The sequence below is a fragment of the Metopolophium dirhodum genome, chromosome 1 (assembly GCF_019925205.1).
Source record: "Metopolophium dirhodum isolate CAU chromosome 1, ASM1992520v1, whole genome shotgun sequence".
NCBI classification, from domain to species: domain Eukaryota; kingdom Metazoa; phylum Arthropoda; class Insecta; order Hemiptera; family Aphididae; genus Metopolophium; species Metopolophium dirhodum.
The window spans coordinates 133,492,583-133,564,671 of record NC_083560.1 but is presented as its reverse complement, the minus strand read 5'-3'; the positions used below and the strand labels follow the sequence as shown (position 1 = coordinate 133,564,671).

General features: G+C 29.7%; 3 protein-coding genes, 1 long non-coding RNA gene and 2 pseudogenes across 4 annotated transcripts in view; 2 read left to right on the top strand and 4 right to left on the bottom strand.

The window, feature by feature from the left end:
- The window catches only part of LOC132936150 (uncharacterized), a 2,096-nt gene extending 479 nt beyond the window's left edge, over positions 1–1,617 (top strand). Inside the window, exons 2-6 of the long non-coding RNA XR_009663409.1 lie at positions 1–51; positions 226–376; positions 455–669; positions 825–1,012; positions 1,239–1,617. The exon at positions 1–51 is cut by the window's left edge and continues 76 nt beyond it. This is a non-coding gene — a long non-coding RNA (uncharacterized LOC132936150). The remainder of the gene's footprint in view (positions 52–225; positions 377–454; positions 670–824; positions 1,013–1,238) is intronic.
- Positions 1–8,486, bottom strand: part of LOC132932486 (uncharacterized) — a 13,251-nt gene extending 4,765 nt beyond the window's left edge. The window contains exon 1 of the mRNA XM_060998877.1: positions 8,098–8,486. Coding sequence (XP_060854860.1) covers positions 8,098–8,486 — 389 coding nt within the window. The remainder of the gene's footprint in view (positions 1–8,097) is intronic.
- Positions 8,487–19,022: 10,536 nt separating this feature from the next.
- Positions 19,023–20,758, top strand: LOC132932485 (uncharacterized). Its single transcript, XM_060998876.1, has 4 exons — positions 19,023–19,511; positions 20,048–20,289; positions 20,353–20,530; positions 20,598–20,758. The coding sequence occupies exons 1-4, from the start codon at positions 19,346–19,348 to the stop codon at positions 20,756–20,758; spliced, it is 747 nt and encodes a 248-aa protein (XP_060854859.1). The 5' UTR covers positions 19,023–19,345.
- Positions 20,759–51,767: 31,009 nt separating this feature from the next.
- LOC132953847 (phosphatidylinositol 3-kinase 3-like) lies at positions 51,768–52,439 on the bottom strand. The gene has a single exon (XM_061026178.1). The coding sequence runs from the start codon at positions 52,437–52,439 to the stop codon at positions 51,768–51,770; it is 672 nt and encodes a 223-aa protein (XP_060882161.1).
- Positions 52,440–57,540: 5,101 nt separating this feature from the next.
- Positions 57,541–58,128, bottom strand: LOC132953846 (uncharacterized; annotated as a pseudogene).
- A 1,051-nt stretch (positions 58,129–59,179) lies between these two features.
- LOC132953845 (uncharacterized) lies at positions 59,180–61,234 on the bottom strand (annotated as a pseudogene).
- Between the last annotated feature and the right edge of the window lie 10,855 nt (positions 61,235–72,089).

Here is a 72,089-nt window from a genome sequence, read left to right as displayed (position 1 = left end):
AACTTTTTGACGTTGAACTCCACTGACATTTAAATGAAACTCTGTCACTTTGTAAGTAAAAGTCAAGTCATTTGTACCTTGTACTTTCAACAAGGATTCAAACAAACTTTTACCTATGTATTTATTACCTTAACATAAAGAAATTTTAATACATTGTTATGAATATAATATGAAGTAAACAAAATTGTCACAATTTATATGAACTTAAAGTATTACCATTTTCAGTAACCATGTTAAATCCATGATCAATGATGTTGTTTCTTATCAATTTCAATAAATGTGGTACATCAGCAAAGACATGGACGTTTTTTCCAGTGTTTGGATGTAAAAAACTACTATTTGTATGGGTAACTTTCAATGAATTCCACAAAGAAATGTTAGTAGGACCCATATCACTTGTAACTGCTGCCACATTATATCCACAGTTATATAATTTATTAATTATGTTGTTTAGTATTGAAGCAGTCATTGGTGTGTCATAAGAATAAAAGACTGGCTGCTTCCAAGATTTGAAGAGTCCTCTAACCATGACCACTTGCACAGTTTGATGTGGTCCTAAAACTTGATCAATTGCTTTATCATAGCATACATCATGTGCTATGTAAACTTCATCAAAAGAGAGAACAACAATTTTATCTCTATCAGATATGGATGTACCTTAAATAATAGGTTATTATTAGTAATATTATAATTTATAATACTACCAAATGTTAATTAGTTAATTAATTATTAATGTTAATAACCTTTTTGTTTCATGATACTTAAAACATTATCTAATACACCTGGCTCTATGGAAAATGTTTTGGCATATCTTCTTAATGTAGAAAGACCTAAAATACGACTACATGTTCAGTCGAAATAGTCCACATCAGTTTTGAAATAATTGAATACTTGGCAATGGAATAGTTTGAAGCAGATATGAATAAGCGGCTGTAGAAATACTTCTGAGTGTTATCGCTGATACAATATCCTCATTCTCCCACTTTTTAATTTTTTTTTTGTCATTTAAAAAGTAATTAATTTGTGTTTTAGTGAACACTGACGAAAACAACTCATGCACATTTAAATTAAAATCCTCTTTATTTTTTATATGAAGCTGTTCATTTTCTTTTTGAACATCCAAAAGTTTTTGATTTAAATTATCAAGTTGTTTTCGGAGATAATCGCTATAAATTATAAATTTATAAATTCAAAATGAAAAATATTAACAGAAATTATGAATTTAATTTTTTTTTTAGTCAACTACAAGACAAACAAGAAAAAAATTGTACAAACATTTCAGAGTTGTCAATGGGTAAAAAAGACACATCATGTTCAAATTCATTAACAAGAAACCTCGGGATGAATGGTTTTTTACAGTCATCGAGAACTTCAACCTTTGGTACCTGCATCATATATCAAGTTGTATTACAAATTATGTTATGCTCATATATATGCTATCATAGGTAGTTAAGAAAATAGTGATAAAGAAATAAACTATTTTTAACAATGTTTTATGTATTACCAAGGGACATTCATTGAAAGAATCCGCGTTCGGTAAAATTTCTGGATTTGAGAATGTTGAGACTTCAGCAGTTTGTTGGATAGAATTTAATTTAACACTAGAGCTTTTTATCTGTAAAATATATATTAAAGTGTAGAGACTGTATTTATAATTAAAACTATGTACCTATATCATACCTACCATGCTATGTATAAAGTATCCACTATTTTTGTTATGTTGTATTGAAATAAAACTTATTTAGTTCACACAATATTTTTTAGTAAAATAAAATTAAATACTTACTTTCCGTGGAGTTAGATATTTTGTAGGGACTGCATCAGCTTTAAGCTTTTTACTTTTGCAAGGAGAATATCCTGCCTTAATTTGGATCAACGGTTTCTCCTTCATTGCATTTGGCGAGAAATGTTTTGAACAAATTCGTGCTATTGCACAAATTATTGCAATGTTTAATTGTCCCTTCATTAAATAATAATACCTAACAGTATACTACATGATGACTTACCATCTTTCACTGTATTGTCAACTACACCACATGCGTTAAACCACTTTGCACGATAAGTGGGTGACTTTGGAACTCTGTAATAACTTACAGCCTTACCAAACCCTATGGCAGAGCTATTTGCACAGCTAGGTACCATGCAGTTGGGCATTTTTATTTATAAAAATAAAATGAATTTATAACAACAATTTGCTTAAAAGGCCAGGAGAAAACAATACACTTTTTTGCAGGCAAAACTAATAAACCAGTAAACCAATATTAAATAAATTGTTTCTTACAATGATGATGATGGCTGTATGGAGAAGGAAAAGTATAAATAACTAAAGAAAAACAAACATTGTAATATATAATGTTATTATGCATATATTTATTTATACAATGTTTATATTTACACAATATTGAACAATACAAAAACAATAATGACATGGGAACTCATCATTTTGATTATTTATTATATTATTACTACTAGATTAAATGTATTACTAATAACTAATAAGTAATATTATAATAATAATAACTAATATAATATAATTAAATTATAATGGGAATAACTGTTTTCTCCATGATATATAGTTTTTCATCCAAGTCTGGGGAAGAATGAATGCGTGAAATAATCTAGTGATCATGCCTGTTTATTTAGTCATGATCCGTATAAACTCTTGATTGAAATTTTTACCACAGTTCCTATAGACACCAGAGCGCGCTTCCTGTCCTATGAAGGCCTAATTTTTCATACTGTTAAATGCAAAATGCCTTAAAACTATGAATTCAAATGTTATTTTTTTTGGAGTTAGCATCTAATAATTTTAATTTACATTTGTATTTTTGTTTTAAATATTTTTTATCAAGTAGACATCAATTATAAAATATTATGATGTATAATTTAGTCACTTCTTGGGATATTTGCAACCTAATTGAAATCTTTAAATTAAAGATTTTCAAGGAAGAAAGAATGAGTTCAACTTTCAAGAGCATTCAAGAAGTTACATGTGCAAGATACAAGCAATACATACTGGATCCATATCGGACTCAGACTTCGATACGAGTCGGTACGTAACTATTCCTAATAGATACTTATCAAATTTTTCTACTTTAATGTTCATGTATATAATTCTAGCCCTAATTTTAAAAGTAGTCTGGTAGAGTTGAGTATTATTATTTTCTAGTGCACATACAAAATTCTAATAATATAAATTATAATTTTTTTCACATTTTATTATATCTAGGTAACTCAAACTAATTTTGAAATTTTTTTAAGTTTTTTTTGTGTTTGTGTCATGTCCATGTAATTATAAATTATTATTTGTTAATTATAACACTCTGAAATAGTTATGTATGATAATTTAGTGAATTACCAATAGGTAACTCATACATTTTTCATATATTTTTTTGGAATAGGTAGGAAATTTAAAAATGACAATATTTAATAATATTAATGACTGTATTTGATAAAAAGAAATTATTTAAATACATGCATACAAATAATTTAGATCAAAAAAGTAATTATACAATGAAAAATTTTTAATTTTATTCCTTAAATCATAATATATCTTCAATTTTCTATGGCTTTGGTGTACAAAAGCGTTCGTTTTTCGGCCTCTTTAGGACATACAGCGCTCCCGGTGGTGACGACTGTCTGTGGTAAAATTTTCAATCAAGTTTTCAAACAAGTGACGACACCTTATCAATACACCTTGCCCTTGCTGTAGTGCATAGAGCGCTTATCTCATTTATTTTTGTTTCTGCGCTCTCCTCGTTGCAATCTAATGAGCGGTTCGTTGTATCAGGCCACTCGTTTTCGTGTCGTGACAACCAACTTGGCCCGTTCCACCAGACTGATAAACTCGCTAACTGGGTGGGACAACAACCGCGTGAAATCACGTCAGCTGGATTATCGACACCGCTAATGTGAAACCAGTTTGAGGGAGACGTGATCTCTTGAATTTGACCAACTCGGTGTGCTACGAAGGTTTTCCATTTTTTCGACGTTGACGTGATCCAGCACCATGTGACGCTGGAATCGGTCCAGTAATATGCTTTACTGATTGACAATTTCAACCTTGGTACGATCTTATTTGCTACCTTTGCTAGCAATAGAGCGGCGCACAATTCCAATCGTGGTAGCGACAATATTTTTAGTGGTGCTACCTTTGACTTTGCGCAAATTAATTGTATCTTATGTTTGTTATTCATGTCCGTACAACGTAAATACAAACAACATCCATATGCCTTAATACTCGCGTCCGCGAAACCGTGTATTTGTATCGAGTGTATTTTATCGTTTATCGTAATTTGACGCGGAATTTTAATTACATTTAGATGCGATAATTCGGATTTGTATTTATACCACTCACTGCTTATCTTTTCCGAAACCGGTTCTGACCAAGATAAACCCTCTTTCCATAACTCTTGCATGATTAATTTTGCACATACTATTACCGAACCAATTAAGCCGAGTGGGTCGTATATACGTGCAATATCGGACAATATGTTGCGTTTAGTAAGAGGCGTTACTAACGACGTTTCATTAATCTTATATTTAAGTTCATCGGTGTGAGAGTCCCAATATAGACCAAGTATTCTAGTTAAATCATTACTTGTCTCTTGAAAATCCACTAAGCCATCATTGTTGTCGAAACCATCTCGAATTATATCCGAATCGTTAGACGCCCATTTACCTAGCTCTAATTTAGCTGTAGACATTAATTTGATAAGTGCATTGCGTATCTCGATTGCGTCTTTCTTTGTAGCTGCACCGCTGATAAAATCGTCCATATAAAAATCATGTGCAATTAATGGTGCTACTGTTGGATATTGAACTTGTCCGATTTCCGATAATCTTTGTAAGCAAGCCGTCGCGAGATAAGACGCAGGTACTGTCCCATAGGTGACAGTGTTTAATCGATATATCTTTATAGGGTCATTATCGTTCTCTCTCCACAATATACGCTGATAATCACGATGTTGCTCACAGACCTGTATCTGTCGGTACATTTTTTTATATCGGCAGTTAACACAAAATTGTGCGTGCGAAATCTGGCTAATATGTGAATTAATTCTTCTTGTATTGACGGTCCCTTTTGTAGTACGTCGTTTAAACTAAACCCACTTTCTGTTTTTGTTGATGCATCAAATACTACGCGTAATTTTGTTGTGAGACTGTTTTCATTTTGGACGCAATGGTGAGCTAGATAGCACATACGACCGGGCAATTCGATTTCTTCGTTATCCATATTCTGTGTCATATGGTTTAATTTTTCATATTCGTTCATAAATTTTACGTAATCCTTTTTCAGCGAGGGATTTTTTCTAAATCGCCTTTCTATTGCGAATAATCTTCCTTTTGCGATGTCGTAGGAATTGCCTAATTTTGAGACGTTTCCGCGAAACGGTAGATGTACGACAAATCGACCGCTCTCGCTGCGACTAACGTTCTGCTTGAAATGTTCACAAGTTTGTTCTTCCATCGTGTACGGTTTGCTTTGGCCATAATCCTCGACGCGCCAAAACTGTTGTATTACATTTTCTAAAGACTCATATTTGTTTTCATGACTGTTTGATGCATAACAGGAAATCGTGTTTTTTATGTTTGTGTCATTTGATGTTAAACCAGAAATAATATATCCAAATTTAGACTCGCGATATACAGGGCCATTTGACTCCGGTGTATACTGCTGAGCTCCCACAATATCATAAAAATGACGTGCTCCAATTAATATGTCTATTTTCTGCGGAACGTTATATGACGGGTCCGCAAGTGTAATCTTTTCGAGTTTCACCTTACTTTTAGACACACTCCGCGCAGGTAACTCTCCCGTGATTTTTGGAACAATTAATAATTGCGTGTTTATTTCATAATCACTCACGCGCGATTTGATTCTTAACGATACCGTTGCCGTCACGTTTTGTTTTGAATTCCCAATGCCGTAAACAATATGATTAGTCTTATTTTTAATTAATTTTAAACTGTTTACCAACTCCGCACAAATGAAATGATTAGTAGACCCCGAATCGAGTAATGCCCGGGCGTAAGTCTTCTCGCCGTTTAAGCCGAATACTTCTACTACTGCGGTACCTAGCAACACGTTATCTGTCTCGTTAGCGACATGTGCTGTCGTTGACGTCGTAGCCATCTGTTCACCTTTATCTGTGTTTACTACTTGTTCGTTGATATTAGGTTTTTGGTTTAAATGTAACATCGTGTTATGTGGTTTATTACATTTAAAACAATATTTACCAAAACATTTACTACCGCTGTGTTTGCGTAAACAAATTTTGCACAGATTCAGTTGGACTACTTTGTCAATACGATCACGTGCCGATAAAGAAGTAAATACGGGACATTTATAAATAGTGTGCGGCTGATTACACGCATAGCATATAGCCGTAGCTGTCGATGTAAATGCCGTTGAACTTGTTGCGGCTTTGTATTTATTATTTTTAATAAACTTTGAAAGACCTTTTTCCTTTGTTGCAGACTCTGTATTTATATATTTCGACGATTCAATGGATTCGGATATTTGGAATCGATCCTCTATGAACTGGATTAATTCCGTAACGGACGGCATTTTGTCCTTGACCGATTTAATCTCCCACTGTTTCAACGTCTCGTTGTTTAATTTTGAACACAGTATATGCAACAACAGTGGACCCCACTCTTTCGGCTTCTGTCCAAGCGTTTCTAGAGCTTTCATATTGCTGACAAGATCGTCGGAAAATTGACGTAATTTTGTCGAGGTGCTCTCGTTTATTGGAGGCAAATCTACAATATTTTTTACGTGCGTCTGTATCAAAATTTTTTTGTTATCGTATCTATTGATCAGACTTTTCCAAGCTATATCATAATTTGTTGCGGTAGTTTCCAAATATTTTATACAACTTGCTGCGTCGTTTGACAGAGATGACCTTAAATAGAAAAACTTTTCAATGGCAGTCAAGTCCTCGTTAGTATGCATTACAGACATATAAATATCCTTAAATGACATCCATTCGTCATATTTTCCTGAAAAAACTGGAATATTTAATGGAGCCAATCTAACTATTGATTTCGTACTGCCTTTTTGTGTTTTTTCTTCGCTGTTTTGACCCCAATCGATCAAATTTTTTGTTTCGACCTTCGAATTTTCCTTTTTTGACGCTCTTATACATATCTCGGCTTCTGACATGACCTTAAAGTACAAGTTTTCAAATTCTATTCGGTAGGGATAATGTTCACTTGTATTTCGTATTTCTTCGTCGTTGTCCTCTATTGCCGATTGTACCTTTTCAAATTCGTACCAGTTCTCTTCTATTTTTGCTTTACGAATCTCAATCTGTACGACTTCTCGTCCTTCTGATTGTATATAAGTTGAGAATCTAGTTATCGCTGCCTTTAATTTGCCTCTTCGCGCTATCAGTGCTGGTATGTTTTCAGCCATATTTAATGCTCTTGTATATAGGTATAATTGCCAACCGTTCAATGTATCGACCCTATTTAAAATTATTGAATAATGGAATATCCAATAATTATATAATCTATATGATTGTTGCTACGAGTTGTACTTTGTACCTGTCTGCTATGGGCGGACTCTGTTAGTTTTTATTATTTATAAATAATTAATTTTACTAACTACGAATTGCTAACGCTACCTAACCCTTGAATACGTGTCTATTTTGTAGTTTAAGGAATAAGGGAACTATGATAATTTTTATACGATAGGAATGACTCTCTTACCTTGATTTTTATTCGTTAGCTCATCCCGCGATGTGAATTTTCAACACGAACCTCTTTTTGAATTTCACTTACACGATAACCCGTTTGAAATCGACAAGAGATAATACACGACACTCTTGCGATCCGGCCGATGGACCAAATGTTACGCTGGTTAATAAATTTAACGCATTTTCTTTAGTGGACTGTAAATTTTATTTTTATTTTTACACGATATTATGCTAGACACAGTGCTCACGTCCGACTAACAGCAGTGCAAGAGGGAGACACCGATCTAGCGACAATTAACATTAATAATAATAATAATAATAAGACAAAAATACACTGATAACGACCAGGTACTCATTAAAGTGCATAGATAGCAATAATATATAATAAGCATACGTGACACCCAGTTTTAAGGTGATTGTAAAATCAATAGCATTAACAAATTTATTTAAAACCGGAAGTACCATTTTTTCAAACCAGAAATGAATATAAGTACCTTCAGAACCCATGGAACTGATTTCATGACTTTTAGAAGTCTGCATCAATGTTCGTACATCTTGAGGTACGTTTAATCCTTCTGATTTCATTATATTCAAAATACAATTAACGCTGTTATGCGAAACCTTATACTTTAATACCCATGATTGTAACTTATTTTTTAGTTCTAAGTTATTAGGCAATTTTTCATTAGATACATTATTTGTTGCAGTTAAATTTAATAGTTGGGAATGATTATCATTCCTGGATAAATTTAAATTATAATATTGGACTTCTTTGTCATACATATTTACATATGGAAATACTGGAAGGTCTGATGTATCATTTGATGGTAAACTGTCTATATACAATGTTGAATTAATATTACTTAATTTAGAAATATTTTTAGATTTATCAATTAGGTTATTATGACCTAACTGTTTTACTGTCTTATATTTATTTTGTTTAAGTTCAATAATTTTTTTAAAGTGACGTGATGTTATATTTCCAATACATTTTTTCTTTCTTTCTATTATCTAAAACAATTAAAAACAAAACCAATAATAATAATTGTACTTTATTATTTAAGTATACATTAGTATAGGTACTGCATTATAATAGGTAGATAAAAATAATAACTGCTTTTAAAATAGTTAATAATACTTTTAACTTTGTAGTAATGATAAAAAAAAAAAAAACATTTGAACCTGTGACTTAGAATTTTAAACTATTGTTATTAGGTAGTTAAATAATTATTTCAATCTGTTTATCCTAGTATTGGCATATCTGAACCAGTCGGATACACATTTTTCAAATTCTGCATCAGTTGATAATTTATTCGCACAGTCCTTAATAACTTCTGAAAGAAAAATATGAGTTAATCTTAATCTTAAAGGAAATGGAAAAAAAAAATTATTATTTTGAAGAAGTTTTTTTACTTTTTATAATTTTTATTATTTCTGTGTTGCCAATTTTTGTATTTACATCTTTACCAGACCTGTCCATGTACAGTGTGTAGCATACTAGCATACTCATTACTAAATAATTTTGAAAGTGTTCTTTTTACATGATCTTTGGGATCACACCCTCCAATTGACTTAATAAAAAATCCCTAGAAATATTAAACATGTTTAAGGATATTAATTTAAGTTATAAAACTTAGCAAGTTCTTTCGTACAAGTTTTTCTAAAAAAATTGAGTCGTTTATAGCTTTATTTTCGACGATAGTGAACATATCTACATCATTTAATGGAAAATGTGTGAAAAAATCTTCATCTAATTTAACGGTCATATTGTAGCCTAAATCACTTCTCTCTTTTAAAGCCTGTGCTATGTAATCCATCTTCGATAGTAGGCGATCAATCTTTAAGCTTTGTATACTTTGTTCATTGCATACAGCTTCTACCTTATCCATTATATTTTTATTTGAAGGATTTAATCCTAAAAAGCAATATGTACCTAATGTTAATTAGTACTCATAAAAAGTATTTTTAAAATTTGCAAAAATTGAATCCAAACCTTCCAAACTGGTATTTTCATATCCTAATGAATTATTGTACGATATATTGTTGCCATAAACTGATCTCTGTTGAATTTTAGAAAGTTATAGAAATATATTAGATAGTATAATAATATTTATTAAAATAAAGTATGCTTTTTAAGTTTTCTTTAAGCTAACTTTTCATTATAACTACTTATATACTTATACACCTTATATAAGGCTTATATAAATTTTTTTATTGTAGCTATGTAGGTAGTAGATCAAATAAAAATATTACTTTAGTTAAAAATTGAAGTATATAATTTCCTAATAACTAAATGTTAATATTTGTTTTTGTTATTTAATATTTTAGACATTTTTAACCTTTTACATTTGTGCAAGTAGTCAACACTTTATGTATTATACACTTATAACTTATACATAAATAGGTAATGATTAAAGAAGTTACATTCAATCCTCCACAAAAAAAAATCTAATAAATCAGTATATATCTATATTATACATAAATTTAAATGTGGCAAAAATATCTGATCTAAATGGTAAATTTGATGATATTAGGTCATTATTTTTTTTCCTATAGTTTTTATTAGAAATACCTATTATACTGCAGTCGAACACTTAAAATTTAGCAAGTACTGAAGTAAATTAGTAAAGTTATTATTATTTTAATAATTATCATTGAAATTACCAGTTGTGGAACTTGAGGAAGTTCATGGAGGGAGCTTGTGGAGGGAGCTTGTTGAACAGTATTTTCCACTAGACTATTATTTTGAACATATAACCTGTCACACTGATAACATCTTCCACGGTTTGTGGAACTTCCAAGGTTCTATTAGATTGGATAATCAATGGCGGACTGAAATTCTTTAGAATTATATAAAAATATACAAAATTAAGTATGGTTTAGGTATTGAGTTAAAGTTTGATATTATGTACCTATTTATAATTCTAAATGGTTAAGGTGAAGTTAAGTTAAAATTAATTAAATCATAATAGGTATAAAAAACACTTTAAACCCTAAATTAAAATATAGAAACTGAGAGAAACCATGTGAATATTTAAAAATGAAGTGGGTATATAGCTATTATAATTTACCATTTGCTGATTGGAGTTGGCAGTAGATAGTATACTGTGTGTATTTTTCTGTAATTTTAAATGATAGTCCAAATATCAGTTAGTTTCAAGTAGACTGTATTGTTATGTTTGTATTGTTTTTAGTTTTTACTGTGATACGTAACGTTTTAATTGTATCATCAATATTTTACTACCTACCTTATTATTATTATTACCTACCTATTACACTACTATTTGACACAATTCAATACTATAAGCTATTTTACCTCTCATCACTTAGAATTACTGGTAATTTGTAAATAATTTGTAACGTCTATGTAAGAATAAACACAATATTGCAAGGCGGCTCATGACTTATATTTAATAGCCTAAAGTTTTATTTGTATCGTTACCGTATTATAATGATACATCAGTATTGGTTGGTGTTCTTTGTATTACACTGCCTATTTTTGTGATACACGTCTACCAATGGCACAAACTATTCAAATACATAATTACACAAGTAAACATATCACATCAGACCCCTAGAAATTGTACATCCAACACATAGGCTACTCATATTATTATACTCTAATAGTCTAATATTACTACTATTAACTAATGTGTTAACCATGATTATTATATTAAGGTAAGAAATAAAAACAAGACATGTGAAAAAAAAAAAGTTTTTATTCATCAGATCTGAAAAATATTAGAGGAAAAAATATTGTTAGGATAATGGCATTACAAAAAAATTATCCAATTGACTACTTACGGTGTTGAAATCATCAACGCCTCCAGCTGCCGCAACGCCGAATCACACGAGCCACCAGCCATCGATTCATACAACGTCTACAATTTATATAAACAAATTAAACATGGCATTAAAAGGTATTCTCAAATTCACAACTAACTGTGGTCTCTCCAATACCACATGTGTGCATTCATATCTTACAATTTTGTATTTATTTAGCACTATTAGGATTAAAAATATTACTTACGGTTGATGCCATCGGGGTTGATGTTCCGATAGGTTGGGGACCGGGAGTCTGAGTGCGTGTCGACCTTGCACTCAGACTCCGCGGCGGCCTTACCCTAACGGAACTCAACCCTCCACGTTGTGTGGCTGGTGCTCTCCTAGGTGTTTGTGGGGCTATAAATATAACAAACGTTATTAATTTAATTTTTATTTTATTATGAAAATGCGATATACACTCACCGAGGCATTGCCGGACCGTGTGCCCCATTTTATTGCATCTATAACATCCTGAAACACGATGTAGGCGTTAATTAATAGTAAACTTTTAAATTTTCCTATCACCTATGTACTTACGGCGTTTGGGGGGTGCCTTTCGCGGCGGTGGATTGCGATGGCGTGCGACGACGGCGGTCTCGGCTGGCGGTGCAGGGGCGGTGCTCATATTTAAGGTTTGCACCACCGCATTAAATGAAATCTTTATATAATTCATTCTAAAAAGAAAAAAGATGCAACATTTACAGTATGTCAGCGCAATATATTTGTTTTTTATATATTGGTCTCCCCGACCTGTGCAACGTAGACACAGTGTAGATATTTAACAACTTTGCCGGAAAGCGTGGACAGGTGCTTACAAAAAATCTAAGTTTAAACATTAAATATTTTAATTTTCTGACGGAAAGCATGTGTTACATTATACTGATTGATAAATACCTGCGATCTGCGGTGAACGTTTTAAAAAAAAACAAATTAAATTAATAATACAAAATATACTCACGTGTTGTCCGTCGGATGTTTAAGAACGGTTTGTGGGAGGTCGGCGCAGTTAATTGTCAACGCAGGTAACCCATGCAGGTAACAAATTGATTAATTGACATTATATCGAAATTGATTGATACACACGCAAACATGATTTTCAAAAATTCCCGCCTTCGACAAAATACCGCCAAAATACCGACTATTACTTATAACGACAACAATTACTTATTACTACGGCGAACGTCATTCGAAGTGACTGACCTGCTAGACACCCAAAAAAATACGGCGACTAAATGATTTGCATGGACGCCCGAAATATTTTGAATTTTTTTCATGTAAAACAGTTATAACTAGGAAACGGATTTTATTGTAATAAAAAAATCAAAATATGTACATAAATATGTACTTATTTTTAATGAAATATGTAAAAAAAAAATTAAAATATGTAATAACTACTTAACAAAAAAAATAATATAAAAAACAATATATATATATAAAAAATTATCTCTTATCTAATTCTTAAAACAATGTGAAACTACATATTCTCTAAGATTTAAAAATGTAAAATGGCGGCGATTTGGACGTAAAATGTTTTTATACTGACTAAATGAACGTTCCACATCGACTGACGTAATGCTAGCATACTTCATATTAACTATATCAAGTGGTGTGAGTTCGACATCTAATAATTCTGTTGGATTTAGTCCTTGGAGTATGTCTCTAATTATTTTTAAATTTTTCAGTCCTTGATTTTTTTCTATCACCTTTTTACATTTTTCTCTAACTACATTTCCTATGTGACCTTGAAATTTTTCTAATTTCTTTTGCGATTCTTCAACAATGCATACATTTTCTGATAAGGGCATATTTCGAGTTTCCAGTTGTTTTATTGCATGAATCAAAAAACCAAAATTAGCAGAAATGTATGTTAAATTATTTTTTAAATTATTATTTTCCATCATATTATTTGCTTTACCGATAGCGGTGGCAGTTTCAGTATTTAGACTTGAAATTATATTTTTAATTTTTTCAAAATGTTAACAATAATACAGAGCTGCTTCTAACCACGTACCCCATCTCGTTAAAATAGGCTCTGGAGGTAAATTGAGATCGGGGTACAATTATTTAAATTTTAAAACTCGACTTGGTGCTTTAAGAAATATTTTCTTAACCGTTGCTATTAATTGGTCTACGTCAGGGTAACTTGATCTTATTGTTTCTGCCACCCGATGAAAACCATGTGCTAAACAAGTGACATGTATTAGTTTAGGGAAAAATGCATTCAGAACATTACCTGCTTTACACATATACGGAGCGGCATCGGACAAACATAAAAATACATTTTCATATTTTACTCCTTCGGGCCATAATAAATTTATTGAATCGTTAAACAACTTAGCAATGGTTTTATGATTGCATTTATCTAACTGCTTACAATTTAAAAGAAACGAATTACAAGGCTCAGAACTAAGTTTACCAACAATAACATTACCCACATAACTACCATCCGCATCAGTCGACTCATCAATAGAAACCCAAATGGGTCCATCCTGTATATTTTGTCTAATTGATGTTAAAGTCTCCTCATAAATTACATTCACATATTTTTTCCTTATTATACTTTCTTCTGGAATTGTTTTGCCAGTATATTGTTCTAAAAAATCCTTCAATGCTGGATTTTTTAGTTTAAAAATTGGAATGTCAGCACGAATAAATGCTCGGCATAAATCAGTATAAAATGTTGACGAATTATCATCAGAAGATGTAGAAGGCGAAGATGTTAAAAATTGTTGCTTAAATTTATTTTGACGCTCTTTATTTTGTTTGTGTTTAGTGGTAGAAATATGTTGACTTACTTGAAAGCGCTGGCCTATTGATACCGATTTTTCACAACATTTACAGTATAAAACTTTACCATCGCTTTGAAATGTTTCATTCGGAAATTCTTTTAAATATGCGGCTGCTTTATTATTGATTGAACTTGCAGCTTTAGGCATTCTAAACAATTTTGCAAAAAAAAACAACAAAATTTCGATATAGGTACAAAGAAAAAAAAAGCTACGATACAAATAATTACATTAGATCAGTAACTAAACATACACCGAAGACTGAAGAGTGAAACCGTAACATTGAATAAACACGTTATCTACCCACTTGTCCACGGTGTATAAAGTACGTAAGTCCATTTATATAATGTAGATAATGTTTATCGTATTATACCACTTCCTTATTTTATACCTACATCGTCCGGTATTTCCAAGATCGACAAAAAATGAATTAGTTCTAATGTATATAGTGGCATGCGTATTTGTGTCCGGTGTCGTCGACTTTAGATTTTCTACCTATACACGACGCACGTGTCGACATATATGTAAAGGCGTAAATACGTATGGCTACTCGAACACCCATTAATTTGTTTAAACCATATTTTCTGAAAGTATTGCTAAAAATGTTTTGGTACAATACGTCAATACAGAGTATAATAATATATTAATATGCTATATTTCTAAATAAATAATCAAAAAATATACCAACTTATACCTAACATACCTACTTTACTATTATCACATATTATGTACAATGTACTACAGTAAAACTTTAAATGTCATCTGTTTTCTTTTATATGTAACTAACAATAGGTACATAACTTTTTATTTTTTAATGTATGGGATTTTAAAAGGGTGCAGACGTGCAGTTAGTATTAACTTAATTGAATATTTTTATTTCTAAATTTGCAAAAAAAGCATATTTAATTTGAATTTAACAGTCAAACTTAATATATAATATTACTTAAGTCTAAAAACTCTTTAAATTAATTAATAGGCTATTTTCTATTTTCTATGAAAATATTGATTTATAATTTCTTTATTTACTTACATATTTTTAACATTATGGAAACAAAAGTAGGTATAAGGTATAACCTAAAGTATTTATATGTTTTATGTAAACTTGTCATAAGGTTATATGACTTATGACTTATGAATGTGTTATTAATCTATTAATATAAAAATCAATAAATACAATTTATTATGTTAGAATTATTTATTTTACTATTTGAGTACAGTCAAATTTATCCACAAGTACTATATATCTAAATATTATCAACATAAGATTAAAATTTTCAACATTAAATGGGGGCAATGGAGGGGCAAAATCAAATATTGGTAGTGTAGTGCCGCCCCTGGAAATATTAAATTTGGAGAATCATGTATCTTGTATTCAGATTTAATAATCTAGTATTATGGTACTTTTTTTAACTAACTAACTTAAACCCTGCATGGTTGTACCTAAAAATGTTACTCTGTAACAATATTTAATTATGGATTTTAGTTGCGATATGACTACTCCATATGATCGGTTAAAGAAACATCGTCAACTGAAACAATTAACTGAGAATGCAGTATCATCTAATGATTCAACAGATGTCGAACTTGACAATTCTAACTTATCTAAAAATTTGGAATTAGAGGTTGATGATATTGAACAGTCTTGTAGTCAACATGTTGAAAATATTTATTCTAATTATGATGATACTTTTGGCCACTTACATAATCCTGAAAATATTGAAGACTGCCATCTCACAGATTCATCTATTTATAACCGATCTCCAGATTTGAGTTCAACTGAAAATGAATCACCTCTGTCTTTTTCTTCATCATCAAACTCTGAAGATAGTTCTCATGAGGAAAAGGACGAAGGAGTTTCTGAAGTGCCCACTATTCGTGAAAAATTACAGAGTTGGGCAGTAAGATTTAGATATAATCTTACAATTGAAACAATCGATAGCCTCTTAGGTATTTTACATTCAGAAAATGTTGTTGGTCTACCAAAATCAGCAGTTACTTTATTACAAACCAAAACCAATAAAAATATAAAATTAATGATGAGCTTAAAGAACACATATGGATCATATGTACATTTTGGTTTAGAATCAGGGTTGAAAAGTATAATTACAGATGAGTATACCGAGAACACTATAAGTTTATTATTTAATATTGATGGATTACCACTATACAATAATTCAAGCCAACAGTTTTGGGCGAACTTGGGGCTTATTCTACACAGTAAATATGATTCTCAACCTTTTATAGTAGCTGTGTACAGTGGCGATTCTAAGCCACAAGATGCAAATGATTTCTTAGAGGATTTCATTAATGAATTGAAAACTTTGATTGAAAATGGTATAGTGATTAATCAACGGATATTTAATGTAGACATTGTTGGCTTCTCATGTGACACACCAGCTAGATCTTTCATTAAAAAATGTAAAGGCCACGGAGGTTTCTATGCATGTGAACGGTGTGAAACTAGAGGTAAAACAAGAAATAAAAAAAGAGTATACCCTAATATAAACTCAAGACGTCGTACTAAGAGGTCTTTTAAAAAGCAACGACAAGTAGAACATCATTTGGGAAGATCACCTCTTTTGGACATACCAAACTTTGATCCTGTCAGATCAGTATTTTTAGATTCCATGCATTTGCTCTATTTTGGAATCATGAAATGGATACTACAACAGTTGATAGGTGCAAAAAAAAGGGTTAATAGAAAATGCAAACTATCTCGCCGAAACATAAGACGTTTAAACTTAAATTTAAAACTACTTGGAAGATTTGTACCTAAAGAGTTCCAGAGAAAGAAATATGATTTTGATGAATTTAGTCATTGGAAAGCTACACAGTTCCGTTTTTTTTTGCATTATTGCGGAGTATTTGTGTTTCGTAAAATTTTACCTAGACAAATGTACCAACACTTTCTACTCCTGGTAGTTTCATGTAGAATACTCTGTAGTCCTGAATTATGTGTTGAGTACACTAATTACGCCAGACAATTATTGGTAAAATTTTTTGAACTCCTTCAAAATTTTTATGGTTCAGATTCGCAAGTAATGAACAGTCATAACATAATTCACCTAGCCGATGATGTGGAACAAACAAAAACAAACTTGTGTGCTATTTCTGCTTTTCCATTTGAAAACTGTCTGGGGAAAATAAAAAGATTAATTGTTGGAAGAAATAATCCTTTGGCGCAGTTAGTCAGAAGAATGTCCGAACAAAATGCATGCACTGAACTGATAAAAAAAAATGCTATACGAAAAAAAAACAATCTTGTAATTAACTCTTTACATGCAAATCAAGATGTATTAAAAAATATAATTTTACGTGGAGTTGAGTTAAGTGTCACTACGCCCAATAATATTGTAAAATTGAATAATGGTGAAATTCTCAACATTACAGAAATTAGAAAAGAAGAACAAGGTATATTTTTACATGGTTTTATGTTCAATGATGTCACTGATGCCTTCACATATCCTTGTGAATCAACCAAAGTTGGAATAATGAAATTAGGACTGTTATCAAGACAGAAAAAAATAATTCCCATTGAAAATTTTAAAAATAAATGTGTTCTTTTTAAAGATGACCGTGATACTTTTGCAGTCACATATCTGCATAGTTCATAAGTTTCATATTATATAATATTGTATATTTGTATTTCCATAACTCTTTGAAATTACTGCATTTTTATTTGCAGTATGAAATTAATATATATTTTATTTTCTATATTTAAGCAAAATTAAGTGCTAGTGATATCTGATTTCTGTTTGTTCTAAATTTTAATTTGTTTTTAATAATTTATTTATTCACTATACATAATATGTACAGTAAAAATAATAATGGAAAGATTAAGTACCTACTCTTTTTGTTATATTTTAGTTATAGTTGTAGCCGTTGTAGGAAATGGAACAAGACAAATTTGAAAAGCACACCACTCATGTTGTAGTACAGTTCAATGAAAAATCTGAAGATGGAAAAAAAACAATTGATCTTGTGCCCGTTTCATGGGTATATCAAAATGATAAACACTTATTTTGTAAATATCCCACAAAGAAAAAAGAATATAAAAATTTAAATAAAATGTGCAAGACATCTGCTGCACATGGCCCATTTTGGAAAAGTTTTGAAATTACTATTATTAAACAGGTTGGTAAGTAAAACAATTCACAACTATTAAGATATATGGGTTTTAAAATAATTAGTACTGATCATCAGTATTCTGCACCTCTCTTATATTGTAGCCATAAATATTGTTCATTTTCATGTTTCAGAAAATTATAACCAGGGAATTAGACGAATGGAAAAGGCTTTTTCGAATAAAGTGGTTCAAAGCAGTAATATAGAAGACTATAATAGTTCCGAAGTGGAAGAGGATAATTTAAAATTAAACGCAGATGAAGTTAAACAATATTTAAAAAATATTCCTTCTTTTAATGAAAAGAGTGATTTAGATTGTGTAAAATCAAATGGTAATTAATTAATTAATTATTTATAATAATATATATCTATATATTATTAATTCATTGATATTTAATTACTATTTATTCATGTTCAAAGCCGACGACAATGGTAGTATCTATTCCAATGACACTATACAACAAAACTTTGCATCCGATCATAGTACTTCGTCTGGATCATCAACAGCACACTCTTTTATTAAGAAGAAATCATTAAAAAGATCCAGATGTAAGTACATAATTTACTTTAGCTACAACTTAAATTTAATTTATCTTTTATTGTTCCTGAAAAATTAATATTATTTATATTATATTAATAAGGCACATACCAGTGGCATGTCATAGGGTTCACAATATGTTGTGCACAAAAATTTTACCCCTAGATGTACAATCAAAAACTAAACAACATAAAATAACAGTTTGTTTTAAAACATCCACATTCTTTGAATAAACTTCTTTTAAATTTGGTATTAGCCTACCTTCTTTTTCATTTTCACCTTTTTCCAAGAGGAGGTTATGTTAATTTAACTAAGAATATAACATATTTTACTTGATTACATGATGAATATCTATATAATATTAAATTATGATTTTAGACCATGCTACAAGTTCTAGTTCATCAACCACATCATCACCCACATCAAAATTTAAAAGGTTGCCATCAGCAACAACAAAAATTATTAATTTACCAAATGAAAAGATACAGTCTTCCACAAATTTAAAGATTGATGCACTTCAAGGTTATAAAAAAGGTACATACATATTGTGTATTTACATAGATTTAGTAAGTCTTATTATCTTGGTACGTTTCTAAATTAATCTACCACTAAGCTGATTTTTTTTTTTTAACTTAAAATGTTATTTAAATTTTAATAATATTTAACTATTTATTGTTCTTAGCTCAAACTTCTTTAAACGTCAAAAAGTTAAATTCATGCAGAACATGTGGTTGTACATGCTCTAATGGTATATTTTTAGTTAAATTCCTAAGGCATTCATATAAAAAAAACCATTGAGTATTCTGAATCGAAACAGTTAACAGTTAATAATTGTAACTAAAAGAATAATCTAACACTGTCCTAAAAATACTATATACAATTAACTGATTAACACAGTTAATGTTTTACTTTAAAATAGTTAATTAGATTTAATAGATGTTAGAATCATTATGTACTAGGTTACCTAGTTGCATTCTTTATTAGTATACTTTTTAGTGATTGCCAATAAAAAAATGATTTGATTATGTTAATTACCAATTTTACATACCTAATTTTTTGTTTTGTTATAGGTACGTCAGCTTCAGAAGCAGTTACTAAAGCTCAATTAGAATCTACCAGACGAAGTATAGAGTACAGAATAACACAAGAGGCCAAAATAACGAGACACTTGTTTGCAGCCCATAATAATGTTGGAGATATTGATAAAATAATGAATGATGAACAAATAAATGACATGCCTAAATTGAATTTGGAAGATTTTCAGGATTTTGATACTCAATTGAAAACTAACCTGGAGCTAATAAAGAAACTGGTAAAATTGCTTCTGAAACTACAGTTTTATTTTAATGATAAATCTGTTAATATTTTTTTTTAGAAATGTTTTATGTTGATAAACATCAAAAGTGGATTGAAAGTGACAGAGAATTTAACTGCGGTTATGCCGCGTATAATGTCTAAAGATGTTCAACTTTTATTCAGTGGTTTTGGGAGAGAGACCAATGGTTGTAAAAAACTGAATTTTTCGGCAACACAGACATACAAATACTTACTAGGTATTTAATATTATTAATATTGTTTTGTAAAAGTATATATTTTCTTTTATTTATTTTTGTATTTCAGAAGTCATTACTACTAAAGATCCGAATCTAAAAATCAAGGATATATCAAGTCAATTAAGTCGATGGTTTTCGGGCGCCAAAGATCGGGAAGGTGGGAAGAAAGAAAGGCAATATTATAAAATGAAGAAATCCAGCGAAAGTACAGAAGATAAAATTCAATAAAATCCTGATTGTATATAAATGAGTTTTGTCATTAAATTGTACATTAAAGATATATTCATTTTATTATATTACATTTTATTTTATTTTACATTTTATTATTATATGTTCTCAGATATATAGTACAGTTTGATAACTAAGATTAGTTTATTGTTTAAGCTATTTGCATAAACATGCTAAGGTTATAATTTACTGTGAATTAATAGTTACTACATTCTACTAATTTGATTATTGTTTAGCTTCTATAATCAGCTAGTTAAAAATACTTTTATTATTATGGCTACAATAAATTTCCTAATTTAGGGAATACTAGACATTTTAATAATATAGTGTCTTTATTATATAGAGAAATTTTATGAGAAAAGGCATAGTATTACTTATTAGGTACCACCATGCTACCACTAGACTAGTACAGAATACTATTGTGCCTGTAACAATAGTTGCTACTGTTCCAGTTATGTAACTTTGGTACTGCGCCAGTTTCTAATCTGTACTTAGTCGGTAATGGCTCAGCACTGAAAGTCAGTACAGAATACCGTTAGCATCCCAGACATATACCAGTACTGGTGCCAACACTGGCTGCCGGTAGTGTGCCAGCATTAGCCAGTACTGGCGCAATGGTTCGCCAGTTGCTAGTCAGTACTGTTCCGGTACTAAATGTCAGTACCGGTCCAGTACTGATAGTCAGTACTGAAAGTCAGTAGTGAATACCGTTATCATCCCAGACATATACCAGTACTGGTGCCAACACTGGCTGCCAGTAGTGTGCCAGCATTAGCCAGTACAGGCGCTGTACCGCGCCTGTTGTGGATTTCCGATTGGGCGGGAGCAAAATTCAAATTAAGAGATTTTATTTTTTCTAAAAGAAAGGAAAAAGCTCGTTCATAAGATGTTAGTAGCTTATTTGGCAACAAAAAGAACATCAACGGTATAAAAACATTATTAGCTAGCCCATGAATGCAAAAAACTTGTAGAAAAGGGTTAGGGCAACTGTAAAATGTTCCATCAGCCGTGACTTTTGAGCATTCGGTCAATTTTTTTATATGCGTATCGGTTGAAAAACAGACAATATTATTATCGGAATTGTTATGAAGTAAAAACGTCTCATTCTCGTTTGTCTGTAATATCATATCGTTCAGTGCATTATGAAATTCTGAAAAAGTTTTTGGTAATTTTGGTAAATAGGCAAGTCTAGTGTATCCAACGTTTTTTCTTATCAATGTAACATCTTGTATTGAGGTTAAGAGAACCAGATTTTTGCAACTCAGTCTGGAGAAGTTTTGAGGGTCAAACAGAGGGATCATCGACGGCTTTTCGTTTTATTGAATTGCTTATTTTTTGTCGATCTTCGGAATTCGGACATAGTTTATCCACCCCCGGGACGGAATTCGGACATAGTTGCTCCGCCCCCGGGACGAAATTCGGTCATTTTCAGCAACCCGGGACGGAATTCGGCAATTGCCGTTCCGTCGAACCCCCCGCTTTTCACCGTCGCACGCGCCCGTGAATGGGATGTTTTGCTGCAGGAATTTCCGAGCGTGACCCGTGAGTCACCCGTTAATGATACCTTCCGGCACGGAGTCGAACACGTACTTGAAACAACGGGCCCACCTCTTTTCGCCCGCCCACGACGACTGCCACCGGATCGGCTCAACATCGCGCGTCGTGATTTCGACCTTATGGAAAAGCAGGGGATCTGCCGGCCTTCGTCCAGCGCCTGGGCGAGCCCCTTGCTCCTGGTGCCCAAGAAGGATGGTTCATATCGACCGTGTGGGGATTACCGACGGCTCAACAACGTCACCGTCCCGGACCGGTACCCGCTGCCATACCTTCACGATTTTACGGCAAACCTTGCAAAGAAATCGATCTTTACTAAACTCGACTTGGTGCGTGCGTATAACCAAATTCCGATTGCCGCCGCCGACGTACACAAGACCGCCGTCACCACGCCTTTCGGACTCTTTGAGTTTCCAGTGATGTGTTTTGGCCTACGCAACGCGGCACAAGCCTTTCAGCGTTTGGTCAACTCGATTATCGCCGGCCTCGACTTCGTTTTCGCTTACGTCGACGATGTGCTGATCGCGTCGGTGAGCGCGGAGCAACACGTCGAACACGTCCGTACTGTTTTGGGACGTTTCGAAGAGTTCGGTATAGCCATCAACCCGGCAAGTGCGTTTTCGCCGCAGATTCGCTCACTTTCCTCGGTCACGTCGTCGACGCGCAGGGCCTGCGCCCCAATCCAGATAGCGCGACCGCCATTCACCAGTGGCCACAGCCGAAAACAAAGAAAGAGTTGCAACGTTTCCTTGGCTCACTGAATTTTTACCAACGTTTCGTCGCGGGTGCAGCCAAGATGCAAGCGGCACTGTACGACATCGCCGTGGCAGTAAAAGGACGCGACGGCTCGCTCAGTTGGAACGACGCGGCAAGGGAGTCATTTCGACTTTGTCGTGAGGCACTCGCCGAGGCACGCGCCTGGTTCACACGCATAGTGACGCACCGTTACGCCTCAGCACGGACACTTCGAACATCACCGTCGGAGCGGTTCTCGAGCAGCACGTCAAAGGAAACTGGCAACCGCTCGGTTTCTTTTCACGCAAACTCTCTCGCACGCAGGAAAGTTATAGCACCGGTCGTACGTGCTATAACTTGCCTGCATACCTCGCCACGCGGCATTTCGTTCACTCAATCGAGGGGAGGTCCACGACGCTGCGGACGGACCATCGACCGCTGTTGTTCATGTTTTCACAGAAGGCTGAAAAACTGATCGACTGCCAGGCACGGCATATCGCGTTCCTGTCCCAATATTTTTTTGTCCCAAGGCAGCTGAACGCGGTTAGCCACGTTTTCGTCCGCATCGACGCGCAGCAGGCGCCACTTCAATCCCGGTACGAAGGGCTTTACGCCGTACTACAACGTCGTGAGAACGATTTCAAGATGCAGCTGGATCACCGGACCGCATGGATTTCTGTGGATCGACTTGAGCCGCGCATACACTAGACCCGAACCGGCCGGACCGACCGAACCGAAAAATATTCGGTCCGAAGTTTTTCGGGTATAGCTGCATTGAGTGTCCCCGAATTTTCGTTCCGAAAACAAAGTTAATAGCTAAATAGATAATTAAATAATCATATTATGTCGTGACTTGTGATAATAACTAGAGTAAACCATATATTGTATCTTCTACAATCAGTTTTCGACAGTTGACGAATGCATCGCATGGTGTGCAGTTGTAAAAAATATGGAATATAATAGTTCTTCAGATGATGAATGGGATTCATTTTTATTAGAGAGCCCGATCTTCAAATCACGGAAAAGATATTGGGTGCATGAACTTTGGCAACAACGAGATGATAGTGGCGAATTTCAAAATGTGTGCACTGTTATAAAAAATTACCCATCAAAATTTTATAATTACTTTCGTATGGATATATCAACGTTTGAATATATTTTAAATGCCATAAAAAACGATTTGACAAAATATTCAAATTTTAGACGCTGCATTGAGCCCGAAGAAAAATTAGCTTAGTTACTCTCAGGTAAAGTTATTTTAATTTTATTAATTTAAAATTTAAAAATTTATCAAATATATAAATATTGTAAATTACTGTAACTACTATAATCAGAATTATAGACTATATTAACTTTTATTATAACTTATTATTTAAAATACTATTATTATTAAAAATATTGTACATTTACATAACTTTATATTAATTATTGACACTCGTTTGTAACTATTATTTATAAATTAGTGTACGAATATTGGCAATCTTGAACAACAGATGATTTTTCATAATTTTTATATGGTTGTTGCGTATAATCTGAATAGCCAGATGCACTGGAACTTCTGCTAGGTGTCATTTCTTCCGATTCAAGCGTTTTGGTGATAATACTGAGTACTTCCATTCTAACTTTCATCTTTTTTAATGAATCCATTTTTTTAAAACTTGGCAACAAACTCATTAAAAAGTGGTAATCTTCATCACTATCAGCATTCTTTTTCGTTTTAAGACGTTCTTCAAACAGTTTTATTTTTTTCCGTTCGATTTCTATTGCTTCTGTTTGATACGATTTACGTTTCGAATGTTTCCTATATTGAGGTGTTGTACTTTGCACATTAGGAATATTATTCAACCCAACTTCTTCATCTTCGTGTTCATTTTGTTCAACATGTTCATCTTCATCAGTTAAATCAAGTTCGCTGTTATTATCAGAATCGTCGAGTGTGGGAATTATAGGGTCTCGAGGTATATTGGTCGCTGTATTTCTAGGTGTCATATTATCTTTCAAAAATAACAACTGATTAAAATATGGCCATTTTGAGGATTGTGGTGTGAATCCTTGTCCAGATTTAGGTTTAGGCACTTTCTTAAACTCTTTTCTAAACGTGTCTCTTAAACCTTCCCATTTTTTCTTCGCTTCTTCGGCTAAAATGCATTACATATTATATATATTAAATTTCAGTAATTATACTTAATTAATTAAATTGTTTGATTAATTTGGTTAAGTATGTAGTAGGTATGTTAGTAGTATATATATACCATTCCTGGCGCAGTCCATATTATATCAATAAAAGATCACAAAGAAAACAATGTGTAAAAAGATCAGAAAATCTAAATGCAATAATAATTAAAATATTTTTCGCAAAACTTATGAAATGCAATAATAATTAAAATATTTTCCGCAAAACTTAATTATTAAAAATAAAAATCGAAATGCAATAATAATTAAAATATTTTTCGCAAAACTTATGATATTAATAATTAAAATCTAGATGCAATAATAATTAAAATATTTTTCACAAAACTTATGATATTAATAATTAAAATCTAAATGAAAAAATATATTAAAAACTTATATATTTAACACTCACCCAAATGGGGCACACGTTATTATTATATATTTTTCTAATCTTTTTGATTTTGATTTCTAATTAGTGTATTGAGATGGTCTACAAAATCATTTCTGTCTATTTTTGTTTTATAATGTCCCCAAGCTAATGTATCAATACCATTTTCTAAAATAAATCTTTTATCATCATAAACACTTAAAGCTTTTTTGTTTTGTTCTACAGTAAAAATATCATGTTTCTTAGTTCTAAATAAATTTTGTTTAACATATTTTGATTTTTTTGTTAGTAAACAATTTTCAAAATCATTAAAACATATTTTATTTTCCACAACATTTTTTTTAACACCTTTAGCTTTTTTAATTTCTTTTTCAGAATCTAAGATTCGATGTGAATATAATTTGGATCTTAAACCTATAAATTCAGTCATAATTTTTCCATTTAATTCATCTTTAAACTTGCCTAAGACTTTTTTGTTAACTAAAGGTAAACCATAAATATTATCTTTTGGATAATCTGAAGTGTCAAAATGATCTAACATAATTTTCATATCTTGATAAAAATCATTAGTTTTTATTTCTAATATAAGTGAATCTGTATCTGTATATAACAATCTAACTCTATTTCCATATTTTTGTTTAATTATATTATAATAAAAATCATACATTAACATTTTAGATAAATCTAAAATACACATTCCTACATATATTGGTTGATTGAAAGTTATTTCACATCTTTTCATATGTACTGCAGCTAAATTTTCAGTAAAAATTGTTCTTCGATCAAAATTTGGTTTTGCAATTAATTTTTCTACTTGGAGTGCATTAGAACATAATCTTATATCAACATGATTTCGAACATTCATCATAGTACGTCCATAAACACTATTATTCATTAATTTGAAAAATTCTTTTTCAAAATCATTCTTAGCTTCTGATCTAAGATTAGTATTAAAATCAATATAAACTTTTAACCAAGGAGATTGACTAAATTCTAAAACTCTGTGAATTTTCTCTATTTTTAAACCTAATTTAATATATAATTTTAGTGTTTCATAATGTATTATATATTTTTTCTTATCATACAAAGTTGTTAATAATTTTGGGAGTTGTTTGTCATCAAAATGTCTTTCCGGTGCTAAAGGGAAATCTGAATGTAGATCATGAAGTTCTTCAGGATAAGTTAAATCGACTTCTAAAATATAACCTTTAGATGATTTGTCAGAAATATTCATTACATCAAAATCATTTAGATTATCAACCCATTTGAAATCTCCAGTAGGTAAATATTTACTCATTGCCCAACCGTAAAGATTATTTGCATCCAAGTATTCTAAAAATATTGATTCCTCTTTTTTTTTAAATTTATCTCCCATATATTTATTATTTGCTTTTGAATATCTTTGACTACATTGAGATAAACCACCTCTGATTCCATTTTCAAACAACAATATTTGATCTATATCTGTTAATAAATCTAATTTTACGTTTGTCATTCTTAACATACAATCCCATGCAAATCCTGGTGTTGTAAAATACCACATAGGATCTAATTTATAATTTTTTAAAGAAATATCTCTAAAATTTTCTATTATGTCTGTTAATAATAAAACATCGATCTTATTATATAAACTAGTGAATTCACGCATATTTTGTATATTAAACACTTTCCAAATTTTCTGTGAGTTTTCATATTCCTCTTTAGTTATATTTTTATCAATGAGAGAACTATAAAATTTTTCAATAGGAGGTAAACATGTTTCATTAAATTTTTCTTCACAATCCATATACTCATAGGGATAAGCTAACTTTCTAGTAACTAAATCTAAATGTTCTTCAGGAAAATATTTACTAAGTTCTTTAAATTTATTTTTTAAATTTAATTTCGAATCATTTCTTAAATTATTTATTAACTTGTCTAAAGAACTGGGTAAAAATTTGAATGAATCTATAAATCTTAATTCTGTAGATATTTTTATGTCTTTGCCATTCCTAGTTACTACACGTGGTATAATTTTTGAAAAAGAAATATATTTTTCCTCATTATTTGCGAGCATTTTTATTTGTTCATTATCGTTCCCAAATTCTTTTATAAATAGATGGGCATCATAACCTGAAAGATTATGAAAAACAATTGGAATAAAACGTGGATTTTGGTAGTTAAGATTACAGATAGAATGTGCTGCTCCTCTATATTCTCCAGTTAAGTGGTCATGATCCCGAACTTTTCTCATATTTTTATTTTTATTTTCTATTTCGTTTTTAAGTTTATCTTCATACAATTTAAATTTTTTAACATCATCAGTATTTTTATAATATTTAATAGTGTCTTTAATTATTTTAAGATCATCTTCATGCAATTTTAATTTTTTAACATCATCAGTATTTTTATAATATTCGATAGTGTCTTTAATCATATTTTTAAGTATATTTTTATACAATTTTAATTCTTTAACATCATCAGTATTTTTATAATATTTAATAGTGTCTTTAATTATTTTAAGTTTATCTTCATGCAATTTTAATTTTTTAACATCATCAGTATTTTTATAATATTCAATATTATCATTAATTATTTTAAGATCATCTTCATACAATTTAATTTTTTTAACATCATCAGTATTTTTATAATATTCAATAGTGTTTTTATATATTTTAAATTTTTTCTCTAACATTGGAGGTATTTCACTTAAATATCTTTCACAAATATGACATTTATTAGATTTATTATAATAATTATTTAATTGTTCTGCATTCAATGATTTCATAGGAACTATTTTATCATATATTTCAGAAATACTTATTTCTTCATTTTTCATACATTCATAAAATACTTGAGCTACGTTTGGACCAGAATATGTTACAGGAGGTTTATAATCACCATTACTATATTTAATATAATAACAAAAATTATTGGGTATATGTTTCTGATAACAATTAGTAAAAGACTCTGTATCATTTGGTTGACAAGTATATATTGGTTTAAGAGTACATTCATAGTCAGCAAAAACCACAAAAGGTACTCTTAAGGAATTATTATATTTTTCAAATACTAAAGTTTTATTATAGGGTTTTGGTAGAACTATTTTAGCAGCTTTATTATTAGCACAATAATGTTTATGTTCATTTAACTTATTTTCTGTATCAAAACTATTTAAACACATTTTACATATTTTTCTTTTATGACCATCTTTTGTCATTTGACTTCCACAAAGTTTCCATAAATCCTTAATCCAACAATAATGACCTTTATTCTCATTATCCTCTCTTAAATACATCAAATCTATATGATTTGTTTTTTCATTTATAGTTACTTCTAATGGTACAATTATATGCTTATTTTTATTTTTTTCTTCTAGGTAGTAAATATTAACAGATAAATTGTTAATTAATTTAACAAATTTTGGAACATCTTTGGTACTTACTGGAAATTCTATTTTAGATTTTTTAATTACATCATCATATTCATTTTCCCATTTTTTATATTTTGTAACTCTTTGTCCATCTTTTTTAGCAGGATGTAAAGCTGAGAGTATTGCCCAAAGAAAACATTTATCATCTTCATTTTTAACATTTATAATAGCATGTTTATCTCCAATGTTTTTAGGTAATTCAATATATGAAGAACCCTTAAAAGGAACATATTTATTTATATTTATTCCCAAACTTAAAATTTGATGAAGTCTCCATTGAGAATTTTTTATTATAAAATCTTCTTCTTCTTTTACAATTTTAATTTTTTCATTTGTATAATAAACATTTAAGTCAGAATTTGTAGTTAAAATTTTATTTGTTGTTTTAAAATTTTTTTCCTCATATTCCATATTTTCTTTATTAGTACCTCTCTTATATATAGCAAGAAACATAATATTAACTTTTAAATTTTGATTCTTTAATAAATGTTTAAGTTGTCCTATTACTGGTTTATCTAAACGATTTAAAAATGTTTGTATATCTTTAATACCCATATTATTTTTAATAATATAAGTTTTTAATCTACTTTGAAATGCTGTTTCTTCATTTTTTAAAACAGGTCTAATCGTGTTGTTATTTTCAAACATTTTTGCATTAAAATTGAAAACTTTATGTGGTTTGGGTATTCTCTCTTGTATTGGTCTTATACCATTATTTTGATGACGAATAGACTGCAAATGTTTAGACCAACTGTTGTATTTAACAGTTATCTTACAAATATCACAAGTTTTATCTGCAGGTCTTTGTATGCTCTCTTGTCTTGTTCTTACATTTGTTGTTGTTGTACCTCTGTATGTTCGTCTAAATCGAGGTATAATTGTTTGATCTGGATCATTGTTTTGATGTCGAATAGATTTCAAATGTCTAGACCAATTTTTGTAACTAACTGTTAAGTTACATTTTTCACAAGTTTTGTTAACCATTTTATTATTGTTAACATTTCCTTTAACTAAAGATTCAATTTTTTTATTTTCCATTCTTTATTATAGATAATATTATTATTTTTTTACATTCAATTTTTTAATAAAAATAATTTTTATTAAAAATAATATTTAAATAATATTAAGATCCCATACTAAATTCACACATTTTAATATTTCCTAAATTTTGAACAATCTTAATATCGTCTAGATAATAGTGATTATAATCATCTGTTGCAATAATTTGATCATTGGCTATATGACAAAGTTCTAACCAAGTTGGTGAATGTAATAGTTTAGAAACATAAGGCTTTCCATTTCCAAAACCATCATCTCCTTGATTAATAATGAAAATATTTCCATCAATTGGAATTTTATTTAGATTATATTTAATACTCTCAGAATATTCATAGTATTCAAAAACACAAAATTTCACATAACATTTATTATTTTTTTTTTGTATACTTTTTTTTATTTCATTTCGCATTACTTTCAAAAAATTAAAATTTTTTAGTCTATATTGATTAATTGGTACACCATTATATTTTGTATTAACTCTACAAGGTAAAATTGTTTGATCTATATCATTTTTTTGATGTCGAATAGATTTCAAATGAGCAGACCAACTTTTGGAACCAATTGTTAAATTACATTTATCACAAGTTTTAGCAGGATATATTTTTTTTATTTAATACATCCATTTTATTATTGATATCAATTTCTTTAACTAAAGATTCAATTTTATTTAATCCTTCCATTCTTTATTATAGAAAATATTATTTTTTTTTTTACATTCAATTTTTTAATAGAATAATTTCTATTAAAAAATATCATTTAAAATTTTGTTTTTTGTAACTCTTGGTTATAAAAACTCCCTATAATCTCTTCATTGTTTAAATCTATAATTTTATAAGTAATAGGATTTGTGTATAAAATTTTATTAACTATAAATATTTCTTTTGTCCAATTATTACTATATTTATTACCAAATGTTTTTTTAGAAGCTGTTATTCTTACTCTATCACCTACACTAAATTTAATTTTTGGTTTAGGTTTGTTTTTTGTAGAAAATAATTTATGAAAAACATCATCTTCGTTAGATTTATTTACTTCACAAGGTCTCATACCAATAGATCGATGTATGTCTTTGAAATTATATTCATATATTAAACTTTTTAAAATTTTAATCCATTTTTTAGAATTTGTAACTTCAAAATGTAATCTCATTTTACTGTTTAATGTTCTGTTAAATCTTTCAATAATTGACGATTTTTCTTCATTTTGGGTGTGATACATTTTAATTCCATATTCTTGCAAAACTATTTAAAATGTTTATTTTCAAATTCCAAACCTTTATCTGCGTGGAGTAATTTTGGTGCTTGATGATTTTGTGATATAGCTTGTTTTATTATTTTTTGAAATGTTTCTGAAACATTAATTCCATCTTTCTTTTTGAGTTCTAAAGCCCAAGAAAATTTTGAAAACGTATCTATAACAGTTATCATATAAGAATAACCCTCATTTTCATCAGAATAATTTCTCATTATAACTAAATCAGCAGCCCATAAATCATCAATACCTTTAGTAATTATTCTTCGTTTAGGAAATTTTTTTCTAACTGGTTTATGAAGTTCTTTAGCTAATATCATTTTATCTGGGTCATTTAATTTTTTATTGGAAATATTATGTCCAATTGTAGGATTTTTTATAAATTTACTTTTATTTGTGTTACATTTAAAACATATTGATGAAATTCTCCATCTACCATTAACTGTTTGAATTTTATTTGCATTAATATTTTTTGTTTGAATTTTACATTTAAGACAATATATAGTTTCGTTCATTTTTTATATTTATATTGAAAAAAATTTTTTAAATAGAAATTTTTTAAAAAAATTATTGAAAATAAAAAAAAATTATATTTTCTAATATAAATAAGAAATGGAAATGGAAAACTTTAAAGATGCTTTAAATAAAATGAACAATGGATATACATTTATAAAATTTAATGATTTGGAACAAGGAAAACCATACAAAGTAAATAAGTTCATAATGATTGATACAAAGTTTGGAAAAAGAATAAGTGTTGTATTAAACGATGAATATATGTTAAATTTACCAGAAAGATATACAAATGAATTTACAGAAAACAAAATAACACGGTATAATACATGTTCGGAAACAAAATTGAATCTTATTTATAATTATGAAAAAATTTTAAAGAATGGGAAAACAAGACATGATTTTGATTTTAAATAAAAAATAAATTTACTTTTATAAATGGTATTTATAAAAGTTAAAAAGGGTTGTATTCATTTAAACAAACCTATTCACAATAATGATAGTGATCATTTTTTAGGTCTCTATTCATTAGTTTTGAAAGGCAACAATTTTATTAATATTGAATCAGAGTGTTGTATAACAATTAAACAGAATATAATACATATAAAAACAGGTAGATATAGTATTGAACAATTGAACAAAGAAATAGAACCACTTATTATATCATTTTCTGATGAAACTAATAGAATTACAATCAAATCTCCTTGTTATTATAAATTAGATGAAAAATTAAAAAAATATTTAGGTTTTAATGGTAATATAGATTTTTCAATGACAAGTGAGAAAAAAATATACTTTCCTATTGATGGTGAATATTACATAAATATTGAAAAAGAATGTGAATTTAGATTAGGTCGAAATGGTCAAATCCCACTAGGTACAATATTTATTGGTATTTATTCAATAGGTGAAATTGAAAATTTATTTAATTCATTCGGAACTAAATTTGTGGAAAATTTTCCTAAAATAAATCTTGAAATAAATAAAAATTTATTAAAAATAACTGCTTCAATTGGTCTGTGGTTTGATGAATATTTATCAAATTGTTTAGGCTTTAATTTTATAAAAAAATTAATCCCTATTAATAAAACATGGCCTAAAGGGAAAGAAATTGTATTAGGTGTTGTGTATACAGCACCAGATATTGCTTATACAGTAATAGGAATAAAAACTCCACAATTTTACACTCAAGGTTTCTTAAAAGAAATAAATGGTATTATTTCTAATGAAAATAGTAAAACATTATTAAAAGGAAATTATTCAATTGAGCATTTAAATATCTTATTCAATTCGATTATGAAGTTGGAAAATAATGGTGATTACATTAAAATAACAACAAAAGATTATTTTTCATTTGATAAAGATTTAAATTTAAGTTTAGGATTGAATGATACAATACATACACATTATGGAGAAAATTCATCATTAAATAATAACAACAAAATATTAGAAGTACATTGTAATATAATTGAAGAATCTATTACACATCATATTGATGAGCTATCTCATTATGATGAAGTTTTATTTTTATTTCAATATAATTCTAATAGTGCTTTGATTAAACCTCATAAAATGATATATAGACCAGTGAGTAAAAATCGGTTTCAAAAAATAGAAATTTATATTTTAGATTTGAAAGGTAATATTGTTAATTTTGATGAAGAATTTATTGGTGTTCTTGATCTAATCAAAAAATAAATATGAAAAGTTTTTTTTCAAGATAAAATATCTTGAAAAAATAAAGTATGGAACGATCTTTTTTATAAAACTTCCTCAACTATTCCTCTTTCAATATCAAACGTATACACTGCACTAGAAATTAAACAAACATAACAAATTGTGTTCTCAGGTAAATTTTTACTGAAATCTACGTTTAAAATTAGTGTACAGTTGGTGACCGCAATTTGACTTTGGTGTCTACTCATGTTAACAACAAAAAATGGTCTCTTTTTAAACATTTGTTTATCTAAATACATTAATGGATTTTCTTCATGTGATTTATAATAGGTTTTTTTATAACTCATATGATCTTCATATGCTTGACAAATTTTCAAATCATTAAAATCAAGATTTTGCAATTCATTAGGATATTTTTTTCCATTAACTTTAAAAGAATAATTTACAACATTACAATCATCAAAAAAAGCAGCATTACTATCTTGATTGTCTAGTTTATTTTTTTGAAAATAAACAACACCAAAAAATGGATGTTTATTATTTCGATAATTAGATGATAAATCGTATCTTATATTTTTTCCAGTAAGATTTCTGATTTCAATACATTGCCATTTTTTAAAATCTAAAATAAACGGTTTCTTAATTAATTCATCAACTATTTGAATTTTTGTTATTTCATCATATTCTATATTTTGCATTTGAACTTTTAATTCTAAAATATTAACTTTACCACGTTTTGCTTTAACATTTTTTGACTCTGCTGTAGCTTCAGTGTTTGTTTCTAGAATCAATGCATCATCATCAGTATTTCTTGTAAAAATTATTTCAAATCTAGCATTGTAAATTTGTTTTATATCTTTCATTGACCCTAAACCTAAGTGTGATAAAGGAATGATGAGCTCAACACTTCCTCCTCCTTCAGATGTAGATTGAAATCCTGAATTTTGTGTAGGACCATTTCCATCAACAGCATAACTCATATAACCTTTTACTGTACTTAGTCTTCCAGTATTCTCACTTTCATCTATAATTTTATTATTTAATTTAATTGTAATTTTTTGAAACGAAAATGCTCCACCATTATCAGATAACATAACATTAGATTTTGCTGGATATTTAGTACCATCTTCTTGTACATATTCAAGTAATAAATAAAGTTTTGAATTTTTAACATTCAGAAATTTATCTTTACCATCTACTATAACTATTGTATTTCGGTTTGGTTTATTTAATTCTGTTGTGATTTGAGGTATATAACTTTCATATTGGCTATTTATTATATAATTATCATATTTATTTAAAATATTTTCCATTTTCTTATTTATATTACCAAATATATATATTTTTTTAAATAAATGGATAAAGTAAAAGTAAAATTTTTTATTAAAGATGAAAATAAAAAAAAATCTTTATTTGAATTACCTTCACGTGTTTTAATTATAGGACCATCTGGTTGTGGTAAAACAAACTTGTTGTATAATCTGATTATAAATTATTGGATTCCTTATTTAAATCTATATATTTTTACAAAAAATATTGATCAACCAGTCTATAAATATATTAAAAAAATATTTGATGATATACCTTCTATAAACACACATTTTTCTAATGATGAAATAATATCTGTAGATGATTGTGAAGAAAATAGTTTAGTGATTTTTGATGATTTTCTAAAAGAAAAACAAGACATGATAATTGAATATTTTATAAGATCAAGATCAAAGAATATTAGTGTTATTTATTTAACACAAAGTTATACTTCAGTAGATATAAAAACAATAAGAAATAATTTGAATGTTTTAATTGTTTTTAATCAATCAAATTATTATATTGAAAAAATATGGTCCGATTTGATTAGTGAAGATGTATCTCTAGACAAATTTAAAGAAATTAATAGAACTTATTGTAAAAAATATGATAAAAAAAGTAAAATAAAAACATATGGTTTCATAACAATAGACTTGATAAAAAATTTAATCTATGACAATGAAGGTAATGAGATTTTATATATCGATGAATGATTATGTTTTAATTTAATTTTGTATAATAAATGGATATCAAACAAATTCAAAAAGAATTAAAAAAAAAAATTAAAAAAAATGTTACATTTGAAGATCAAACACAAAACAATTCCAAGGTAGGAAATAATTTAAAAAACACATCAGATGTAAAGATTCAGACAATAATTAATAAGAAAAAAAAATTACAAAATAGGTTTAAAGATGTATTATTAAAACCTAATGAAAAAGAGACTGTTATTATAAAAAAAGATGATGAAGATGAAGATAATATTAAAAAAGAAAAAAAACAACATAAATCTACAGATGTAAATAAAATAATTAATATTCAAAAAAATTTACAGGATAGATTTAGAAATACAGTTGTAAAACAAAAACATGTAATTGAAGAACAACAAAAAAAGTTGGGACCAATAATAAACGCATTAACAAATGTTAATACAACAATGAATGCAGTTAAAGATGTTGCTATTAAAACTGAAGGAGACATTCAAAAATTAAATAAACCATATTATTATCAACCTAGAAAGCCAGAATTAAAACGATTAACAAGTTCAGAAGAGACTTTTGAAACTCCAAAAAATTCTAGTCAAAAATCAACAAATAATTCTCCATTACCTACAAATAATTCTACATTACTTAAAAATATTATAGAAATTGGTCCTATTGCATCAAAATATATACCAACTGTAGACAAGTCTAATTCTTTTGGAATATATTATATTAGGAAAGAAAATGAGGATTGTATTCCTATGATTGGAAAAGATGAAGTCAAATTTGATAAAGATGATATAATTTTAAATGGAAATAGATATAAAGGAACTAAAGGTTTGTGGAGATTATTAACTCATCAAAAAACTACCCCAAGAGAATTGTATACAGATGGTGATTTTAATATTTATAAAGATATATTATTTGAAACTGCTTCTATATATCAAAATAATGATATTTCAACGGGAAGAGCTAAATCAAGTGGTGGTGAAAAATATAAGAATATGATTAGTGATATTTGGAGAGAATTGAATGGAATTAAAACGAATGAAAATGATGAAGAAACTACGGATAATAAAAAGAAAGAAACTACTGATAATAAAAAAAATAATAAAAAAATTTATAAAAAGAAAGAAAATAATGATGATAATGAAATTATGGAAAAGAAAGAAAATAATGAAATATTAGCTGAAGATAATCAAATAGGGGAGGGTTTAAAGAAATACACAGAAAATCGTATTGAATATCGTTATATTAGTAATGTAAACCAAGTTATAGATAATTTACAGTTTATTTCTGCAGAGGAAAGAGCTGGAAATAATAATTTTAAAAACGAAAAACTTGGTATTCTTCATTTGTTTAAAATAATTATGGAAAACCATATTGATACTCCTGAAGGTATTGAATATTTACTAAAATATGTAACTTGTTTACCAAATTATGTGAAAAATATATCAAAAGAAAAAATAATTAAACGTATACATTTTATATCAATTGAAGAAAGTACAGGAAATAATATTTACCATGATGAAAAACTTGATATTCTTAATATTTGTATTAGAGAAATGGAAAAATTAATTGATATACCTATTATTGGTGCAGATTATTTATCATCATATGTTTCATGTTTACCAAAGAAAATTATTACAGGTTCAGGAATTGTTAATTTTCTTTTGAATTGTTCAAGTTTACCTCAAATACATTGGCCTGGTTATAATTATTTAGGACCGGGAACAAAGTTAGAAAAAAATAAAAAACCTATAAACAAATTAGATGAAGCTGCGAGAGAACATGATTATTTTTATAAAGATAATAAAGATACTAAAACAAGACATATTGCTGATAAAATTTTAGAACAAAAAGCAATGGAAAGATTTTATGATCCTCATAGTTCTATAGGTGAAAAAACTGCAGCCATTTTTACAGCAAATGTAATGAATGTTAAAAGACGATTTGGAATGAATTTAATTTAATTTATTTTTTTGTATTATAAAATGAATCTAAATTTAAATAAAAAACAATTTAATAAAATATTGGAAGCTCATAAAAATAATAAAGATGTATCAATTCTAATTGAAAATAATCAAATTGATAGTGGAAAACATAAATTTATTCTTGAGCCAGAACAAATAAGAAAATTAAAAAACGCTAAAAAAAATAATACCAGATCAAGATTAGAACTTAAACATATTCAAATTAAAAAAGGTGGATTTTTACCAATAGCTATTGCTGTGATTGAAGGCGTAAGTGCTTTGGCTGCAGGTGCAAGTGCAGTTTATACAGCAATAACTGATGCTAAACATAAAAAAAAATTGGAAGAAGAAACAATTCGACATAATAAAGAGATGGAAAAAATTAGATCACAAGGTTCTGGTTTGAAAAAAAAAAAAAAAAATATTGAAAAAAAAATTAAAAAAATGAATAAATTTGAAATAAAAACATTTAGAAATAATATTGAAAATTGTGAAGGTATTTATACACGGTTTTGGATTAAAGAAAATAATATAAAAATTGACCCATTGAGTAATATAGATATAAATTACTTTGGAAATAAAATAAAAAATTATAGAGGATGTTTTATGTTAAATGAATTACCTACAACACCATGGGAAAATGAATGTGGAGTATTTAATTTAAATGATTCTACTCAAAATGGTTCTCATTGGGTTGCATGGAAAAAAATAAACAATACATTTAAAATATATTTTGACCCATTTGGTCATATAGTTGGTGAGCCACCAAAAGAACTTTTAAAATATTTAGGTAAAGATAATCTTTTTTGTACTGTTTCCCAATTTCAATACTATAATGATCCACCTATATGTGGTCATTTATGTTTAGAATTTATTGAAAATTATAAAAAATTTATTTAAATATCATAATTTTTTTTAATAGAAATATTTCTATTAAAAAATAACGAGTTAACGAGTCGTTTTTTTTACGTTAACGAGTCGTTTTTTACGTTTACGAGTCGTTTTTTTACGTTAACGAGTCGTTTTTTTTACGTTAACGAGTCGTTGATGTACTCATATGTATGTTTTAATAATTCGATGTTAAAAAAAATATATTTATATTATAATGAAATTAAACTTTCACTAAACAAACTACGTAAATTAATACAAGAGGAATTACATGATTCGAATAATAATAATTAAAGTGTAATGACCTAGTTTTAATAATAATATGTAACTCGACTGATTATTTTTTAACATCCTGTTGTGGAATGTTATCAGCTGACTACTATACAATATGAAGTATACAGTGTGATGTATACAGTGTGAAGTATACAGCGTGGTATAATTATACTAGTTTAATTTTATTTAAATAGTGTTACATAGTATACATTACATACCTAAGCATTGTGGCGTGGTGGGTTAAGGCGTGTGTTTTGAGACTGAACATATTAGGTTCGAATCTGACTGCAGCAGATTTGTTCCTACTGTGTTTGTTCTCGTAGTAGGATTTGAAATTAGGTGGGGGGCATTATAGAGCCGGCAATTGTAGCGCTTCGGGCGATTGGTGATTTACATGCGAATGTAGGTTGTCACGTGGTGCGGCCTACGTTGTCACCTTGATTTGTATCTACCTCAGTCTTGTTCCAAGGCTGACGTATATAATGTCCACCTCTGACTTTAAATTCTACAAATAAATACCTGTCTAACCCACCACGTCACAGTGCTTAGGTAAAAAAAATATCTCTGTTGTACAGACAACCAGTTAAAAAAATAAAAAATAAAAAAAAAGTGAGAGGTGGCCACCATTCTGGATGTTTGTACAACACAGATATTTTGCAAATTTTTTGCATTTTTTTATTAATAATGAGTTCGTATAATTATACAAAGTTAAATATTACAAGTCCTATATTTCATTTAATATTTGATATTATCATGTCGGATCAACACAGATGTGTTTTATATGCTTATCTACACTACATATTAAAAGTTTACCCCCCGCTTCATATTTTTCATTTAAGTATAACTCCGTTGCTATTTATGTTAGAATCTTCATTTTTACATTAAACATTTTTGATTTTAATTCTTTATAAGTCCCCCTCATAGTATCATAGTGTAAAATTGTTTTCAAAGATTTTTGGATTTTAATAACACGTGCCCAATTCGGGTGAGTGTTAAATATCATATTTTTTTTAATAAAACAATTCTATTAAAAATTAAATTAATTAAATTATTATATTCTAAGCATTTTGTGATCGGAATCTGTACCTCCCATACCAAGACAACATATTTTAATATTTCCTAAATCTTGAACAACACAAATATCATGAAGATATTTGAAAAAATAAGTACCAGTTGTATTTATTAAATCATTAGCAATTTTACAAATTTCAAGCCATGTTGGTGATTCTAGTATTTTAGAAGCATAAGGTTTTCCATTTCCAGAAATATTGTGTCCATGATCGACAATTAAAATATTTCCTTTAATTGGAATTTTATTTAGATTATATTTCATAATTTTAATATTTTTATTTTTATTAGTATTATAGTATTCAAATTTACAAAACTTAACAAAGATTTCATTATTTAATATTGAGTTTTCTATTTCGTTTTGCATTTCATTTTTTTTGTAATTTATTAAAATCATTGATAGTTGTTTCCATTATTTTATTATTTATTATATTTTTAATTTTTAAATTAATTTTTTCAATTTCTTTTTAATACATTTTGCAATTAAATATGCTATTTCGATTTTTATTTTTGATAGAACAATTCTATTAAAAAAATATTTTAATTATTATTGCATTTCGATTTTGAAAAAAATTTTTTGGGGTGATTTTGCGAAAAATATTTTAATTATTATTGCATTTAGATTTTCTTAAAAATATTTTGGGGGATCATGGCATTTCAATTTTTAATTATTAATATCATAAGTTTTGCGAAAAATATTTTAATTATTATTGCATTTCGATTTTTATTTTTAATAATTAAGTTTTGCGGAAAATATTTTAATTATTATTGCATTTCATAAGTTTTGCGAAAAATATTTTAATTATTATTGCATTTAGATTTTCTGATCTTTTTACACATTGTTTTCTTTGTGATCTTTTATTGATATAATATGGACTGCGCCAGGAATGGTATATATATACTACTTATGTTTATATTGAGTAATATGTTATATTCATTAATATGTACTATATTGTAAAAGCCGTAAAAAAAAATATCAACACATTTAAATAATGTTTAGTATATGTTTAGTTAAGATTTTATATAATATTTTAAATATTTTGCAGATATTTATCAACTGGTATGTCATTTCGAGCATTAGCACTTTGCTTTAAAATGCATAATACTACGGTTGGTGCAATTGTATATGAAGTATGTGACGCAATATGGAATAGACTATCGACAACACATTTATCTATTCCAACTCCAGAAGATTTTTTAAGTATAGCAAATGAATTTAATGTGAAATGGAACTTCCCACATTGTATTGGCTGTATAGACGGAAAACATATACGTTTACGAAGTCCTACTCACTCTGGGACTATGTATTATAATTATAAACATTTTTTTTCCATCGTACTACAAGGTGTATCTGATGCCAATTAAAAATTTATATTTGTTGATGTTGGAGCGTACAGAAAACAAAGTGACGGAGGAACATATGCATCATCAACTTTGTCAACTTTTATAAATAATGAAAATAATCTACCAAAATCATCTAATTTGGAGGGAACATCTGTAGAAGTACCGTTTTTTATGTTAGGTGATGACGCTTATCCATTAAAACATAATATTATGAAACCCTTTTCTAAACGACTATTATCAAAAGAAGAACGTATTTATAATTATCGTCATGCTCGTGCCCGTAGATGTGTAGAAAATGCTTTTGGAATTATGGTATCAAAATGGAGACTCTTGCATAAACCCATTGAAACAACAGTAGACAATGCAATTAAAATAGTTCAGTGTATTTGTCTTTTACATAACCTTATAATAGATAAAGAAGGGCAACCATGTGCACAAACACTAATATCTGCTGCGAGTTCGTATGAAAACGATAGAAATGAAAAAAATGTAAGGACAAATGTAATAAGACCATTTAATCGGAGTTCAAACTTGGCGACTTTCGTAAGAGATACATTAAAAAATTATTTTATTAGTCCTATAGGATCGATTTCATTTCAAGAACAGTATGCAAACGTTCAAAAGTAGTTTAGTTTAATTGTAGGTATAATACTATAATGAGTAATGACTATTAAGTATTATGTTAAAATTGTATTATTACTTGTATTGTATAGGTATTATTATTTATTATTATTATTATTTTTGATAATTTAGCTACATTTATTATTATAATTGTATAACTTTAATCTTTTGATTACAAAACAAATTTCTTTTTATAATTAATATTAATATAAGTTTAAATAATGCATTACCTGTTGTACCCAGATTTGTAGCAATACGTGTCCATATTAAAATTTTTTCATCTCTATTATGGTATTTGTCATGTTTTTGATTCCAAATTTGGTTTTCCGCAAATACTAAACTTATGAGTCTTTCTTTTTCAAATTTTATAGATGACATCTTAGCAACTCTCACGTGCGACGTATTTACAACTACTAAAATACTTAGTTAGTACGACTACATTATCGAAATACCAATGTGAAACGGTTGATAAAATTGTAGATAAAACGCACGTTTTCAAAACATATATACTAAAATATCACGATTTAAGATATATCTAAAGTACTTAATACTAGGACATAGTAGATAATGGGTTATAGGTACACAACGATGTTATTAAAACACCAAATGTGATATGACCACAATATTTCATTTATTAGCGTCTCAAATCAAGAGGTAAGACCTATACATAGAATAGTACCGCTAATTTTCGGCCGAAAAATTCAAACATGTTTGAACGGTTGAAATCCGAACCGACCCGAATTTCGGTTCGGGCTATCGGTTCGGTACAAGTGTATGCACTCACATATAAAATCGGCATTTTGATTTTTTTCGGTTCGGTCGGTTCGGCCGGTTCGGGTCTAGTGTATGCGCGGCTTTAAGCCGGCATACGTCCTGCGCGACGACCCGATCGCCGATCAATCCTACGCCATGCAGTCCATCGACAAGCTTCGACATCAAGGAAATAAAAAGTAAAACTATTTTCTCCTCTGTTGGGGGGGGGGGGAGTAATGTGGCGAGTCGCCGCCACATGACTTCCCCCCGGCGTCGGTTGTATTGTAAGACAGTTGGTCCCTACGACTGCCGGTCGCATATAACCTTAAAAATAGTATCACTAAAGTTTCATGTGATAAGTTCTTATATCCTATCCATTCTTATATTATTACGGTGGTTCTCAGATTATCGGTAGAGAACCTCCAACGCCGTCGCTACTTTCGTAACCACGACGATCTTAACTCTAAAAGACAACAAACGTTTGATTTGAAATAAAATGCGTTTTTATTTTCGATGAGAGGACAGGTTGTGATTTTACCGAAAGACGTGTGCGACAATAAAAAACGACGATTGTTCACGACGAACTTACAACGGGGTCAAAACCAAAGGTGAGGCAGCGGAGAGCGTGCGTTGACAATCGTGTGGATGGTGGAAGAGAGCGAGACCGGCAGGCATATTACCATACCATACATTGTTTCACAACCGGGCTCTCCTGATTGGCTGGATTTAAATCACCCGCTGTTTTTATCTTTATCTCATTAAAATATAATCATATCATATTATTATATCAATCAATCAATTAATTAAAATATTATCATATTAATAAATAAAATACAAAATAGAAAAATAGACATCACCTACAACTTTAAAACTATAGAGTATATAATATAGAGTATACTGAGTATAGTGCTAAGATAAAAATGTATCCTAAATCATTTACCAATAAAATAAAAGAGGAAAAATTAAATTTTATAGAAATTCGAAGTAATTTAAACTCTGTAGATGATTATAAGCAGTGGGTGAATGGATATGGTTCTTTAACAAATACTCATTGGATAGCAAGAAGCTCCATTCCAGCAGGAACCAAAATTTTGTGTATAGTGGTATCTTTTTTAACAATAAGGTATTTTGCAAATGGCAAAATATTGTAAAAACTCTTTTCCTTTTCAAATAATATCTAGTTAAATAAAAACAAAAATAGGTATTTTTATGATTTAAATAATAATGGTCTGGAACGACTGTAACACTTCTATTTTTTTTTAATTTATTGACCTAAAGGGGGGATCTTCAAATTTTTACACTTTAACCACCGTTGAATGTTGATGTATCATAAGTTAGAGCAAGGACTTTCATGCACTAAAAAATCCTTAAATATGCATTTAAAAACATGCACTTTTGCATCAAAAAATATGTACTTTAAACCCAAAAATTTCAACTACTTACTTTATTTATGGTTAATGGTAACATGTTACTTTAAAATTAAATAATATATTTAACTTATTATTATTTAACTAGTTTAGAGAATAATAAATGATAATTTTAATTTGCAAACTCCAGAAATTGTAAGGCTAGACTTTTTCTCCAGTCACAATCAAAAAAAGCCAGTACAATTAAACCTGAAAATGTAATTCAAATTTCAGATATTGAGTATAAAGTGGTAACTTCTGATGATAAGACTTATGACATAAATACAAGTGTAGGAATTTGCTCATGTGATAAGGGTCAAATGCCATCAGTGTCTGTCTTCACTGCATATAGTAGCAGATCTGCTACAACACTTATATGTGGTTATTTAATGCTTTGTTCTACACTACATGGCTTAAAATGTGTATATTACTAATCTATATGAATCATATAATGCATACAAACCTAATTTTTCAATAATGCGATAATATTTAGGTATTTATTTAGTGTATACAAGTTGTCAGTCGTGTATAGTAACATAACCTCAAAACAGCTGTAATTATTGTATATTATCAACATTTCTATTCTTATTAGACCATTGAAAAAAATTTTTTCCACAAGCTTATCATGTTAAATATATAGACTATATGACGTCTTGACTTTATGAGTGTTGTTTTAGTAGAAAATCGATGTATTTCATGTGTTGCATATGTGCTACACGGTGTGGACCGAGTACGTGTTGTTATTGAATATTGATTGCATTGCGTGGTATCCTATAGGCTATAATATTACAATTATTTTAGTTGCCAGTTGCGTTCAAATCGTTTGGCGTTTTGTTTATAAATGAGTTATATTAGTTGTTGGACGTTTTATAATTAATTTCAGTTTTGTTATTGTTAATTAATATTACAAATAAACTAGATAAATATTCATATTCACCAGTTAGTGAATAGTTTGTTATGGCTAAACAGCTGTCTGATAGCTGTATAGAAAATCTTTTGTTTTTGGATTTACCTAGTGGATCAGAAGATAAACTTGAAGATGGGGATCTAGATGAAATTTGTGTTGAAGACAACATAAATTGTTTAGATATTGATGAAAATGATTTTATAGAAATTGATTGGCCCTCTGTTGATAATGATATATTGGTTCCAGTATTGGAGGTAAATGAACTAATCCAAAATAATTCTATAATTATTGATGTTCCTCCTGCCTCTTCATTTGATAATACACAGCCAGTTCATCCTGTTATACCAGTGAAAACAAATACCTGTCAGTCAGCATCATCTAACATAAACCCAGCACTAAAAATAACATTAAATAAAAAAAAGCAAATTCTATCCTATTAAAAAGGTTGCTTGGAAAAAAAAGGTTTTTTTTACATTTATATAAATAATATATTGTTTTTCTGTTAAGGTACGGTTTCCCTGCAGCGTCCAGACGCGGCGTCCGACGCCGAGACCTTAGATTATGTATTTTGTGTGTGACTGGTTTCGCTACTCGCGTTTGACGCGGCGCGTCTATTCGTTTGGCGCGGCGTCCGGCGTCAGTACCGGTCCGGACCAGTGTTGCGTCAAGACGCCCGGCGTCAACATGTCAAAAAAATTTTCATTTTCCTCGACAGAGGACGAAGCTTTGATTACACTTGTGGAAAATAACAAATGTATTTACGATAGTAGCCATAAACATCATAAAGACAATTATTATGTTAAGGATAATATTTGGAAAAATATATTATTATAAATATTATTTGTAGGTCTAGAAAGTTTTTAAGTATTATGATATATTTTATACACAGAATGATATTTTCAAAAAAAAATAATTCAACCTACTCTATTACTAATAGAAAAAAAAATCATTTTAATAGGAATAATACCTATCGTATAATATACTCAATAGGTTGTGTATGCTAACAGAGTGTCTTTGCTCAGAATCGTTTTTCGTATACAATGATTTTATACCATTGAATTCAAATGTACCCATTATCATATACCTACTACATACAGGATTGTAAAATAGTTAACTATTTTGTATATCATCAATATTTGTATATATATTGTTTATCAATTTTAAGATTTATAAAATAGTATAATAGGTTAGGTACTAATCAATACACTTTTTTAAATCGTCTTCTAATTTATTATATTTTTATAAAAATAAATATCAAATTTAACCTTAAAGTAAGTGCTAGTTTTTCCTCTGGAGATATTGGCTCAGGTACACGTAAAGTCGGTTTCTTTGTTATTTCTTCTTGAACCAAAGATAAAATAAAATTGAACTGTTTACGATTTAGACGAAGAAATTCCCGAAATTTTTCATCGTCGTTAATAAGATGTCCACCAATCAAATTTTTAAAGAATCCTTCAGAGTTCCTTGTGGAAAGTAAACTGTTAAAAGGTTTTCTTTTTTTTGGAATAATGTTCATAAGTAACTCATTTTCCATTTCTTCATCACGAAGTAACAACTCACAAATAATATTATTATTATTAATAATACTGTTCAAAATTAAATTTTGAAAAAATAAAAAATCAGAACTTATATGTGGAAACTACGTGCGGAAGAGAACGGTCGCAGTGGTTATGATTTAATTTTGTAAAATCAAACTAAAAGAGTGGGATAAAATAATAAAATCTATGGCGTCCGACGCTACAGAGAAAACATGGTAAGCGCTGCAGGGAAACCGTACCTTTAGGTGTTATGTATGAATTTTTTTTTATTCAAAGATATGATTTGATTTTGCTTTTGGAAACTATTATTTTTAATTTACTAATAATTTTTATTTTGTTCTCTTATGTTCACTTATGTTTACATATTGTTTAATATTTATAAAATTGTTTATCAACTATTTGTTGACTTCATATAAGTGAAGGATTTTCACATTTATATAAAATATTATATTGTTTTTCTGTTAGGTGTTATGTATTAATTTTTTTTTATTCAAAGATGATTTAATTTTGTTTTTGTTTTTGGAAATTATTATTTTTAATTTACTAATAATTTTTATTTTGTTCACTAATGTTCACTTATGTTTACATAATATTTAATATTTATAAAATTGTTTATCAACTATTTGTTGTCTTCATATAAGTGAAGGATTTTCACATTTATATAAAATATTATATTGTTTTTCTACAATTATTTTTTTTTTTGTTCAAAGATATATATATATATATAACCTATTTTACTTTTAGTACCTAACTATTTTCATTTCTTTTTATTAAATAATAGTATTTATTTTCTGTACTTTTTTACAGGAAACTGCATTTCTAATGTTGTGTTGTACCGTGACAAAATTTAAAAAAAATCCTAGTTCAGTATAGGTACTATATGCAATGCTATTTAGAAATTAGGCGGGTACTTCGTATACATATAGTTGCAAATATGCAACACGGACTTAAGTTCATATTTGGAACTTAATAAAATAAAAATTTATTTTTTAGTTATTTTTCTCAAACTCTACGAGCATAAAATAATTTTAAAATAATAATTTGTTTTAATTTTAAAAAGTCATGCAGTGAAGGGTTAAAGAGAACAACAGCTAATTCGACAAAAAGAACAAGCTGCTCCACCAAACCCAAAAACGTTGACAGAATTGATTATACCGGACGATTATAAAACTACGTTTGACGGAAAACCTTTTTTATTGTTTGACAGTAGTCCTGTAGAAAATTGAATTTTAATTTTCTCCACTCAAAAAAATCTAAAACTTATGCAAAAATGTGAACACTGGTTTGCTGATGGTACCTTTTCTACATCACCAAATTTTCACACTGTGTACGGAATTCAATTTAATGTTTTTTCATCAATATTTGCATTGTTACCAAATAAAACGGAAAACATATATGTTAATTTCTACGAAGTATTTGAATTAAAACATTGAACGAATCATTAAATCCAAAATCAATCATTGTTGATTTCGAAAAAGCTACGATTCAAAGTGTTTTTAGCAACACATTAGTTCGTGGGTGCTTTTTTCATTTATCACAAAGCATTTGGAAGCGCTTGAAAAATTTAGGATTCCAAAAAAGGTATATTGAAGACTCAGAATTTGCTTTATAAGTTCAAATGATGGCAGCGCAGTTTTGTACCAGAAGATGATGTAGAAAATGCTTGGAACGAACTACTGGACTCAGAATTTTATCACATCCATTAACGATAAGGGAAAACCCCAATCACCACATTTTATCACTTAGTATACTTTTCTCTTCATCTTCACAAAACACTGTCTGACCACCAGTTGTTCTGATATGTTTACCATGAAAACGGTTATATCATGTACCATAAGGTATACCATAACGTTTGCTAGCAGCCAAAACTGATAGTTCACTATTAACTATGGTCTTCAAGGCATCTCCTATTGTGGAATCTGCATAATCCCCATAGGGTCTACACCCAATTTTTTTTGTATTTACGAGCCACTATAAACCACAAAAAACGCATATTAAAATGTATTTGCATTAGAGTCAAGGTCGCCCCATCACAATTGTTAATCTCACCCCAAGATACATATTACTATCATACTCAATAGATATGTCTTTTAAATTGTAATAATAATTCAGATTTGTTCCATGCAGGTGTATCATTTGGACCATATTTAAAAATAACTAATTATATAATGTTTTACTTACTTTGCGGGGATATTTTTGAGACCAACAGGAATTTGACGACTAACACGCACGTTAGTAAATGTGATACAACAGATAGGTGAATTTAAAAAACATGATTGTATCAACGGTAAACATTATCACAATCTAACCACTCATAATTACTGATAATTGTTATCAATATTATATAAACAGTGTAGCCACCGTTTACGACTAAATCAATAATTCCGATAAAAATCGGGGCTGGGATAGATTTCCCGATTTTGATAACAGCGAGATATCATCAAAATCAAATTTCGGGAGATCGGTTATGCCGACCTTATAAACATAAATTTTCTGCATAAAAATATTTTTAGTCTTACCTAACCAGCGTTTCCAACATAAAAATACAAAAATCTTAATTTAAAATAGCTAAAAACCTAACTACCACTTATCAATTATAACTACAGGTAATCAATATCCGAATTTTAAAAAAACAAATATTGGAGCTACCCATTACCCACCAAAGTTACAAACATTTAAACATTGAATGCTCAAAAACTTAAAATAGTTTGTTCATGACACATCTAGTGAATCTTTGTAACACAGAATTCATAATAATTTTGATTATTCTCGATTAACTTTTGATAAAATAAGCTTATTCAATATTATCAAAGTAAGGCGTTAGCCACCCCAAATGCTATTTGCGCCCATGCATACATAATAGTATCAATTGAAGGGGGGAAATGCAAAAGGTGGTATTGCCAAAAACCAAAATGTACACAAATCAAGGAAATTTGTAACACATTTTCTGACGACTATAAACACTCAGAATAAGTTAAAAACGATTGACAGTGTCAAAATAAATCTACCTAAATTGTAAACATTGTTTTTAATGCTTTGAAAATTTCGTGTCAGACCAAAACGTGGTATTACCGGCAATACCACGTTTTGAAAAAGTAATGGCAATAGCACGTTTTAAAGTTGTTCATATTTCTGTTGATGCAAAACGCATAATTGCCGACAATACCACGTTTTGAAGAAACATAATATTTGACAATACAACGTTTTGAAATTAATTCTTTTTTTTATTATTTAAACGAAGTATTACCATTAAAAATATATTTTTATAGCATCTGTTATATTTTGTAACTTTATTAATATCGTTGTACCACTAATAAAAATCACATTTTTTCTCTGTATAAAGGTTTGAATAAAATTAAATCAATTAAAATATTAAAAATTCTTTAATCTTGTAGACATACCTATAACAAAATTATAGGAAATACATGTTTAACACTTTTTTTTATACATCTTGTATTAGTTAGAAATAAAAATGTAAAAAGTTTAAAACACAACACATTGTTTATAATATAAGATCACATAAAACATAAAAACAAATTTATCATATTTTTTTTTTTTTTTTTTTTTTTTTTTTTTAATTATAATAGCTTTTAGTATGAAACTATAATAGCTCGACAATTATTAAGTAAAACAAATAATAGCTATGACAACAATATAGTAAGACAATATAAGATAATTAAAAGGAAAGAAGTAACAAATTAAAAAAACTAATTAAATAATAATGTGTGTAGATACCACCTTAAATTACAAAGCCAGCTTCCAATAAAAAATGTATTATTTTTTTTATAGCTGTTTCGCATTGGGTGTTGAGTATAGAAGGGAGAGTGGGAGGAATGTTTAAAAACTTAATATAATTAATCAAGGATGTACGCTTGGAATACAATGACGGACAGTCAAATAGTAGATGAGAGATGTCACAGATACTTTCGGTTATGTGTAGTGTACCGAGGGGAGAGTCATTTAGGCCAAGTTTGTATGCATGATCTGGAAGAAGTGAGTGGCCCACGCGAAGTCGGTTAAAACGAACAATAATAGACCTAGGTAGGTCTAAGTTGTAGAACCAAGTTTTTTTTTTAATGATACTGGGGACAATTGATTTATACCTAGAGGCAAAGCGAGCAGGCAAGTTATTCCAATGATTGGACCAGAGGCTGATAATATGACGACGCAATAAAGGGGAAAAATCGGTCCAGGGCAATTGCGCAAGAGGAGGAAGGATAGTATAGGATGCAGCTTTGGCGAGCCCGTCAGCCGTTTCGTTCCCATGTATGCCGATGTGGCTAGGGATCCATAAAAATTGAATATGATGATTGGACTGCACGAGAGTGTATATATATGATTTAATTAGAAAAACAAGAGGGGATAATTTAGAATTAAATGGATTAGATGTAATAGATTGTAAGCAGGACATGGAATCAGAAGCAATTAAATATCTATTAGGGGCTAAAACAGAGATATAGAGAAGGGCCTCGAGAATAGCATAACATTCAGCAGTGAAGGAAGAGGACGAAGGAGGGAGATTGTTAGAGAAAGAAATATTAAGTTCGGGAATAAAGAAGGCATAGCCGGCTGATAAAGGAGACACTGAACCATCGGTGTATATGATAGTGAAGTTAGGGTAATTAAGATTGAGGAAATTGGAAAAAAGTTTATTAACAAAAGAGGAAGACATAGATTTGAGTTCAACGTGTGAAAAATTAGAAAAATTATCAATTTGGACTAAAGAGGTATAAAGGAGAGAGTCAAAAGGTTGCTAGTAGAGTGGAAGTTTATCAGAATTTAAGACAAATTGGTGAAAATTGGAGAGAGAGTCGTCCAATGTGGGTAGGACTGCCATCGTTAAGTATACAAAGGCCGAGGGAATCTATAGTATTGTAAATAATGTTTCCACGGGGAGACGAAGAATCGGAGCCCCAGGCCGGATGAAAGGAGTTAAAATCGCCGCAGAGAATAGAGTTACAAGAAACCAGGCTAAACAGAGATTGCCAAACGACAGCAGGTATGTTGGAATTGCTAGGGATATAGCAGGACCATATCTCTAGGGGGGGAGAAGAATCTGATACAATCTCAATGCCTATAATATCCATTTTGTAATTATTAAGATTATTCCTAATAATATTATCTATAGGAATTGGTCTAGATTTCAGAGAATGATGGATTGCTACAGCCACACCACCAAACCCATCGGGTCGATCAGATCTGTAGATTCTAAAAAAAGGTATATTAATAGAGCGGGAGGGATTGAGCCAGGTTTCGGAAAGTATAGCAATAGAGCACCTATGTGCATGAAGGAGGTGCATAAGAGACGGGAGACGTGCTGAAAGACTTCTAACATTCCACTGTAAGAAAGTCAAGTTGTTGCTAAATGAGTTATTATTCATGTTGAGGGACATATGAGTTGCATATAGATATTAGTGAGTCTAGAGTGATAATATGTTAGAGTATTTAAGTATCCTAGGTACTTGCGTTTAGGATAAATGTTTAACATTAGGTATAGCTAGTAAGGAAGTTAGAGAAGACTCAATTAGTGATTGAAGGGAAGAGGAGGAGAAAGGAGAGGATAAGGAGGGGGAGTTGATTAAAGTTTCGGATAATTTTATGGATAGTGTATGTACCCAAGAAAGATCGTTTAGGTTATTCACTATCGGGTTGTGTTGGTTAGAGATATTATTTAAATAACTGCCATTAGGAGGAGAATAAGATGAAGCAACGGGTAGGACAACTCTATTATTATTTGACATATTAAGGGGTTTTCTTTTGTTTTTTTTAGAATTAAAAAAATGATGACTTTCATTTAAAATTGGAAAGTTCTCCTCATTAAGAGGGATATCAGTATATATATTATTAGAATTTGGAAGCTGGCTATTTACAATATCAGAGTATTTAAAAGCAGACGTACAATATTTATTTTTCTTAAAATCTAAGGCGTCTTTGTAAGAGAGATTCTCTATAGCCATGATTCTCTTGATGTCCTTTTGAACAGACCATTCCTGGCAGCTACGATCAGTGGCAACATGAGGAAGTTTGCAGAAGAGGCATAAGGGGTCCGTGGCGAGGACGGTCGGGCATTCTGTGATAGAATGTTTGGAGCCACCACAGTGACTGCATCTTGGATCACTGCGACAGAATTTATTTATCATATTTAACATAACAAATTTATAATTTAATAAATTCCTTTTATAAAACCAGACTTGTAATCAGTTATCACATATTACACATTAATACAATATTATATTGAATTGTTTTCTAATATTATAAAGTTTGTATACTATCATAATATGATGAAATTACTTATTACGATCCCTTTAAATAATTAAAAAACCTCAAATTACTGTAGGTCATTGTTAAATTGTATTTAACATAATGTAAATGGTAATATCACGTTTTGCACTGATAAGAAGTTAGTTCCTATACATATAGCATAGGCAATAACACGTTTTGGCATAAACTTGGCAATACCACATTTTGATAAGGCTCAAAATGTGGCAATAACACATTATGCACTGAACAGCTGTTTTTAAATCGATTTTGTTCATAGAAATAATCGATATTGTTTAATTTTGACCGCAAATTCGATATTACCGTATTTTTTCCATTCAGAATCGATGTCTAACTCGATTTTCGAATTTTTGGCAATACCACCTTTTGCATTTCCATCCTTCAATTGTAAATTCATCATAATATATAAACAGTATAAGACTTAAAAATTGCATTTACTTGTCTAAATTCTAAATATATTTTATGTGTAAGGTATATAGTTACATAAGATACAAACATAAGTAATGTGTAAATTATAAAACTAAGATTTTATAAATATATTAAAAAAAATTATATAGCTGAAATTTAAAATAGAAAAATTAGAATAAAAATAGAAAAATATCTTGTTGAAATAATACTGTCGATTTTGTACTACAATCCAGGCTGAAACAGAAATAAAATTGAATGATTCAGTGGCCTAATATGTTTAATCATATATTTAATACAGTAAGCATATTATGTACATAAATATAATTAGAATGGAGATTTAATAAAACTCTGAAGAAACTGCCTATTGCATGTAGCGATCTGCCATTTAGTTACATAATACCTATTACAAGTTTGTCTTCAATAAAAACAGAAGTGGGGACCAGTCCAATGTGTGATCTACCGATAAACGGCTGGTCCAATGTGTGGTCTACCGATAAATGGCTGGTCTAATGCTACTGATTGCTTCTTATAATCATACTGCAAAAGTATTTTCGAGGTATTTTTTAAATCTGATAAAAAATCATCAAATATTTGAGTTTGTATCGGGTGGCATGACTGCCACCATTCTTCCTTAAGTTGGCGGTCTAATAGTGGAGATGCACCATTGACTTTAATATTGTACTTGGACTTGACTAACTTCCACAATGACTCTATTGTATGAGCAGGGTTGCTACGCACTCACTATTTCTCACTATTCTCACTTTATTTGAGTGTGCTCACTTTTTCGCACTTATTTCATAGATTCCTCACTTTTCTCACTTTTTTAAAGCTGTTTAAATTAAATATTCGAAATTTTTATAATAATTTACGTTTTAAGACTATTTTTCAAAATAAAAAAAATATGGCCATGTGTGATATAAATAATATCTTACCCACCATGATGACTATAATAATATTACAAAATAAGCTGTGATTATAACCTCTTTATCTAGGGCACTATATACACAGGTATGCTGCGCCGCCATTATGCGACTAATAATTACATGTAAATATGAAATTTACGTGCTTTATTTTATCATTAGGTATACTATCAATTATAATTACCCATTATCACAATGTACCGTGACCGTAAACGAAAAACCGCATTTTCGCCATTTGTTATCAATTAAATTTAATTAAACATTACCATATCATATTATAATGTTTTAAATACAAATATAAAATTTTCAATTCGTTTTCGCCCGTTCGCCGAGTTGGAACCTCATTTTCAAAAAACCTAACTTCGATGTTTCCTCATTTTGAAGATGAGTGTATCAAAGAAATGCTCTGTTAATAAATTATGGTTTGAAAAAATTGATGTTGGTGGTTTCAAAATTGGTGAATGGGCAAGGATGTGTGGAAACACTACAAACGTGTTGTGTATTGTTTGTTCTTCCACAATCAACTGTGACAACAAGGGATTTCAGTCTCTGACTCAGCACGCAAGTACAAAAAAACATAAAAGCCTATGTATTGATAAATTGGGTGATAAGCAACTGCATTTGTATGGTACTTTAGAAAAAAAAACGAACACTAATACTATTGAAAATGGTGTCATTGCGAAAAACACTAAAACGTCATTACATACATTGGGCATTAAAACTTATTGTAAAAATGAGCAAGCAATAAAAGCTGAAATCATTTGGACACTAAAAAGTGTGATTTGTAACATGTCTACTACTTCATGTGATGGTTTAAGTGACATATTTAAGTGTATGTTCCCAGACTCTTTTCCTGCTCAGTTCAGTCTTGGGTGATCTAAGATGTCATACTTAATATCTGATGCTTTGGGACCATATTTCAAATCTATTGTTATAGAGGATATTCATAGTTCATACTATACAATGTTGTACGATGAGACTACAAATGCAGAAGGGAAAAAAGAACTTCAAGTGGCTATACGTTATTGGAGTAAAAATAAAAATGAAATAATTTTTAGCCATTTGGAAACTTTTTTCATAACTTCCGCTACTGCAGAAAAAATTATTGAGTACTTAATGATGGCGTTGGATAATGCAGATCTGCCAAAGGAAAAGCTGCTTATGTTAGGATCTGATGGCCCGAATGTAAATAAAAAGGTATCAAGAATAATAAATAGTAATATTAAGTCACTTCGTGGAAAAGGACTAGTCGAAATTGGCTCTAGCAATATACATACTGTGCACAATGCTTTTGTGAAAGGCATGGAACACATTGGATCTGATGTATCTGATTTGGTAATAAGTGTATATTATTTTTTTAAAGATTGGCCAAAACGTTTAGAAGACTTCACAGACGTACAAATAAAACTAAATTTACCAAAACATCGTTTTATTAAACATTGTCAATCACGTTGGCTTACTTTAGGACCAGCAGCTGAGAGACTCGTTGAACAGTGGGATGGAATTATATATTATTTCAAAAAATTTATACCACAGCATAGAAGTGAACTTATGAAGACACCTAAATACATAAGAATTCATAAGGTTTTAGATGAACCAACCGTAAAAGCTGAAATAATTTTTATAATCAATAGTGCTAAAATATTTCAAAAATGTACTTGAACATTTCAACGCCAAGAGCCTCTTATTCATGTATTACACTCTGAATTGCGTAATCTCATCATAGTAATTGCTGGGAAAGTTAGTAAGGCGGAAGTATTGAAGACCTGGAACAATAGTACTTCTTTATTTGACAATGAAAACTTAAAACCATTAGATTCAATTGAACTTCCTATTGAAGTATCGAGAATTTTATCATTGGTACCAGAAAGATCCAAATTAAAATTTGTAAAATCGGTTAAATCTCATTACATACTGGCAGGAAAACATATATTAAATAAAACTTCTTTTCTGCATGCTACCAAAATAAAATATTTTCGTTGTTTAAAGCCAACTGAATTACAAGTTGAAAGAAGTTGCTCAGAAGTAGTTAAGATTTCTACATATCTACCTTTTGAAGTTGACCCAGGAGTTTTAGCAGATGAGTGGAGATTGCTTCGATGTGAATCTCAATTACAAACTAAAATTTTCAACAATGGATTAGGTGCAGAAATGCGCATAGATCACTACTGGAATCAAATTATACAAATTCAGGATAGTTTTGGTGATGTTAAATATCCAAATATTTGTAAGGTTGTAACTGCTAGCCTAACATTATCACATGGCAGTGCTGATGTTGAACGTCAGTTTTCAGTTTCAGGTAATGTAATTACAGATGATAAAACAGCCATGTCTTGTCGAATGTTAAATGCTCGTCTAAACATTAAGTCAGGCTTACAATTTTATCAAAATCGTCCAGACTTGGTGCCCATTTCAAAAAAATTTATGGTTGCTGCACAGATTGCTAGACAGAGTTATATGACTTATTTAGATGACCAAAAGAAACTGGAACAAGAAACAAATGAGCTACGACAACATAGGAAAAATGAATAAATTCAAATACAAAGAGATTTGGCAGAGGTAGAAAAGACAAAAAAAAGTATACAAGCACTAGAAGGACAGCTTGAATCTACAGTAAATATTCAAATCAATCAAAAGAAAGCAGCTGATCAATTATTAAATGATGCTAATGAAAGATTAAAAAAAGCACTAAACAAAAGTGATGCTGTTGAAGCAAAAATAGCCCAAAGTATGATAGAAGCAGCAACAAAACTAAGAAACGAAGAGCGTGAAAATGAATCAAAAGCAGGTCTCATATATAAGAAAATTGAAAAAAGAAAAAACGGCTTGATTAATAATTTTATTAAAAAGTCAAAGACTGATAAAAACGACTGAGTATCCTATTATATATAATTTAGTTATTTATTGATTAACAAAAAAGTGATATCTATTATTTTAATATTGGTTTATAAAATTACCATAATTTTAAGTTTTAAACTAAAGGATTATTTGGGTAACCAAACTTGTTTTAATCATATGTTATTATACTATCTTAATTGTTATACATTTTAAATCTGTTTATACAGTTATATTTGTTGGTTAGGTACTTACATTTCATTTAAGTTTTTGTTTTATATGTATTATTAAATATAACTTGTAAATAATAAACTAAAAAAGTAAAACAACTGAAAATATTTTAAACTGTTTAAAAAACTCACCTATAATACGAAAATAATACTCACTTTTTACTAGAATATTACTCACTTAATTGAAAATAATACTCACTATTTCACTTTGTTTAAGAAAAAAATTAGTAGCAACCCTGTATGAGTATGAGCTCCAGTAATTAGATCCACAAATTTTTCAGATTGATTTACAGTTTGATGAAGAAAAAATCCATGGTACTTCAGAAAACTATATGCTCTCTACTGATCGCTGTGAATCGTTGTACCTACCAATTTCTACCTCTCTTTCTGATATTGGTAAAAGCGTTTGTCAATCTCTCTTTTCTACAATGACAAATTGTCGTTCAGTTTTGTTGTCATTACTACAACACAAACCAAATACCCACGGTCCTTGTATTCTATTTCCATAATTTTTTTGGTTATTTTCTACCAGAGTTTCATTTTTATCACTTGAAGTTTGGTCTCTATCTTCATGTGGTTGTGGGTCTTAAATCGTAATCACCACGTTGTAAGAGACCGCGATTATATTTTTGTTTTCCTTGAAAGAGGGATTCATCTATCTGTACAATGTAACCAGGACCTCCCATTTTTGGTCAAAACTGATCAACAACGACATCACGGCACATATTGTACCAGTCAATTATTGTAGATTTACTACCTGTCCATAAAACTGCATTATGTACTAGTATCATATGTACCCAATACCAGATAAGTTCTATGATTTCTATTAGAGCTAATTCACTATGACATTTACCATTGAGATCTGTGTAAGTAAAAAAATAGATTTTTCTGCGCGAATTGACTGATATGTTTGGCATTCTTTTTTCGTACACCTCATAGTAACAATTTTTTTAAAAGTACCATTTAAATGTCTTTTTTTATTGGACCATGTTGTTTCACGTAATTGTCCACCAAATGTTGGTGCCATCAATATTCTTTTTCGAGCAAACCAAACGATTGTTATTTAAAAGGTTTTTACTTTTTAAATATTCAACGCATTTCAATCCATGAATAATTATATTTCTGTATAAATATCCCATTGTTGTAGTAGAATTCATTTTAAATCGGTACAAAACTATAGAACGTTAAATCTAAAAATATTATACTCACTCGTGAAAAAAAATGGAAGAAATTCACCAACAAACGCTAAATGGTACCTGAATGTTTAAATAATATTTTAAAAATACAATACTGTTACAAAATCAATATCATATTGATAATTATATGGGTAAATTCGTAAAATTTATATCGTGTATGTATCGTATCGATAGTTATATAGGTATACTAAGCACTATAGTGTAAAATATAGGTATCTGTTATCGGTAGATCACACATTGGACCGGTCCCCAGAAGTGTTATAATAATCAAACAAAAGTAAAGACAATCTCGTAGCTCTACGTAATTCAGACTGACGATCGTGTGAACCCACACGTCCGCTCATACCCGATATGCTGAGTGAGCATAACCGTGCGGTGCGTGCAGGGGTTCACAACATAAAGTATAAAGTTAAAAGTATTAAAATTAAAATTTAAAATATGAATATTATATTATGATTAATGAGCATTGATAATAAATGATAAAAACCTAACTTCGCCGATTAAAAGCTAACTAAACAGGGTTTTATTTTATAGAAGGCAAAATTTCTCGCTATATATTTTTTCAATCATATGAAACAGATTTTTTTATTTTTGATTTGTTCGCTGGTCAACGCCGCGGGAATTGGGATTTTTTCTAACTTTTGTAGGTTGGCATAAGCATTATTTTTTTTCTCATCAAGTTCGCTGTTATCAATTGTTATCAAAATCGGGAAATCTGTACCTGTCCCGATAAAAATCAATCTCACCTCGCCTTATCAAAGTCACCCCAAACTACGGTAGCACCAAATCAAATTATTGAACATTGCCTACCATGGTGGAGGAGGTATCTTTCGTTTTACCAGGGTGGCTGAGTTGCACTTTCTGCAGCGAGTTACACCCAAAAGAAGTTGAAAATCATACATTTTATAAGAGTTGCAATTTCTTAGGGGTGCACGGGATTCGTTAAGTTGAATAGCAAATATGTTACAACTTTTCAACCTGTTGAATATATGTAAAATATATATAAAAATGTGTCAATATATTTTTTGAGCTTTTTAGGGGGACTCCTTCATAATTCCAATTGAAATAAATATGTATCTCTTCCAGCTTGAATCTTTTTTAAGCACATTATAAATGACCATAATGTAGTATGTACATTTATTCTACAGTTGGCAGCCTCTGCATGATTATTTGTTCTGTGTATACCATTTAGTACTCGTTCGTATAAATTCCAAATTGATGGTGGAAATCTAGCAGGTCACCGTCCACGTCTATTTCGATTTAATTATCTTCAAACCATTCAAGCAAGGGCTGAAGTTCTTCTGGTAAATATGCATCTAACGCGTCGATTGCCATTTCAATATTGTTGATGCAAACAAATGCAATTGCAATTATCATTTTAACATGAATAGAAAAATCTGCATCGTTATTATATTTTGATATAAGATGCAATTCGCCAATTTTTTTTTTGAAATTTTTTGTGAGATGAAAGAAACAACCATAAACAATAATATTTGGGAAATGTTTTTTCACTGCATTTATAACAGCTAATTCAAAGTCTAATGAAATTGATGTAGGATTTAACCCAGGACATTTATTAACATTTGAAAAAGTTTTTCATACGTTTTTGTATATTTATCAGGCAGTAATGGCACCCTATATAATAGGGTGTACACCATTTAAATATTCGGCAAGTATGACATACACTTGAGTAAAAAGTGGGGGTGAAATTTTAAAAGTCCCATCTCCTAACCATGTCTTAGAGTTTCGTGGAATATCCAAATATCGACGTCTTCCAAAAATTAAAATTCTTTCTGCCCCAGGTCTACTATCAGCTAATAAAAATTGTTCTTCATGCCCTTCAGAAGGTGAATACATTTTATACACTTCAGGTATTTCTAAAGTTATAAGATCCTTCGGTGCTTCAGGTACAGCTTGTATATTATTTCGTTTTCTTCGTACTTGTTTTTTTAATGCATAATTAGATTGAATTGCTCCCTAAAAAAAATTTATAACCTAATAATTAATAGGGACCATAATTTAATCTATAATAATGTTACGTACCCACGTATTAAGTAGTCATATATTAACTATGTACAGCGCGCCGCACGTTTCTAATAATATTTGACACTATAACTAATAAGGCAATTAGTATAGTATAACATGCGGAGGTCGTTGCAAAATCGTAGAGAAAACAATTAAACTATAGCCACTACTACAACCACCCACTCCAAAGGACACAATCATATATATAGAAGCCCAGGACAAGAGCTCTTCAGACGGTTAGGGACATTCAGAGTCAGGTTGTAACACCACTCACAGTTTAAATTCTATCTTAAAGAGTCGTAACACCACTCTTTTACACCATATATTATAACATTGTATTTGTGTACTACGTTAATAAGCATTCATCATACCTAGTACATCACGTATTTTATCTCTGCGTTGATGTATCGACGTCGGTTGGGACGTAACAATAATATTATGATGTTAAAGGCGAAATAATGCGAAATAAAGTAAAAATAATATTAATATTACGACTTATTTAATTAATAATTTAAAGTTACAGCCTGAGCTACCGTATTCGATAATATAATCAATATTAATATTGATATTTATAATATATATTTTTTTTTTTTTTTGCTTTTTAGGGGCCTTTAGGACCATTGCCGCAACAACCACTCGCCTCCATCTATCTCTATCTTAGTAGTATATATATATATATATTGTAGGTAGTATATTATTTTAACCTAACCTAACCTACTTTAGCTGCTTCTGATAATCCGGCCAGACATTTATTTATGACATTTTATGTGGATTCCGTGGTTTCAGCTGCACGTCGTTTTATACGGTTAACTGCTATATTTCCTTCGATTTTTGGTGCTTCAGAATCATGAGTATGTTCATTTATTGATTTTATTATTTCAATATCGTCTACCGTTGTGTGTACCCGAGCTTTGCATTCATTTTTGTTTCGGCAACGCCAAAAACGACGTTCTTCATCACTACTTAATGCATCAAATAAATACATATAACCATTGTTCACTAAAACATCTCGTTCATTCGTGGATTCAATTAATTTTGACATTATAAATAAATATTAATTCATTTAATATTAAAGGACAAGAAATAATGAAATAATAAACTTATCGCACGGTAGACAAGAAACGACAACGGGTACAAATCATTCAAAACGTAGATAATCGATCTAATCGATAGTACACGTTTTGACTGGTCAACTGGTTAATTTTAACTTTAGTTAAAAACCCATAGGGCACAAGTAGAGCATAGTAATATAAACTTATCATTAAATTCCAACAATACGTATACAATAATTACTATCAAAAAATAAAAATAAAAAATATACTTATAATGGTAAATTGGTTAATATAATAACCTGATACATTTACGCCAAAACGGCTTCACGTCAAAATGGCTTCATGCCAAAAGGGCCACGCCAAAATGTCCCATTCCGTATATACTTGATTATTATTGGCTCCCTTTACGCTGCCATTTTTATTCTTATCATCAAATATTTGATTGAGAAGGGGTATACGAGATATGCAATAACCTTGTATATTTCAACCATGGGAAATGTAAATTTTCTAACCGGAACATAAGACGTTTAAACTTAAATTTAAAACTATTAGAAAGAATTGTACCAAAGAAGTTCCAAAGAAAGAAATTTGATTTTGATGAATTTAGTCATTGAAAGATACACAGATCCGTTTTTTCTTACATTATTGTGGAGTACTTGTGTTTCGTAAAATTTTACCCTAAAAAATGTACCAACACTTTCTACTCCTGATAGTTGCATGTAGCATTTGTAGTCCTGAATTATGTGTTGAATACACAATTATTGATAACAATTTTAGAACTCCTTCAAAAATTTTACTGTTCAGATTCACAAACGATGAAGTTATAAAATAATTCACCTAGCCGATGATGTGGAACAAACAAAAACAAACAAAAACAAACCTGCATGCAATTTTCTGCTTTTCCTTATGAAAACTGTCTGGGGAAAATAAAAAATTAATTGTAGGGAGAAATAATACTTTGGCGCAGGTAGTGAGAAGAATCTCGTAAAAAAAATCATGCACTGAACTGATAAAAAAAAAATATTATACGTAAAAAAGAAAATCTTGTAATTAAGATTTACATGCAAATCAAGATATATTAAAAATAAAATTTTACATGGAGTTGAGTTAAGTGCCACTACGCCCAATAATGATGGTAAAATACTCATTTCAGAAATTAGAGAAGAACAAAAAGGCACATTTTTACATGGTTTTGATGCCTTTACCCTGTGAATCAACCAAAGTTGGCATTATGAAATTAAGATTACTACCTAAACAAAAAAAAAATATAATTTTCATTTAAATTTTAAAAATAAATGTGTTTTTTTTAAAGATAACAGTTGTACTTTTGCAGTCACATATCTGCATATTTCATTGTATTTCCATAATTCTTTGAATTAATATTCGTATAACTTCCGATTTTCTACGCTTTGATCTTTCACTACACAATTTAAAAGGTATTTTTGGGGGTGGCCTCTTTAGACGTAGAAGGTAATTCATCGTTAGAAGTGGTATTTTTGGATAATTTGTAAATTGGTTTATTTAACCATTCAGCACAGGGGCAAACGCAGGGGGGTTTTGGAGGTTTAAACCTCCCTCGAAATAGCAGGTACAAAAAATAAATCATTTGACCTACAAATGTATTACTAATAACATTTCAAAAAAATTAAAAAAAATTATTAGTTATTTAAAAAGTTTCCCTTCTCCCGTGGATTGTAAATTAATGTATACAGTAGAATTACCATTCAAATGTATGATGATGCAGTTTCGAAGTGAGTATGACAGTATATTTTAACGGGAGGCGTTCAAAATCCCGACAATGATAATCCCGAATGGTCAAAAACCCGAAACCAAAATCCCGACAGTCTAAAATACCGACAGTTCAAAATACCGACAGTTCAAAATCCCGAATGGTCAAAAACCCGAAACCAAAATCCCGACAGTCTAAAATACCGACAGTTCAAAATACCGACAGTTCAAAATACCGACAGTTCAAAATATCGACAAAATAAAATAATTTTATCTTATCTTATAAAAGTTTAATTTAGTACCTATATTATCTAAAACGCTCAATTACTTGTCCCAAGTCTCAGTGAACGATCGAACATTTCAACTGAACAAACGTATTTTTGCGTGTTAATTGTATAGTACCTTTGTTTTAAATATAAGTTAGGAGTTTTTTAATTATGAGTGAAATATGTCAAATTATCCCATCTCAAAAAGGAAATGCCAAAATATGTGTCAAGGGATATTTAATGACAAAAGACAAGAATCGAGAGGACATATATTATTGGTGCTGCGAAAAAAGAAAACTAATGGCCTGCACAGGTAAGTTATTATTTCATTAACCGGAAAGACAAATTAATAAATTGGTTATATGACATAAGCGCCAAAGGTACGAAAATGACATATCATTTGCGCCAAAATAAATATTTTATATAAGTAGTTTTTCAAAATTGATATATCTTATAAAAATGATATTATATGTATACTATATTATATTAATATTAATAAATCATAAATTATGATACATAACATTTTTTTTTTTGGTACACCTCAATGACACATTACCACTGGCCATTTCTCGTAAAAATCTATATTTTTGCTCTTTAAACAAAATACACACAACACCTATATTCGTAACAGTTTTTGTGAATTTATAATGATTTTAGTTAATTTGTTGAAATTTAAAAATATTATTCGTGGGTATTTGACATTATATACGTTAAAGACGTTTATGGGTGTCAACATTCCTTATCGATATTACCGTGCCGTTAAATTGCGATATGAAATAAGGTGATTGACGTGTACCGTGTACGTTATTATTTCGTGTACATTGTCATTGTGTGGTACCGTTTATCCAAAAAATATATGTATAATAAGTTTCATTTGGGACATACTATTATGTTAATTGATAAATGAACAAATTTCAGTGGACTCGATATTTTAACTCACATTTTAATATAAATAATAATAACAATAGAAGTAATAATTAAAAATTATTTTTAATTTTTGCGTTTCATTCATAGGACGTGCAACCACTATACTTATCAACAAAAAACATTTATTACGTAAATGTTCTGATCATAATCACGCACCTGAAGCAGCTAGGGTTGATGTATGTACTACTCTTAGCCATTTAAAAGATCAAGCACGAAATACCAATGACCAACCCTGCCAAATTATTCAAAGTTGCGTTACAAATATGCCAAGTACTGCTCATCCATACATGCCGAATAGAAATGCTCTACGGCAACAAATAAAGCGTGTTAGAAGGGAAAATACGCCATCGCAACCTCAATCATTAGAAGATCTAACAATTCCCGATTCACTGAGAACTACAATTGGTGGGGAGTTATTTTTAATTAAAGATTCAACCATTAATGATGAAAAACTTCTACTATTTTGTACTAAAAATAATGTTCAACAACTGTCGCATGCTCGTTATTTAATTATGGATGGTACGTTTTGGACAGTCCCGACAATATTTAGACAGCTATATACCATACACGCACCTGTAGGAGGAGACAATTTTCGAGTTTTGCCACTAGCATATGCTTTAATGTCATCAAAATCTGAAACCCTGTATATACGTCTTTTTCAAGACTTAATTGATTTTTGCGAAGATAATGGCGGGCAACTAAATCCATATTGGATAGTGACAGATTTTGAACAGGCGGCAATAAAGGCATCAAAAGCTTTATTCCATCTGAAAATATACCTGCAGCATTTGATGAACTTAAAGCGACATTTCCTCCTGAAGCTGAAGAAGTTGTCCAATGGTTTGAAGACAATTATGTACATGGCCGGATTCGTCGCCGAAACCAAAGAAATGGTAATATTATACGCACAGACCCACTTTTTCCGCCCAAACTTTGGTCTGTGTCAGAATTAATGGACCACGGAATTCCTAGGACACAAAATATTGTCGAAGCTTGGCATCGACGTTGGTCAACTTTGGTTGGTAAACCTCATGTTGGAGTCTATACAATGATAGAGGAGCTTCAGAAAGAACAACAACGAGTTGACTTGGAAATTGAATGCATTAATCGTGGAGAACCAAAACCGAAACAGAAAAAACAAATAATTGACAGAGAGAAAAGAATAATGACGGTATATAAAGATATATCAAATAGGAGTGTCTTAGAATTTTTACGGGGTTTGGCTCATAATATATCGATGTAGTTTTATATATTTTTTAAATTTTTTTGTTCAATGACGATCGGCGGTCACATTCCGAATATTAAATCCAATAATGAAAATAATAATATAAATTATGATGTACTTATATAAATATTAAATATAATATACATTTTTTTGTGTTTTTAAATTAAATTTTTAAATAATGATTAACGAATATAATAGTATAAATATAATGTAATTGTAGTGTAATGTATTGCTTGAGTTATTAAAATAAATTATTAAATAATGATTAATGAATACATAATAGTATAAATATAATGTAATAATTACATTATATTACTACAATTATTGTAGTGTAATGTATTGTTTGAGTTTTTAAATGAAATTGTTGAATAATGAACATGATAATATTATGTAAATATGTTTGGTCGGGATTTTAAACCGTCGGTATTATGATTTGTCGGGATTTTAAACAGTCGGTACTGTGACTTGTCGGGATTTTAAACTGTCGGTATTGTAATTTGTCGGGATTTGGTATGTCGGGATTTTACATGTCGGGATTATAATTGTCGGGATTTCGACCCAGACCCTATTTTAACTTATTAATAACATAATTTGAGTTTGGCCATTACACATGCGTGCAAAATATCGTCCATCCGAAATTTCATAGGCACAATTAAAGAGGTTGTAAATTTCTTTCGTCTATCCAATAAGGCAGGTCTAGTTTTAAAAGAAAAAATTCAAGCGTCTTGCCCAAGTGCGAAACAAACACATCTTCTTAAATTCTGCGAAACGAAATGGGTTGAGCATTTAGACTCACTCAGTTTATTCAACGATGTATACGAACATATCTGCTTATCGTTAGAGTACCTGGATGAAAATAATTTGAAAACCATCGGAGTCAAACCTCATTCCCTGCTTGCATCGATACAAACACCACAATTCATTATAGCTTTAACAGTTAGTTGTAAAGTCGATTTTAAGCATAAGTAAAAATCTCAGTGTTTTTTTACAAAAGAAAGATTATGATTTTAGCTTATGCATTGATTATGCAAATCACGTGAATGATGAAATCAATGAGATGCGTTGTGATTTGGAGCTGAAATTCAAAAGCTTGTATGCCAGCAGCAAAATAAATGGCGGGCCAAATGGATATTAATTTAGCACCTCCGCGGAATGTTGGAATACAGAAGAACCGGGACAGTTACGAGATTAAAAGACTGGTGAGGAGTGATTAAATGGATGGATGCTATTAAACTTATACAGAGACGTGGAAGTGACTTGCGAAGAGGTCATTGATATAATGGCAAAAAAACCGAGACGTATAGATCTTGTTTTATAATGTAAATTGAATTGACAAATTGTAATAATTAATTAATCTATAATTATAATATGTATATGTATATAGTATAAGTGCCTAAAATAAATAGTAAACGTGCAATACAGTATGAATAATATGATATTTATGAATACCTACTTTAAATTTTTTCACAACCCCTCCTGAAATTTTTTCCTGCGTTCACCCCTGATTCAGCATTATTTTTATGAAAAACTGGCTTGGTCCTATTACTTTTTTCCCGTCGTTTAAATATTTCGCTGCTCATACGATATACGGCTTGTTTAATAGAATTCAAGTGTTATCGTCAGAATAATCTTCACATCCAATTATCTTATTTATGTTATTTTGAACATTTTGAACTACTGTCCCCTTCAATTGTTTGCATACATTCAAAAATATCCCTACGAGTTTCCATAATAATTCAGATATACCTGAAAAACATCGACTACAACTGAAAACATGTACCTACCTATACTTAATTTATAAATAGATGAATATGCCAGTGCATAGCTACCACTAGACTAGTACCTATACAGAATACTATTGTGCCCACAGATATGAATAATTATTATTATCATTGATTATAAATACTATTGATAGCCCACTGCTATAGAAAATAGGCTGCGCGTCAGTCGGTTGCAGTCGTTATACTTAGTGAGACAAAGGCTTGCGTTCTGTAGTTATAATGAAGGTACAAATGAATTACAAATTGGAAATTTTTATCAAATGGTTCTTTTACATTCCCGTCTCAACGCAATATGAAAAAGATAGCTTAATGATACATTATATGCGTTCTCATCAAGTTACATATCTCAGTATGACATCTCAAAATTAATTTATCGAACTCTTAGCTGAAGAAACACTTAAGAATATAGTTGAAGAAGTGTCAACATCTGATATATTCTCAGTTTTAGCTGATACCACACCAGACGTTTCACTTAAGGACCAATTTTATGTTTGTTTGAGATATGTTGACCAAAGAGGATCACCAAATTAACGATTACTTGATGTTGTTGAAGTTATAGATAAGACTGGATATGGATTGGCTAAAAGTATATATGATACTTTGATATAACATAAACTAAAAACTGGAAATGTAGCATTTCAGTCATATGATTGTGCCAGTAGCATGAGTGGTGTTAACAAAGGAGGTCAACGTTGTTTTTCTGAGTTAGTTGGACATTCAGTTCCATATATTACATGTCAAGCACACGGGTTAAATACTTTTCTAGAACATGTCTGTAAAGCTAGTCATATAATTGGAAATTTCATTGACATTCTTGAAAACATTTATGTATTTTTCTCGGCAAGTACGAAAAGAACAAGTAATTTAATGGAACGTATGGAAAAAATCGAGGGAAGTCTGAAGCTCAGAAATTTACCAAAAACTCGTTGGACAGCCAGAGCCGAAAGCATCAAAACACTGTGGTCATCTTTAGAAGCAATTGTTGACACATTAGAATATATTAACAATTCAAATAGTTTTGATAATTTAACGAAAACAAAAGCAATTGGATTAAAAAATAAAATTCTAAATTTTGATTTTTTTATTTCTTTAATATTTATGAAGAACATAATGTATACAGTTAAACATTTAACAGAATCTTTAGAGGCCAAAGAACTAAATGTGTGTGATGCAGCAGTTTTAATAAAAAGTACGATTTCATTATAACAAAAAAAAAGATCGGAAACAGAAAACATGAACAATTTGATAAACAGCGCTAAAATTACAGCTCAATCATTTGGAGTTGATTCAGAGACAGACTTTAATCGTTATCACCGAACCAGAAACCAGACTTGATGAAAATGTTGAGAATAGTGCTCCTTATGAATTGTTAAATTTTTACAGACAACAGTTTAATTAAGTTTTAGATACATTGATTAATTTAACAAGTTCAAATTTAAATGTTTTTGTTGAAAAAATTCAACCTATATATAAAATATTAAGTGTTCCATTGAAAATTAACACATCACAAAATTTCAGTGAAGCCTTTTCTCTTTTCCCTTCTATGAGTCATGGAGCCAAGCTCTTCGATTATGATACAGCTGCAGGAGAATGGGAAATACTGGGATGCCAATGTGTCAATGAAAATTTAAAATGTTTAGATGTCATTCAAAAATCGGAAGAAGTAAAACATATATTACCTTGGGCTAATTGGTTTTGCCGCCTTTCATTTACTTCTCCAGTTACAACAGCTTCTAGTGAACGGACTTTTAGTAAGTTGAGATTTATAAAACATAATTTACGTTCTACAATGACTTCAAACCGTCTTATGATATTGAATTGTGAAAAAGATATGTTCGATAAATTAGATAATATAGATTCTGTTGTCACAAAATGTTCTTTGGCCAAACAAAGAAGAATAAATATTTAAAATAATTATACATATATATTATATAATTTATAATTTTTATAATTTAAATTATATTTTATAATTAAGTGTTTACTTTCTTTTATACAATGTTTTCATCATTATTTTGATGCATGTATAGGCTATTATAAAACTTTGACATTTAAGAAATATAGTACACTATTTATAAACTTCACAGTTATCATTATTGGTTACCACCTTTGTTTTATTCCTATATAATAATAATAATTAATAAGGTATACCTCATGTAGATTATATTATAATATATTTTAATAAGATAGATATAATAATAAAATTAATACTAGATATTTAGATATTATTAAAGTATCAAAATATGCATTTAAAATAAAAACCATAAAATATGAAAAGTAAAATTAATGTTTTTTGATTCAGTAAAATAAGAATCAAATTTGTATCTAGGTCAGTATTAAAATGAATAAATAGAAAAAAAATAATGCAATTTCATAACTATTTGATTCCTAATTATTACTATAGGAAAATGAAATGTTAATAATATTTAGTAAACAGCTGGCAGATTTATCATTGAAAGTCGGCAAAATTCACTCCAAACCCCCCTAAAAATAAACTATGGATGGCCACTGGTTATACAGCGCTGTGGGCACCCACCTAGTATTGGCGGTGAACGTTGTAAGCGCTAGTGATTGCAGGAGTGGGGACCGACGATACGAGGCGCACTTTCATGTTGATAGAATACCGTGTGCGATCCGCTCTATTCGGCTTGCGCGGTTGCTTCACTTGCTTATCGGTTCACAGTTGAAAGTGTACTCGCCGTGCCACGACGTACGCTCTGTGTTATCATTTCCATATTATGTTACTTACAGTAGCGGATTGAAGGAGAAAGACCCTATAAAATTTTAATTTTTTGGGCTCGCTGGATTAATATAATATATGTATTTAAGAGCGAAAAAGAGTTTAATTTTTTACATTACAATATAAAATAATACACACAATACAATGTTCATACTTTTTTCTTATTTATAAATTTAAAGAAAATATGGAGTTTGTGGGTACCTCCCCGTTTTAACTTTACAAAACAAATTTAGGTAAAAACAAAACGTTAAAATACTTCTATTTTCTTTAATCTCGACTTAATGATTTCTTTTCAGAAATAAATTAATCGTAAGGCTTCTAGGTTATTGTTTCAAAGGCAGATGAAAAAAATTAAAAATCCTTAGTCAGTTTTTATTTATAAGCATTTAAAGTTCAAATATTGACAAAATACGGAAAAATCACGAAAATTAGCAAATTATTTTGCGTTGTTAATTCATAAAAATTTTTCTTTTTAAATCTAAGATTTGAAAATGCAATACAAGATTATCCATAGTTTGTTTACCTTTATCTAAAAAAAAATGTCTACAAGAAAGACAAATTAAATTTTTCTGAGCGTTTGAAATTCATATTTTCACAACATTTGATATAAACTCGATTTCTCATGTAACGATTTTCTTATTTTATTGTAATTAAAAAACGAATGACTTTAGATACTCGTTTTATTAATTTATAATTCTTCTTGTATTTTTATTATGAAAAAAATATATTATTTTTATTTGAACATTATTAGAAGTTAAATTTTATTAAAACAATAAATTGTAAAATACGCTTAGTCATTGGTTTTGAAATGGTCACAGAAGTAAGTACAAATAAAGTACAATGGTAATTTAAGTCAATGACAGAAAAAAAATAAACTCGGATGAATGTTACATTGTTTGTTTTGCAGGGTAACAATGTATTTCTAGTGTACAAATTGCGTTAATCGTATAATCAAAAAAATATTTTAGTGAACTGTGAACCTTAAATATTTGTAATTTTTAAACACTTGGTTTTTCAATATGCTGATGAAAATATTGTTGTCATGGTTTAAGAAATCCTTCTAGTTTATTAATGTTGTTATGTCATATTAGTTTTGACGTATTTTAAATGTACACAAACGAGTACCTAGGTAATCGAATTAAAGGGAAAAACTTTTTAAGTGAGCAAACTTTACGAACAGTCCGTTCGTATTCTGGTCGTCATCGGAGTCGGATCTGTACATAGACAAGGCAATATAACAATTTACAATTGCTGAACGACTTTGATGGCGCGGCGTTTGGCGACGACGCACGACAAAGGTTTTCCTCGGCGGTGGGCGGCGGGCGGTGACGAATGACGATTAGAAATAATTATTTTATTTCATTTTAGGCCGAATTCCTTAGCGCTCTCTATCTGGAGTATTTGCGCAGTCTGTTTTATATAGCAGCGGCCTATCTATAGTATTTATAATCAATGTTAAATCTATATCTGTGATTGTGCCTATAACGATAGTTGCTACTGCACCACTGTAATAGTATATTGTACTGCACCGGTTATGTAATTTTGGTACTGCGACAGTTGCTAGTCTGTGCTTAGTCAGTACTGGTCCAGCTTTGAAAGTCAATACTGAATACCGTTACCATCCCAGACATATACCAGTACTGGTGCCAACACTGGCTGCCAGTAGTGTTCCAGCATTGGCCAGTACAGGTGCAGTACCGCGCCTGTTGTGGATTTCCGATTGGGTATTGTTCGTTTGTATTTTATCACGTATTGTTATTATAACATTTTATTCTGTGCTTCTGCCTTATAGCATTGTGTGTTCTAGTTATAAGTAAGCTGTTAATTTTAATTCTTTATCATGGTAAAACATAAAATCGAAGATGAACACAGAATATTTCAAGACAGTTGAGAAATTTAATTTTTTGTATTTTTGGCAAGAAACACGATGTATGTTTAATTTGTCGTAAAACCATAAATATTCCAAAACGTTATAATATTAATCGTCATTACACAACTCACCATACTGAATTTTCTAAAAATCATCCCTATCCTACTAAAATAAGAAAAGAGAAACTAATTGAATTAATAAAAGGAATTTTTTCTAAAAAAAAATCAATGTTACGGTTCACTAATAAAAATGAACTTGCAACAAAAGCATCGTATGAAGTAACACATATGTTAGCCAAACGCATGGAACCA

Excerpts from the sequence above, each read along its gene's own strand:
- LOC132932485 (XM_060998876.1), top strand. The coding sequence starts at position 19,346 with ATGATTTTAGACCATGCTACAAGTTCTAGTTCATCAACCACATCATCA. Across the intron at positions 19,512-20,047 it reads ACTTCAAGGTTATAAAAAAG|GTACGTCAGCTTCAGAAGCA; the intron begins GTACATACATAT and ends GTTTTGTTATAG. Across the intron at positions 20,531-20,597 it reads GACATACAAATACTTACTAG|AAGTCATTACTACTAAAGAT; the intron begins GTATTTAATATT and ends TTTGTATTTCAG.
- LOC132953847 (XM_061026178.1), bottom strand. The coding sequence starts at position 52,439 with ATGATAAATAAATTCTGTCGCAGTGATCCAAGATGCAGTCACTGTGGT.